We start from the raw sequence: 65805 nt of genomic DNA on the forward strand, positions 1-65805 counted from the left end.
CCGATTCACCATAAACAAGCCACTGGTCCTTAGTATTTCTTAAATACTTCAGGATGGTTTTAACAACCTTCTAGTGATTCTCCCCTGGATCAGATTGGTATCTACTCACTACCCCCAGTGAGTATGCCACATCTGATCGTGTACATGTCATGACGTACATGATAGATCTCACTATCGAAGCATATGAAATCCTACCCATACGCTCTCTCTCTTGAGGTGTTGTCGGACAATCCCTCTTCGAGAAAGAAATTCCATGGTCTATCGGTAGATAGCCTTTCTTGGAATTCTCCATGCTGAACCTCTTCAGCATAGTATCTATATACGTAGACTGAGATAAATCAAGCAATCTTTTAGATCTATCCCTATAGATCCTCATCCCTAAGATGTAGGAAGCTTCTCCCAAATTCTTCATGGAAAACTGTGACGACAGCCAAATCTTTATTTCCTATAATGCAGGGACATCATTCTCGATTAAGAGAATATCATCCACATACAATACAAGAAATACCACAACTGGACCATTAGCCCACTTATAAATGCAAAGCTCTTCTCCGTTCTTAACGAAGCCATACGTCTTGATCGTCCTATCAAAACGTATGTTCCAACTCCGAGATGCCTGCTTAAGTCCATAAATGGACCTCTGTAGTCTGCACACCTTAGACTCATCAGTGGATGTGAATCTTTCAGGTTGTATCATATACACCTCTTCATCCAGCTCTCCATTTAGGAAAGCTGTCTTCACATCCATCTGCCAGATTTCATAGTCCAGATGGGCAACTATCGCAAGCATAATCCGAATGGATTTGAGCATTGCCACAGGAGAAAATGTCTCGTCATAGTCTATACCATAACGTTGACGATATCCCTTGATAACCTGACAGACTTTATAGGTTTTCATCTTTCCGTCTGCGCCCCTCTTCCTCTTGAAGACCCACTTACACTCTATGGATTTTACTTCTTCGGGTGGGTCAACCAATGTCCACACATCGTTGACCTTCATGGACTCCATTTCGGATTTCATGGCCTCTAGCCATTTCTCAGAGTCGAGTCTCTGCATTGCATCCATGTAGGTGATCGGATCCTCATCGTTTTCATCAAGTTTGATAGGATCGTCGTCCCGGACCAAAAATCATAGTATCTGTCCGGTTGACGTGGTACTCTACCAGATCGCCTTAAGGGTGCTTGAATAATGGGCTCCGGATCTGATCTAATCAAATCTGATTCAGGTTCAGCAACTTGTGTTGGTTTTTTCACCTATCGAACTTCATCAAGTTCGATCTTAGAGGCAACAGTTCCTTCACCAAGGAACTCTTTTTTCAAAAAGATTGTCTTAAGGATGACAAACATCTTTTGCTCATCAGCCAGGTAGAAATAATACCCTTTGGTCTCTTTTGGGTATCCTATAAAATTACACTTGTCAGACCTAGGTCCTAGCTTGTCTGTAATTAAATATTTAACATAAGCCGGACACCCCCAAACCCTAAGGTGCGAGAGTACTGGCTTACGTCCTATCCATATCTCATATGGCATTTTGGTTACAGACTTACTCGAAACTCTATTTAGAAGATAACAAGCCGATTCGAGCACATATCCCTAGAGGGAGATCGGTAGACTAGCAAACCCCATCATGGATCGAACTATATCCAACAAGGTCCGATTCCTCCTTTCAGATACACCATTATGCTGTGGTGTTCCAGGAGGAGTCCATTGAGAGAGAATCTCATTCTCCCCAAGATATGTTAGAAACTCATTGGAAAGGTATTCACCTCCTCGATCAGATCGAAGAGTTTTAATACACTTCTCAGTTTATTTTTCTACCTCATTTTGGAATAGTTTGAACATTTCAAATGGCTCCGGCTTATGCTTCATTAAATAGACATACCCATACCTCGATAGGTCGTCTATGAAGGTTATGAAGTAGAAATATCCACCTCTTGCACTTGTGCTCATGGGTCCACATACATCAGAATGTACCAGACCCAAGAGTTCACTGGCTCGCTCACCTTTTTCAGTAAAAGGTGACTTGATCATTTTACCAAGAAGACAGGACTCACAGGTTGAAAGTGATTCACAATCACCTACTTCAAGAATTCCTTCTTGAGCCAACCTGTTTATCCTGTTCTTATTGATATGACCTAGCCTACAGTGCCAAAGGTAGACTTCTGACACATTATCTATTCTAGGACGTTTACCGAAGGTTTGAACCACATTAACAGGTTGTGATAGAAAATAAATTCCATTATAAAGTTGTCCAATAAACATTGTAACACCATTCAAAATGATATTGCAAACGTTTCCTTTTATTAAAAATTGATAACCGTTCATGGCCAAAAGGCCTATAGAAATAATATTTAATAAAAAGCTTGGACAATAGTGACATTCACTCAGAATTATATTTCGAGAATTGATTACAAGGTTCATGATTCTTAATGCTAGAACTGGAATTTTGCTTCCATCTCCAACGTTCAGGAACCTCTCACCTTCATCAAATCTCCTACTGACCTGCAGACCCTGCATCGAATTGCAAATATGATAAGGGCTTCCGGTATTCAATAACCAGGCAGTAGTATCACAAATGAAAAAGTTGCAAGGTGTTATCATATAAGTACCTTGCTTTTTCTTTGGCCTGTTCGGGTCCAGTGAGGCAATGTATAGAGGACAGTTCCTCTTCCAGTGCCCCTGCTTCTTGCAAAAGAAGCACTCCGTCTGGCTCTAGTCGGGCTTGCACTTCTTGGTCTGACCTTGTGCAGACGTCCCAGCATGCAGCTGCACCTTCTTATTCTTCTTGTTCTTCTTCCCTTTCTTAAAAAGTCGACGACCAGAAGAACGACCCTCCCACAACATTCATCGACTCCTTATGGAGCTGGTGATCCTTCTTAAAGTTCTGCAGCAACCCCAACAGGCCATGGTAGTTCGCTGTAGGCTTTGTCATTCAAAAATGAGTAAGGAAGAGAAGGAAGGACTTGGGCAGAGAATTAAGGATTGCATCCTTACCGAGTTGCTCATGCAGGAGAAAACCCAGTTTACTTAGGCGCTCAATCATTTCGATCATGTACAGTACATGATCAGTGACTGAAGCTCTATCCCTCATCCGAGCATTGAAAATGGCACAACTAGTTTTGTGCCTTTCAATATCGTCAGGCGTGCCAAAAGAGTCGTTCAACATTTGAAGCATCTCCTATGGCTGGGCGTTCTCGAACCTGCGATTGAACTCATCATTAATTTCCGCCAGCATTATGCACCGGATGTTGGTGCGGTCATTGAGTCACTTCTGATAAGTGTCTCGGACCGTCCCTCTAGCATTCAGGACTGGCTCCTCAGGTGCCGGATCCGTTACTACATAAAGGATCCGCTCATGCTCAAGGACGATTTTTAATTTTTGATACCAGCTATCGAAATTAGATCCCATGAGCTTGTCATTATCTAATAATGATCGGAGCGACAGGGTAGTGGCCATAGCTGCATAAAGAAAAACCAGACCTATATTAGTACATAAATTATTAATACTAAAGACTTAGACTTTAGTCTAAAGTTTCTCCCAATATTTTTACGAATTGGTAGCCTCAACCTCCAATTCGAGGAATTACTTTAATTTCTTAGTGGATACTAGAATCCACACAGACTACACACGAGCCCAACTTTGGTTGATCAACCCATGTGCATCTATGGGTAGGTTCATAACCAGTTGTTTCTCTAAACAACTTCTAGTAATTAATTTTGCCCCAGAACCTAATCAGTAGGCTTTGGCCTCCACTGAAAAATATAGTTAGGTCCAACCATTAACATTATTTGATTTGGTGAATCGGACCAATAAATGATCAAGCTCGACTTTGGTCGGCCAACCTGACCACCATCAGAAAGACTCAAACCAAATTATCATACTATGAATGATAATTCCATTAGTCAATAAGCATCAGGCCTTTGGGCCTCCAATGATTATTAAACTAATGGACTCATTATCACTCACTTAATGGGAGGCTATGACTTAGTTATCAATATAACTTAATCATTTTTAGGACCTAATATTTTTTTTTTTTGAGAATTTTATTAAAGAATAGATGAGAATAAAATATCTAGCCAATTTCAATCCTCCCACTGACTTCACCAAGTCAGATTAAAAAAGATTTACTTAAAGCTGGCATCAGGAGTACCTAAATCAGTCAAACTGATTTACCTAATGACATGGGTGAGCCCTAATCACCAAGTGATTTAATCAAAACCTAATTCACCAGGTTGGCCAGGTAAGTGAGATAAGTGGTGGGGATAAGCCATTAACTCATCAGAGATCGAATCACTGCGAGTAGCTCCCGCTTAAAAACTACTGGTCAAACTGTCAAACTTACCTTAGACACTAACCGATTCATTAGTTTTAATTTGATCAACTTAGTAAATAGGGTTCCACCGCGTAGCCATGAATTAAGTCCATCTTGGTCTAGTTAAAGACATGGACCCATTTAACTACAACTATTGGAGTTGAGTCTAGAGTATCCTTGATCTAATCTAATTCAACTTTTAATTAGATTTGACCAATTACTCTAATTTAGTCCATTTCTTTAAGCTAACCTTAGGTCTAACCCAATTATGGATCTAATCCATCTAACCCATTAACCCACAAGTTTATGCAATTATCTTAGGTCTTAATTTATAATTCTAGACCTACTAGACAACACTTAATTTTTTTAATTAAGTATTTGGGCTGATGGGTCAGGATTTGGCATTTCGAAAATAATTTTTAAATTTGAAAGGTTTTATTTTCTGTTCACTAAATATGTTGACTTATTACACAAATATATCAGCACATTTCATAAATAGCAATCCTATTGCTAATTACATAACAGAAAATAACTCAATCAAAATAAATCATGAATATTCCTTTCGCTGCTTCATCTGCATAGGATATAATCGTATCGGCATCCCTACTACCATAGGAGATCCCATCGAATGGGAAGAGAGGGCCTTTAAACCCTACTTTTCTCCTATGACCGGACGGTCATGGCAACCAACCCAATTCGATTACTTGCTACTTGGATCAATTATATCTAAATATACCAATTTCAAAATTTAAATTTTAAATTTCAAATTTTAAATTTTGAATTTCAAATTTCAAACAAATTTTAAATTTTTGAATTTCAAATTTTGAATTTCAAATTTCAAATTTTAAATTTTGAATTTCAAATTTGAAATTTCAATCAAATTTTAAATTTTAAATTTTAAATTTCAAATTTTTGAATTTTGAATTTTGAATTTCAAATTTCAAATTTCAAATTTCAAATTTTGAATTTCAAATTTTTGAATTTTGAATTTCGAACAACTTTCAAAATTCAAATTTTAAATTTTAAATTTTAAATTTTAAATTTAAACTTTTAGATTTAAACTTAATCTATGCATGCAAATATATATATCATATCTAAGAACCCACTCTGATACCACTTGTGGAGAAAATTCAGTGCAGGGGTAAAATGATAATTTTAATTTTTTTTAAAATCACTATTTTACAGTAAAAATTATTAATTAATCTATTTAATTAATAAAAATTTATCCTATACTAGGATCTAAATATGATATATAGCATGCATGCATTTAAATTTGAAATTCGAATTTGAACAGTAAACACTTTACTGTAATGTGTTCAGAACACAATACCTTTATGCGGGTAGTAAATCGTCATAATTTGATCATCATCGGAAGAGTCTGATCATCGCAATGCAGCCACACAGCGTGTCTGGCCTCTGTGGATTGTCCACACGAAGCTTCCGGTCTGATTGACTCCTCACAAGTGCTAGCTCATTGTAGAGCCCTTTCGACGGTCGATGCTGATCGAACTCCTTCGATCGATGTCTATCGATTCTTTGGATACTTTAGATCATCAGCAGACATGTTTGAGAGGATGTTGAAGATCTCTCTGAAATTTGGTGGGCTCACAACACTCGTAGCTCACCTTCTCACTTTCCGAACTCCAGGCTGAAACCCTGAAGAACTCACTGAAATCCTACGCACACTTTTTCTTTCTTTTCTTTCTTTTTCTCTCGGAAGGATATAGACCTTCACCTTGCACACAAGGATTCCTCACCCCCAGATTTTCTCTTCAAAATTTTTCTTGCACACGCCCCACTCTTCTCCTCCTTTTAAAATAATGTCAAACATCTTATCCACGTGAGAGGATAAAGATGAGTAATTGCACATTTGAATTCAAATCAAATTTTAAATTCAAATGGAAACCAATTTATCCCTATCCACTAAGGCGGTGAGAAGAGGAGGGCATGGCTTAATTTGTGCGTGAGTGATTTCATGAGAAACATTTTCTCGTGTAATAAATGGGGTGCTAAAAAAGGATAAGGTCAAGGTGCTTAGATTGGTTGCTTATTCAAATTCAAACTTTGTTTTGAATTTGAATGGCCAACCAATCATCCTTATCCACTCATTTGGCGCATTAAAGTAGGGCGTGAGGAGGGCTTTGCATGAGAAAAAATTTATGAGAACTTCCTTCTCATGAATTCAAATGGGCGCAGTGGAAGTGAGGTGGCGCAGGGAGAATGGGTCAAGGTGGTTTCATTATTTAAACCAACCTAATTGAACCAAATAAGTTAGGCCCAATTAGACTAATTTAAATCCAACTTAATTAGGCTTAATTAAGCTCAATAAAATTTTAATCAAATCAGGAATTGATTAAGCCCAACCCCTGATCAAATCAGAGACCAAACCATCTCGACGATTAGGTCAACTCTTAACCTAATCGGGTCAAACCCAACTGAATTCAATTCAATTGGACTTGATCCAAAAATAATTACTCAATTAAATTAAGTTAATTAGTGATCAAATCACTAATTAAATCTCTCATAAATATTGAGTCCAAATCCGATGGGTAATCGGGCATCAGAATTCATCGATATGTAACCCTGATCGAAGAGTCCCAAACCAGTGGGACTCTTGACCCCGGTATCCAAAATGTGTGGAACTCATGATCAGAGAATCTTGATTCTCGATCATAGAGTCCCAGACACGTAGGACTCATAGTCCACAAGCATTAGGACTCTTCATCAGCCATCAGATCAGATAGGAACCTCTAATGTGTGTGACCCCGCAGGTTCGAACCTAAGTCGGTAGCACAGGAACCAATTCCTGTACTAATCGAAGTGACCATCTAGCAATGATACCCGACGATCGGATAGGTCGAATAGTCGCAATCGCAACACTCAGAACCTACGTGAATATGGTTACTGTATAATTCATTCTTTTGACCTCTGTGTTTAGGACGACTCAGGGTTAAACTGTCAACCCTGATTAGATCATCGGAATCGTGCTCAACTCAAACAGTCCTGTGACTCCTCACAAAGACTATCCTGGCCAAGGTTTTGCTAAATTGAAACATGACTGTACACAGCTCCTAAACTGGAGTGGTCAATACCATCTTGACACACGCACCGACAAGTCAAGTACTTGACTACACCCAGCAGCCTTCCGTTACTGAATTAGAAATTAAGGTAGTCCAGTGTCTAAGTGCAGTGAGTTGCTTGCAAGTCACCGTGGCGGTCTCAGGTCGGAGGGACATTTATACCCATATTCCATCGGAGCAAATCTTGACAGTAGAAATAGCTCCGGAGTCGGTCACGTTTAGTGCAGATGTACCCTTACATCTCACTTGTATGCCATACCAGTGTCTCCACACTCATTGGTTAAGAGGACAACCAACCTATATGGCACACAACGACCTATGCTTGATAAACGTTGTCGTCCTTGGTAACAACGTATCATTTGGTTGCGAACAGATTTAAGGACTAAACGACAAATCCTCCTTTGTCGAGTCTAAATAGTCCTAAGGACTTCACCACAACATAAGAGTTCATTAGAAGATGAAACATTTTGTGATGAAAAATATCAAAATAATTTTTATTAATTCATAATTAATGTACATATACAAAAATGAGCACAACCATCAACAGATTGACAATTGACTTTGGGACACTATTCCCAACACTATGTTCCCCTCCTGGTATTTCTTTCTTGCACGTTTGTAGATCTTAAAAAGGTATGATATGGCCTTTTTCTTCTCCGTGGACTTTCTCTCACGAGCTTCCATTTTTATCTGCCTACACAATAAGGACACATGTTTCGAGGCAGCATCTTCTTTCTCGCACTCCACTTCACCTATGAAATTGACCTAAAAAGAAAAAAATATCAATATAAAGTTAATAAGCATTCATGTTATAATAAAAGAGCATATCCTTAACTATAAATTAATGAAAATTACCTCCACTGCTTTGTTGGACTTAGGTGATTTCAGCATACAGAATTTTTTTCATCTGATGAGAATGCAGTAGAATGTATAGATTAAAATTTTAATATGTTGCATGCCTTAGATCACATCTAAGATCGCCTAAAAAGGATCTAACATGCATGATAAAATTAGATTTATAGATTTAAAAACAAAAATAAAGAGGATCAAAAACTTACATTGGGATCGCTATCCACTTGTAAGTGGGATCTGGATCGAATCCTGGTTCTGTTTGAAGCCACGCACGTGCCTGATCTCTATAGGTATCCATATAAGACTGAGATGAGTTTGAAGCCTTTTTGATCATCGAGATGTTAGCTTCTTTCAGATTTGCTCTGTAGGATTGGATCTCATCGTAGAAGAAGACAGCACGAAAACCTTCGTGCAGGACCTTGAAGAAGATGGTAGAAGAGAACCATTTCTCTTCTTCTTCTCTCCTTTCTTTTTCTTTCTTTTTTCTTTCTAATTTTTATCTGATTTTGTCTCCCTTTTTCATGGAAAATCTGATGGAATAATTGTTGGAGCATCCAAGAGGTGGGACGCCCCTCTTACAGGCATAAGGGTGGACGACCCCAATGAGAAACAAATTAAATAAATTCCTCCTCAATTTCCATGCCAAAATAAAGAGAAACAAATTAAATAAATATTTAATCTAATTCTCAATCAGTTAAGATTTAATTAATTTTCAAAATGAGTAAGAGAGAGAATCTCAGAAGGATGGAGTGCCAACTATTGGCGCTCCTCCTTTTCCTATGCATGCTAGGAGAAGGGCACCGCCTTCTCCCCTTTCTTATATTGAAAAGGAGAGAGAATCTTAGTCAAATTGAGATCCTCTTAATTTAATCTAAATAGGTGAGGTCCAGGGTCAATTTGGATTTGGTTCGAATCCAATTCGAATCCGATTCGAATTCGATTCGAATCTAATTCGAAAAGACTGTCAATCCTAATCCAATTAAGATAGCAATCTAAGTCCAACTTAGATTATTAAATCTAATTAGCCTCAAATTAAGTCAAATTAAATTAAATTAAATTAAATTTAAATTAATTATAATTTGATCCATAATTTAATTAAACCAAACAATATTGCAACATTTACAATTAAGACCCTTATGTTAATAATTAGTAACTATATTTGTAACTTTTACAAATTAATCTAAATCATCAATCCAATTGATAATTTGATCTTGATCCAATCAAATGACTTGGTCAACCTCTTTTGTGTGTGATTCTATAGGTTCAATTCTGTCTGGTAGTGAGACTTACAATGATCTCTATCAAAGTAACACCAAAAATTCTTTTCGATGGGTCAGAACAATTCCAACTCACACCCATTAAGGATCATCGATCCAGAATGATCCTAGTGAGTTCTCATAATTTATCAGTGATATCTAGCAATATATAGTGGCAACCCAGCAGAACTGAAAGCAAAATCTCTAGGTGTAGTTACCGTATGATTTAGTTTTTCTATTGAGAGTCCTGATAGGATGCAGGGCATAAAAATTTATCAAACCCTAAGCATCCGTCATATGTAAGACTTAATCAGTTTGAGCCCAATTATGAATCTCATGAAAATTTCTTTTCATTATCACACTGTTGTGGCCACAAACTTAAGGACTCAGCCTCTTAAGTCGTATAGGACTACTCCTTAACTATCAAAGCCGATAGATCCCCTATGAGTACACACCCTACTCCTACAACGAACCATTGCAACCAATAAATACTGCAAGGTCCTGAATGGTTAAAAACCATATTTATATATTGTCAAACTACAACAATCTCATTGTGAGCAATTTTTATATAATTTCTATAATAAAAATATTTTGTTCATAATCTACATGTCATCAAACTGCATTAGCTAATTGCCAACAACATTTTTTCTTGCTTACAAGCTTGATGAAAATTGCATGGATCAAACTAAGATGCAATATTGGAGAAACAGTCAAATATTCTCTCACCCACCCTTAAGCTTTCATAGGGTCAAATAAAGGGCTCTAAAAGAGCTATAAAATATGCTCGTGGATCAAGATGTGGGAAAGTATGGAAATAATGTTCTTAAAATAATTCAGTGACCATAGTGATTATGACCGAAGAAAGGAGAGGAGGAGTTGTCAGAAATTGCTGTCAAAAACTCTTCTATTAAAAAAATATTTTATGCTCTACTGAGAACTCAAACATCTCAAATTGCCTCAAGCAAAATAGATAAGAAAAGGATGTCTTTCAAATCCTAAATGGTTTTGAAGTTAGGATATATTTGGATTATGTCAAATTATATGCTGGTGATCGTATTATTGAAAGAAATTTATGGGCGCTTATATAAATAACATGTGGGAATCCATTTGTGAATAGATAGAGAAAGATGAAGAGGTTGAGATACTAGTTAGGTCCAAGATTGAAATCATGGATTAGTTCATAGTCGTGAATGGGCATAAAAAACACCATTCTCATTTTAGGATTATGAATAAACAATCTAAAATTTTAATTGTCTAAGTTTTGGACTAAATTAATTATCCTAATCCTACAAACTATATAAGTATAGGAATAGTCATTTGAAAACTTTTATTGTTCTTAAAATGTCTCATCTCCTAATGCACTTATAAATTTGAAGTTTTAGCTATTCTTAACATATCTCCTTCAAACAACTATCATATTACATCCCAAATTACTTCCCAAAATATTATTATATTTGCAAGATATAATTGTGTATCATATATATTATAATTGGACACATTTTTTTCCAAAAATATACAACTAAAACAAAAGCAATGAAGAACTCCATCACTGCCCCTTGCTTTTCCTATCCCAAACATTTGTCTTTGCATTTCCTTTTTCAAATATTTCATTTTGTATCTTCATTATTTATTTTCCCAAGACCTGAACTCTATTCATGTCAGATGTTATAACATACTATCTTATACTATTGCAACTTAGATCCATTTAAGAGCACCATATCTTCCTCGCACCAATCTGAATAGCACTTTTTGGGCAAAAAGAGCAACTGATTTTAGTGATTCCTCGTTATACTATATTAAAAAAAAAAAAAAAAAAAATCCTCCACTGTCCACACTGCACACCTACAAAGGAATAATTTTCTTGCTTGGTTGCATTGGACTATAAACGTAACTTTAACCTATCCCAACCTATCTCCACCCTTAACCTATCTTAGCCCATCTAGCCTAGTCCAGTCCAATGTAATCTAATTTAACCTAATCTCACCCACTCTAATACTATCCCAAGTCAAGCTAATCTAACCTGATGTTGATGTTGGTCACAATGTGGCTGACGTTGTTGCAGATCACTGGGATGAGGGGCTGCAACGTGAATGTTGACACAAAATAGCGGAAGCAGGAGAATTAAAAGATGTGGAAGGCCATAAATATGCAGTTGCAAAAAAGAAGCACACAAGGTTTGATGAAAATATTTGGAGATTAAATGTTCAAGCATTATTAGGTCTTGTGGGATTGAGTTACTTGAGAACAATAAAATTTTTGAGTCATTATTTTCATATTTATAAAATTTTCAAGGCATATAAAGAAGTACCACAGCCAAACTCTTGTATTTAATATGATTATATTTTATAAAATTTACTTCATGCAGTCCATTTAGCATCGCCCCCTTTATTTTCATAAAATATGACAATTTTATTTGTCTACTTGTAAGGCTACTCTTCTATCATTTCATTCAAAATTTGCGGTTTATATATATTTTTGTCGCATGCATTCCCGATAAGAAAACAACACATGCCACATCATCCCACCGAGGCAACCTATCTATGAACCTCATCAAATCATATCAAGTCCTTGTTTTGGACATATGTCTTCTTTCCCTTATCAGAATATTTTGAATTTCTGAATTGACCAATGATGTTACCATGTTTGCCAATATATGCCATGCTCCTCGCACATTCAATATGAAAACAAATATTAAGACTTAATTATATAATAAAGTTTGATGCTGTCTTTCCACATATATTCTTCATTCAGGACAATTAAAAATCATGATAGGAACAAGGAACCATACATGGTTTTTGTTAGTGGAGACATGCACTTTTAGATTGCTTCCAAACATTTTGGTCCGTGAGTCACGTAATCAATATATCATTATTGTATGGACAATATTTTAGGGGGTCTCGCACGGCTAATGGCTGTGCTTGTGATAAGTACACCCATCACGATCGGCCATCCCGTGCTCGTTAATAAAAGTAAGTCAATTTTGGTTCCTAAACTTTGAGGCCACAAACTTTTGAAACAAAGTGGAACTCAGCGCTCGCGAGTCTCCTATCGTGCCACGGCTGGCAGCTATTTATAGTATTATCCTTTCGCCTCTCTCTCTCTCTCTCTCCCCCCAAAGGCGGCATACGGCGGCCGGTAAAACAGGGAGACCGTAAGCGAAGACGCTGCCTCCCTTCGGGACCAATTCGTCCCGCGATCACCTCGCTCTGTCCGGCCATTCTTTTCCCCTCCTCTCTCTCTCTCTCTCCCGCTCCCTCTCGTTCTCTCTCTCTCTCTCTGGTTATAAATAGATTGAATCGATGTTTTTTTTGGCTCGTTTTCTTTGATGTGTTCTTGTTCTCTCGTTGGATGGGGTTCGAGACTTTTCTCCTTTTGCTGATGGTAATCTAAGCGGAGTGGAAGGAGAAGCATCGGAACTCAGCTCGAGGCTCTGAAGTCGTCTCTGGTAATGCTTTGTCTTCTTTTTCTCTTATGGATTATGAATTCGTCTCTGAATAGACGGAATTTTGTTAGCATCATTATCAGTTGAGATCTGGTTGATTTGGAACTAGTCTGCTGGGGTTTGACATTTGTTGATGTATGGATTGAAAGAGAATAGTCGGTGGTAGATTGGATTGGGATTATCCGAAGAGAAGTTTGCAGCCTCTTTGGATCTGGAGATGCTTTTAGAGAGGAGAGCTTATCTGGAGAAATACCTGGACACCACCTATGAACTATGAAGGATTAAAAGGACCATGCTCTGAAGATGACAAGATTGATTTGAATTATGTTTCTATGGATAGCTTTTGCATACTATTCTTTTGTCTATTTCTTGGATGAGAATGGACCCTGAATGATGCCTGCCGTCATCAACTATATTCATGACTCGGCAGTACTGTAAAGTTCCATTTGAAGTTCTATGTTTGTTTTGCTATGCATAATTATTTTGTAAACCTATCCATTAACTCATCTCACAATCAGGTTTCTTCTTCTCCTCCTCTTCCCCCCCCCCCCCCACCCCTCTTCCTCTGGATCTGGATCTCCTTTCTTCTGTCTCTGACTGCATTTCTCTCTAGCCTTCCTGTCCATACCTTTTTCCAATTCCATGTCATGACAATAAACTCTTCCTTCTCCTTAATCTCGGTTGTGACTTAGACCAGTCCAGGTGAATATTTCTATAAATTTACTATGCAGCTGTAAATTGCTTAGCTCAATATTTTGAATATATCATGGTAGCCTTGTTTTGATGTCCTTACATATGTTGTGAGGTTGTGATTTTGTATTTGTGACCTTCTCACCTCTTTGTTAATCAAGTTTCAGTGAAATCTTTACCTCTCAAATTGGTTGTAGTAGTTGTTGACATCATTGGACATGATGGTATATATTTTTTTGAAGGAAAATCTGTCAGATCATCCAAAGTTAATTTCACAAAAATGTGAACAAACAAATGTTATAATACTTTAAGTGGTTTTCACCTGCATTCCTGGTAAGGCATATATGCAATAAATCAGGGCTCTTGGTCATCTAACCAGTTGAAGATTATACTGCAAAATACTTTATATGTTTTTGCAGAGCATAATTGATTTTGAATTTTAATTCACCAAATACTACACAAGAAACTGAGTCTCATCACCAGTTTTGTCAACTAAACATCTTTACATTCTTGAGTGCTTGGTGACTTATCATATCTTAATGAGAGAAAATGTGAGCATATACTCTGTTATCCCTATAAACATTTATCTTGACCAGTTAAGTTTTCTGTTTATCTAGGTTAATTAGGCATTATTTTTATTTTTTTCTTTTTTATAAATGAAGAAATAATCAGTTACACTGACACATTCTAGAGTTTCAGTTCACAACAGGTAAATCCAAAATTTTTGTCTGGCAAAAATTTACTTGCAATTGACATTGCAGCAAACACACTCTACTAGAGCCTATCCTAGAGTAGAACCCACCCATTCTTTCCTGATTGATCAACCCTATGCTAATGGAGACTAGGGTGGGTGAAGGAACATCTTCAATTTTAACTAAGATAAACTGCAGCATAATGTGCTGCCTCGTTTGCTTTCTAACAATGGAGAATTTCCAAGTCAACTGCACACCAACATCTAAACTAGTAAATCCTGACGTGTTTTGCCAATTCCTCGAACTCCTGCATTTACCAGAGATCTGGTCCATTCTTTTGAGCCTCAGTCAGATCTATGCTGTTACAGAGTCTCCACAACAAGATGAAATACTCCTATATGTCCTATTATGTAATTGGATATGAATTGGGTTTTAGGTTGAACATAACAACAGGAGCTAATACTGCAGACCTATTGTCAACTGGTTTATGATTCTCCCTTATTTGTTTTGGATAAGTCAGCTTCAGCTTACTACCTCCTTACTGTCTCATGGGATGATTCAAAGTCAAACATACAAATCCATTTATTTTCAGCATTACTTAATTACATCTTTCTAGGATCAACCTTTTGGAAGATGTGGCAGACTTGGTTTTTCCTTTTGCTTCTTTTTAAAAGCAAAACATGTGTTTACTCTCTGGTAAACTCATATGGTAGAACACGTTTGATCTTTGACCTTTTGTTTCAAAATAGCTTAAGTTTATCTCACGCATATTGGAATAGTACTGCCGATTCAGCCCTTGCAGTTGATCACTATTCTGTTAAACATACCGTCATCAACTTTAGTTTCAGTTGCTGTTCACCTTACCAACAATAGTACATGGAGAAGCAAAACTTGAGTCATTAACCATTACAGCGTTTAAGTGTGATGGATGGATTTGTGATGCTTTTGTGTTACCTTGTGCTGCAACTTAGACTGTATCGAATATTTTCATTGCAGTTACAAGATGATAATGAGAAATAAGTATGAGTGACAATTTCTTTCTAGATAAAATTATTCTAGTGGATCATAGAAAGCTTAAGTCTCCCTGCCTACTTGATGGCAGATTGATAATCTAGTTGTAGTTTAATTTCTATGTAGTTTTGTGACTTTTGTCATCATGGTGAGGAAATAATCTTTTCTTGCCAATGAAATCTCATGTGGCTGCTATTTTCTGGGAAATCAGGTCTAGCAAATTCATATTCCAGTTATAATTAGGCAAGAAGCTAGCAAACTCTCACTCCAACCCTGGTTAAGTTATATCTGATTTCCATAAACCCATCTAGGTATCCCAACTCAAAGCCGAGAGTGTATCCAAGAATGATTTAATGTATCCTGGCTAGCTAAGTGAAGAATATGTTTATAATCTATCATAGTGGGAGGATCCTTTTATCTAAAGATTCTTAGCAGTGTGCTTCTCCTTGTTGTCTAAACTCTAAAGTGCTTTCTATTTTTGTTAGGTACCTTTGCTAATCGAATTATCATTGAAGCTCTCATTTGAGTAGTGTTCTAGCAAAGAAGTTAAATAACAAGTTGTTTCCTTAACATACTCTTTCACATACTCACATGATTGTGCTATTCCCTTGTTTTAATTATTATTGCACGAATAATGATTGATTAAATCATGACAAGAAATCTTGGGTAAGCAAAATCAGTTTTGACCTCTTTAGATAAATTTTCTCCTTGACTAGCTTGATTCTTTTCTATTTTCCTGTTTGTTTGTCTTCTTATATAAGTTAACAGTGGCACTTGGTTCTAAAATGACTTATTTCAGCTATATTTAGCAATATCATGGTGCTGACATGCAAATGATGTTCGATTATTTTAAGGGAGCTGTATGTTATTTCACTAATTTCATGCCTTTCCATCATTACATCTCTTGCACAACAAGCATGGATGAAGTCGCTGAAATATTAATACATATGGAGTTATGGACTATGTATTCATTCATCATCAAATAAGTCTGTCAACATCAAATGGCAAGTTAAGAAGGCTCCATTGAAGAAGGACTGAACTTATTTGTACTAGTTGTTTCATCTGATCATTGAACATGCCGTTACTTCTAGTCTTCTATGCATACTTATGCTGATTCAATCATTTTATTACTATTTATGAGTTTGCATTGATGTCTTGTGACTTATATATCATTTCTTCTATTGTAGTGTCCTCTATTCAACGTCAAGATGGTTAACTTTGGAAAGAAATTAGTTGCAGATCAAGTTCAAGAATGGAAAGGGTAAGCTTATTTTTCAGTCTGTCAAGCTCTGTCAATTTGCATTTTTTGTCTTCATTCGGTATTGGATAAGGGAATAAATCTTTTCCAGACTCAGATTTTGGAAGACCACAAAACATTATTTAGTTAGGCTCACCTTTACCTCTGTCTCCTTACTACACGATCTTGTGCTAACTTTATTTCTTTTCATAACATTCTCATGTCTTGTTTGTAGATGAAGATTTTGAAAGTTTCCTAGTCTCTTTTTTTTGGGGTCACATGCTTGCTGCTCTTAGTTTTGTCATCAAGGGGATTATGGGTCATTGGAGAGTATATTGACTTGAAGCTATACAACTTGCTTTCTCCCTTTATTGATAGTCCTATTTTCTACTTCATGATTAGTCTGTATTTCTCATGCCAATCTTCTGGTGAATGATCCACCTCGACTTTAGAATGGGGAATATTGGCACATTTGTATGCACTTGTGTACTACTTTTGCATAGTACTAGTCTCAACTTATCTTTGTGGGTAATTAGGCATTTGGTTTTGATGGTTGGAGAAGGGACGGATATCATTCTCGAACCCATGACATGGGCTTCACAAGTCAAAATGCATGCCGTTAAGAAAGGTTAAGACCAATGAAATCATGCATTTGGTCATGGGTTTAAAACTAATACTACCCTCCATCACTTGCAGGATGCCGCTATGCTTGTAAACCTTTATTATATATATGTGTGTGTGTAGTTCATTCATCAACTAATATATGAAACTTGGATATAAATGCACCTCTATTATCATCTTGATAAACACTCCAACCGGGGTTTGCCAAATTGTATTGAATTGAACTGGCCAAGAACCAAGATGATTTGGCCATTAAAACCCCCCTGAGCCCCCCCCCCTTCTACCATAATTGGAGCTTTGAAGCCCGATCAATATTGATGCCGGAGGCTCCATCGATGCTGCCACCAACCTCGATGCCTTTGATCGACATTGCCACCAACTCCAATGTCCTCAATTGATGCCTATGCCCGTATGCCACTCTTTCTCCTTCTTTCTCACTTTCTTCTTCTCTATCCATCTCAATTCTTCTCCTTCTAGAGTCGGGGTTGGGTTTTCTCCCTCTCCCCCATCCTCTTCTCCCGATCCGTCATGTTGGTTCATGTTGGCTCACTATGGGATGTATTGATATTGTACTGAACTAGTAGCTGGCCGGTGTGCCTCCGGTATCAGTATGACTCTAATTTCTTATGTTGGCTTCATTCCTCAGTGTGATCATTGTCTTAACTTGAACAACTTGAAAAAATTCACCCATTCTTTAGAATTTGTGTATCTGGATCAATGACAAGCTTTTGGTGTAGTGTGATATGACGTATGCTTCTTGTCATATTGAGCATACATCATAGTTCACCACTAAGCCCATATTCTTTGATGCTAATTTTAATTGAATCTACATCTATTGTTTAGGAAAAATTGCCATGGTTTGTATGTTATTGCAGATGATATAGTGCAGATTAATCAGAAAAGAACAAGATTAAATGCTAATTGAATTTAAGGAAGAAAGCTTAAAAGATAAAGCATATGAAGTAGCAGAATAAGAACATAACATATGGAATTCAAGTTTACTTAAATTACAAATAAAGATGAGGCCCTAATCAAAATTGCTGTATGGGATGCTATGCAGTGATTGCTTCTGTCCCCTTTAATATATTATAGATAGAAAAAATGGAGAGGTAGATGGAAATACAATTAACAGAATTAGGGGTAACTGGATGAAGTGGACACTTGCTTTTAGGTAATTATGTGATTTGCACATACCTTGGCAACTTTCAGGAAATATTTCAAGAAGAACAATAAGGCCAGCAAAGTCATAAGGATCAAAATATTTGGCAATTATTGGGTCTGAGAAAATAAGTTGAATGTCAAAGATGAGAATATTAAGATGGAAGTGTAGTAAAATTAGGAATTATAGATAGAGGGCTAACTCTATTAGCGAAGTTGTAGGACTTGCACAAAACAAGGTTAAATGATAAAGCACTGATTGAGATGCCATGAACACAAATATAATGAAGATCTAGGGGGTTCTAGCAGAGAATGTTGCATCTTTGTTAAAACTTAAAAGATGGAAGAAGAAAGGAACTAAGGTAACATAATTGGAGATTGTAGAAAGGATATGGCAAAGCTTGAAATGCAAGTAAAGTTAATCCTAAATGGAAATGTTTTTAAATCCTCTCCCAATATTTTGGACAGGGCTTGGTGGTTATGTCTCCTTTTCCTTATGATCAAGGAACAAAACAAGTTAATTGAAAGCATTAAATGAAAACAAGAGAAAGTTAAGCACTAGAACTTAGAATTAAAGTATCAACTAAAAAAGGATTAGGAGAGACTGTATCAGAAATAAAGCACCTTATCCCATCAGTACTCCGTATTGAAGTATTCTGGAGAGGATAGTGCTAGTGCAGGTGACATCCTAGAGGTCCTTATGTTGTATCCCTTCCATATAAATAATGATTTTATTTATTTAATCCTCAAAGAGAAATGCAATCCTTCACATAAAACCTAGTCAACCTTTTCTTGTTGTTAAGACTTTCCATGTTCAGGAAAATGCTTAACGGTCTCTGTTCAGTTTCATGGGTCAACTGGATTTCTAGGTTCCATAACAAGCCCTTTGCTTCTTAAGTATCTTATTTCTAGAAATTCACCACTAATTCTTAGAATTCAATGATGGTAGGAAGTAAAATGGATGTATATATAGCTTTACATATTCATTGTAGCTCAACTTTGAGCCATTTTAGGCTAATGTTGCAGAAACCTTTTTTTATTTTTTATTTTTTTTCCCCCCTTCTTAAGACCTGATGAACTATGTTCTTGTTTCTTTTAGATACTATATTAATTACAAGTTGATGAAGAAGAGAGTGAGGCAATATGTTCAACAAACACAGCAAGGCGAAAAAACCCGTCGGCAGATTCTCAAAGAATTCTCACGAATGCTTGATGACCAGGTTTGTGAAAAATTATTTGTAGGTTTGTGCTGACACAGTGTTGCAAATGTGTTACATTTCTTGTCTAGGTCCATGGGCATCTATGTGCACGTGCACCTAAGCATGTCAATTCATGCCACATTATTACATGCATTTTTGTAATATGGTTCAATAACTTTAGCTAACGTTGTTTTATATATCTTAGTGCAAAATTTATTGTAACTGCGTAGCTTATTTAGATACCAAAGTAGAAATCCTGATGTTAGAATTTGGCAACATTAAGTTCTGGGAATAATGATGTATTTGTGTTGTCATTTTTTTACCTTTTTCTGAGCAAATATCCTTTGCCACCATGTCAGTGTGACATTATCATGTTCACTTCTTAACCTAATTTACTGATTGTAAATGATTATTTCATTAGTGAGAACTTTTTTCACCTCTATCAAAGCTAACATTACCATGTGTGACCTTAATGGATTTCCAAGAAGAATGACAATCAACTTTGAACTTACAATTAGCAAAACACATATAACTAGTCTTTTGACTAAGCTTCAGGGGAAAAACCAAGGAAATAATAGATATAGATGTCACATGTATAAGTAAGTAAAGGGCAAATGGTTGTAAGAGAAATAGGCTTTAGGGTTGGAAATTAGGTTCAAAGATTGTGTCCAAAGCAAGAATTCAAATTTCAGGTGTTCAATATTTTGCATAGTACTTATCTATCATCATGTTGTTTAGACACAAGCCAGGGAATGCTATGATCCTGCTTCAATGATTCATTCAGACTGGGACTGTTCCGATTTTTGAGATTGACAATGATGGTTTTTTTCTGAGTGAACTGGAAAGAGGTTTTTCCTTACTTTGTCCATATCAACAAACAATTTGAAATGCCTCAACTTTTTCTCTCGTACTAGGGAAAGGTCCTCTCAATGCTCTAACGCCTGCACCGGACATGGACCAAATCGTCTCATGATGTTTTGAACCCAGCTCACATACTGTTTTACTTCTTTGATCAGTGGCATCTCTACTTGTATGTGATTATTGGGTCAGCTATCACCATATCTCATTGTTGAAAATGATCCCTTGCTTTGTCCAGAAATAGCATCCGTTGCTTCTTCATTCCTGGCTGCAGGGTAAATATATTAAAAAGGGACAAATTTTAGCGGACGGCGTGGCTACTGTTGGTGGGGAATCAGTATGACAGGCATAACATTTACGAATGGATTTAAAAAGGCATAAACTTTGGGCAACTGTTCCTTTTTTATTCATGTCAGCATTTCTTATAGAAGTTATTATATCGGCAATAGTGTTCCTACCCATAATGGACTATAACTTTTTGTGAGCAAAAATTTTCAGGAACATTCAGAACATTCAAATTTAGTAAAATTTCATGTACTGATTCTTCAATACCTACTATCGTAGAATATTTATGTGCTACTTTCTTCCTTCTTTGAAACACTTTGGTATTGCTCTTAGATCAGTTGTGCGAAAAGAAGACCAATTAATAAAAAATTTATATGGTTTAGAGTGGTACGAACCACATGCATTGCCAAACTGGCACGATCGATATTGTTGGCATGGGCCTATACCCTGTGATAGGTAGGGTATTGTAGCACACATGCATGCCTAGTGCTAGCATCTTGTTGGCATGCTACAGCACAGCATGGACCAGCATGGTTGGCCCTTGAATCCTTAGCTCAAAATGAATTTAGATGAATTGGACATGACGTTGGTTGACTTCGACCCAGCAACCACAACCAACAGAGCCTAAGTGCACTTATTGAAGGTCCCTGTTTTTTCTTTTTTCGATGAAGGTCCTTGATCTTTGTAAGATTAATACAGCATGTGTGGTAGATGGAAGAAACCAAGTGTCAGATAATTGGCCTTAAGCTCATTGGCCAATACAAAATCATCAGAACAATATTAGTTGAATTGGTATGGTTGCTGAAGGAGGTGCTTTGTTTCTTCAGTTGCACGCTTCATGTACCAATCAGATAGTGGAAACCTACAAGAAGCTCACAATCCAGCATATCTTAACTTGTAGCTTAGAATTAGTTGATTTCTGAGCTAGCGTCATTGCATGGTAAATGATATGTTTCTTTTTGAGTGACAGGTGATAAAATTATTTTAGAATGCACCCACTTACACTTCACTTTTGAGTGGTTAAAGAGATTGATAGTCACAAGATTAAACTTTTCTTACTAATATCATAGAGCCTCATCTGATTTCCTTTTACTTGATGACTTCGGCTGCTTACTGTATGTCACATAAGTTATCTTTTCATTACCTTCATTATGGTTAGTCATGTTAAGTTTGACATGTTCATGAGTATAAGAATAATAAAATGGAAAATGTAGCTCGTAAAAGTGTAAATTCATGGATGCAGATAGCTAAATTTTGTTAATTATATTTTTCAATGCCATCTTGAAAATAAGGTAAATGTTAATTGGCTGGAGGGTGGTGTGGTACCAATTATTGTAAAAGTGAACCTATGTGGTAAACTTAACTGCTAAAGTATGGAAAATGCTTAAAATATGAAAACACTTTTTCATAGCAATTTGATTTGTGCAAAGATTTCAACTATTGGGGCTTTCCTTGTATAAGAAATCGACACATGAATCAATATATGATTCGTATGAGTGATATAATTTATGATAAGTCAGCATGCGTGATAATTTCGTGGGCTTTATGAAGAAGATACGGTAGATGAGTAAGTGTGATAGGGGAAGGGAATTTGCATTTCATTCTACTCGCAGCAGGTTGATCCAAATATCATAACGTTTAAACTCATCCTTGATTAACCAACTGCCAAGACTAATGAGGAGGTGCCAAACTTATGCTTTCTATTAGATTCTATGTGAAAATGGTAATAAGTAATAACATTTAAAAAGGCCTTTGTTCAAATGGTGGAAAACATATGGTACCATGATCTTCTTCTCTATTTTGGGCTACTGACAATTTAGAGTGTTCATCTTACAGAGGTTGCAAGAAACTCTTATAGGCGTTATTTGATCACCTCATGCCTCTAACATTATGGTGAAAATTTTGTGTGTAGTATTTTGTTCCATATAGTTGCATGGGCTTTCAAGTTAATAGGTCATGAAGTGCTGGATATGTTGTAAAATCAAGAAGAATAGAACAAACAATGTTCATCGAATCGGTATCAGGACCTATACCAAACTTTTTTAGTGAATATGTTTTACCACTTCCCTTAACTTCCCCTCCTATCATGCTTTTTGGATGGCCTTCTTCATTCGCTCTCATTTTCCTTGCGGATCTTTTGAATTTTCACCTATTGAATCAAGATCTGTTTGTAAAAATGCAGCCTTTGCGGTATGGTGGAATGGTTTGAATTGAAATAATGAAATAGAAGAACCTATACGACATATGAAAGATGCTGCAATGGTGCTTGAGATTTCAAAATATCTATTGAATGGCTCTTTGTTTATGTTAATTAATTATATTACAAATCTTGGGTGTGTTTCAAAATTATCCTGAAATTTGTTTTTGGCTTCTTTTTTTGGGGAATATATTCCATGTGATCTTCATGAGGTTTGCTTCCTAGTACTTTATTCTCGTTTCCCTCTCTAGCAATATAAGACTCTAAATACAAATACATACACAAACCATGTAAAAATACATTCATAAGCATGTATATGCAAATGTTGATATGTCATAAATATACACTATATAAAAAGACATTAGTTGAGTGTTCTAGTTACATTATGATTGCCTGTAGTTGGAGAACATTTTTTTTCCCATGTCGTATAAAATCATAATTTTCTTCATGAGCATACTGTGAAGTGCATATCATTGCATGCCTAGGTAAGATAGGTCATATCCTTCCTTGCATCAAATTGAATTCCCCTTTTTCTGCATCTTTATTGGCATTACTCTCAGACAACAATTAGAGTATTTCTTTTCTTTTTGTTACTAAATGTTTACTATGCATTGTCTTACAAATTCAACAACTAAAACTGCTACTTCGAGTGCTCCAGTTTTGTTGAATACTAGATTATGGTATAATCTGATTTCTTTATGCTTGGCTGGAATTTCAATCCTCATGTTTCAGAATAAAAGCTACTTGTCACAGTTGTTTTCTTACGGTTTTCATCATTGTTTTTGTTTCAATCCAGATTGAAAAGATTGTCCTTTTTCTGTTGGAACAACAAGGGATTCTTGCAAGCAGGATTGAGAAATTGGGTGAGCAGCGCAAAGTCCTTCTGGAGCATCCAGAAATATCTCAGATATCTGAATTGAGAGAAGCATATAGGGCAGTTGGGCATGATCTTTTAAGGCTTCTTAGATTTGTTGATTTGAATGCTACCGGCATCCGTAAAATATTGAAGAAATTTGATAAACGCTTTGGCTATAGATTCACAGATTATTATTTAACTACTAGATCAAATCATCCTTATTCTCAGCTACAGCAGGTCTTCAAGCATGTGGTATATATCTAACTGAAACATACTATCAAAAATGTTATATAGTGAAGATAACTAGGCCCTCCTCCATTATCCATTTCCTTTTCTCAAGTATTGCTTCAAGTTGTGTTAGAATTGTAGTATCTGCTCTCCTATGTAATATAATTAGAAGGGCGGAGGGCCATCTTGGGCACAAAACACCATCTTACGAAGATGTTGTTTTGTCTAAGCAGGGCATAGGGGCTGTTGTAGGAGCATTGTCTCGCAACCTTGCAGATCTTCAACACCATCAAGGAAGCTACTTATCCATTTATGATCAGCCATCCACTGCTCCAAAGGTTTATTAACACTTTACAGCTTATACATTGTTCATGGACTCATAGAAGATAATTTTTTCTTGTGTGAACATTTTTATTGAAGAACTTTTACTTTTATCTACATCACCTGTATTTCTCTGCACCTAGTGCAGGACCCTATTGTTGACCTGATACAAGCATCAGTAGATAAGCTGACACGTTCAACAAACTTCCTTCAATTTTTGGGACAACGTGCACTTATTATCCAAGAAGATGTACCTGGTTCAGCAGAGGATGAAATTGATGACCAAAGATATCATTTTATGTCTCTTCTCTTGAACTTGGCAAACACCTTCCTTTATATGGTCAACACATACATTGTTGTTCCAACAGCAGATGACTACTCCTTGAGCCTTGGAGCTGCTGCCACAGTTTGTGGTGTTATTATTGGGTCAATGGCTGTTGCACAAGTGTTCTCTTCAGTGTATTTTAGTGCATGGTCAAATAAATCATATTTCAGGCCACTCGTATTTAGCAGTATTGTTCTTCTTTTGGGCAATGTCTTATATGCATTGGCTTTTGATCTTAACTCTCTAGCAGTTCTTCTTATTGGCCGTTTATTATGTGGGTAAGTAGCTTCGTTTTTGCTTTGAAAGTAATGGACATTCTATTATCTGATTGTTTTCATGTTAGCTTGATATATCTAGGTTTTCAATTCAGTAGCTATGAGACTATGTTCTTTATGATCTCATCTTTAATGAGTATTCTGCTAATCTTGATTTGTGCAAAGCGCAGATGATCCGTACTACAGTATTCTGTTAATTTTTAATGAGGGTTCAATATGACTGTGTTCCATATCATGAAATGTCCACACTTCAAAGCCAAGATGATCCTGCACTTTGTAACATATGTGTGAAATTATCTGAAGTTATACATGAACAACAGCCTGTGTGCATAGCATACTCTTTGTTGTAATGCAACAACTTAGACTCCCTGTATCCCTCCCATCCCCCTCCTCCTTGTCCTTTCTTTGTGAATCATTACAGTTGTTTCCTTTTGAATCATTCTAGCAGATAGCAGAGTTCTTCTGTTGGAGGCTAATGTAGTTTTATCAAATGGTGTGGAACCAAGATCTAAAGTGTTGTTGCATGCCTTATCAAATTGTCTGACATATACCTTTGTTGGGCATAGTGTAATTGTATTTTGTCAGTTATCTTCTCATATGTAGACAACTAGCAACTCGCATTGTATTAGAATTTAACACCATTAGTGTACAAAAAGTAAATGCCTGTTTTAAGTCTTATTAGTGATCAGTTATACTTCCTATCGCTCAGTATACTTAAATTTTATAGAACAAATAGGGATGTTATGCCTTCTTCTTTAGGGCCTTTATGTGGTTCTCATTGCCAAAATATCTTGAAGTCAACTTACTAGTAATGAACCTAAAATATTGTGACATGTAATTGAGATCAGAATATAGCTAGACATGGATCAGCTTTGGGACAATCCAAAATTCCAGAAGCAGGAGATCAACTTATGTTCCACATATGCTCCAAATGTATAAGATTCAGTTGTTATGGGAGACACAAGGCATTTGCTGATTTTGTATTGTTTGACGATATAATTATTGATGTGTATTGACTTCTCGTTTTCAATTCACTTTACATGTGTTGCAGTGTTGGTAAAATTAAGTGATCTTATTTTTATTTGTTATTTGAAGTGCTGAATTGAATTGGAAGCGGTTATGCCAGTTGTGGGTGTACGGAATTGAAATGAAAGTGGTTATGTCATTTGTGAGTAAACTGGCCAGCTAGGTGTACTACTATCTAAATAATGTTTATTAGAACTAAGGTTTACTGTCTTGGTATCAAACCCCCCACCGGAATCATCCTATTATAGTGTCAGTATGCAGCACGGTACAAGACAACAAGGCATATTGAGTGTCGGTATTGCACGAGACTGTATATTGGTTCGGTTCTAGTATGGTATGGTACTTTCAGTATGCTAAGGTACTATACTAGTATGGCTAATCTTAATTAGGACCCTGAATATGCTTGAGATTACTTAGGATGTTCTTATATTTAAACGAGCCAAATGTATCTTATTGTGAAATAATGAAATCCTTAGAGGAGGAAATAAAACAGTCTGAACTACACATATTGCTTTGAATTTGATGGTCTTACATGTCTGTTTTCTTTGATACATGATTCCTGATACATGATAAAATAGTGCTAGATATGTATGATATTGTACAGCTTGCTAGCACTTGGTTATGTCACTTTGAACATTATCATTGCTTTAAAGTTCTGTTATATCATGTTTGAGAAATTGTTACACAACTTATCTAGAACAAGAAAAATAAAAGTGAAATTGAATGAGGATGAAGACTTGATATAATTTGCTGTAGAGAAGGATATAATTCATTAAGAAAGGCTGAACCAGTACCAGAGACGGTCTTGATCACTGGTCGGAATGGTACGATTTGGTACTGTATCGACACACGGTACGGCATGGCATGCCAACCAAACTGGCATGCTAATTTTTTTTTTGTTTTTTGTTTTTTTTGATTTCCTAGATATCTAATCAATTTTTCATTATTTTTGAATGATTTTAGGCCCAAATTGATGTTTCTTAATGTTATTTGATGTTTGTATCACTTCGATACACCCGCAATTAAGTGTGTGATGCGAATGTCTTCGGAAGAGTGACGATGCTGCCGCGAGCTCTCCAATGGCCGGTGAGCCAGCACAGAGGGAGTGGAGGGCGGTCGAGGGCCACGGAGGAGGGTGGATTTGAAATAGGGGTTCGCCCTGTTTCGATTTTTTTTTTTTGATTTTTAACGGATGAAGTGGGCAATGCAATTTTTTTTTAAAAAAAATTTTAGATGAAGTCAGCAAATGATTTGTCGACTTCAACTGAAATTTTTAAAAATATAGAAATTCGGTGAAGTTGGCAACTGGATTGCTGACTTCACGTGTTAAAATTCCAAAAAATTCTGAAATAGGGGCGAAGTTGGCAACTGAGTTGCTGACTTCACGTGTTAAAATCTCAAAAAAATTTCGAAACAGGGGTTCGCCCCTGTTTCGCAAACAAAGGGGGCAGAGGCCCTCCTCCGACTCGGCTGCCCTCAGGCCCTTCGGTGTGGGCTTGCTGGTCGTCGGAGATGTCACGGTGGAGGTGTTGTCCATCTGGAGGCCTTCGACGGTCTCTGAAGGTCCGGTAAGGACCTCCCACTCTCTTTTCTTCCCTCCCACCATGCATACCGACCTCGATAAGACCTTGGATGGCTTCCGACGACCATCGGAGACCCTCTCTTCCTCTCTCTCTCCTTCTCTCCCCCCTTTCTTCCTCTCTTTCTTCTCCCTCCCTTTGAGAACCATTTTGTATGCTAGAACTGGACCAATCTTCCGTTGGTATGGCTCGGCATGGTTGGAATTGTCCGGTTCGGGATGGTTCGACGAACGGTGGTTACGTCAGAAAAAAACAATCTAATAAGGATTAGATTTTATTGAATCCTAAAATACTCAAATCAATTAAAAAATATATAAAAATAAATAATTAATACATATCGAGATTTAAAATTTCGTTGAATGCTGATGTCGTTCATAAATATCTGGATCATTTATATAATTCAATTAAATATCAGCCCATCTCTCTAACCATGCAGCACTATAGTCCTCTGTGTTGATCCCATAAGGTATGCGTCTTAGATTTTAATTTGTCCCAGATCTTTCGCTGAAGCTTTGGCTCTGAGAGATGTCCTCGAACTGATTTTGAAAATGTATTTTTGATTTAAAAAATTATATACTTAATGAGAATTAATGATTTCAGTGTCATTGTGTAGATCATTCATAGATCTACAACATATAATGAAATCATATCAAAATCAAAAATTTTGGCATGATTTTCCTTTGTCTTTTCAATTTTCATGGATTTTAAAGTTTCAAAAAAGGGAGAGAGGAAGAGCAGAAATGGAAGTGGGGGATAAGTTTACATACCTCTATTTGATGAATTTTCCTCATTTTGCTTGTTGTTTTTATTGTGAAAACGGGATAGACTTCTCTTCCTCTTAGAAGCGTCGTTTTAAAACATCCCACTATCAAACACTGTAGCTATAGTAATAAATGAAAAGAAAAAAAAAAAAAACAAAACACGGCCAAGCTGGTTGGCTTGGCCCCGAACCATCCTATTTGAACCGATTCGGGCCCTGTTCCAAAAATCAGGGCCAAACCGACCCGATTCCGCACTGGTTCAGTTTGGTACAGGCTGAATTGGGCAGTTCGGTTTGGTTTCGGCAAATTCATATTTCGTTTGATTCTTCAAACAATAACTTGATTCATGTTAGGATGATGATTTAATACCATAACAATATACTAAACCATAAATTTAAGAGTCAAACAGCTAATTCAGTGGAGTGAGATTTGACCTTTTTTTCTTTTGTTAAGCACAGCTGATAATTATTTATGGATTATGACTTCATTTTAGGCTTGGCTATGCTACCATGTTGTTCATCAAGACCTGTCTTTTGTCCATACGTGAATTCATACTCATGTCTTGATTCTTATGGATTTCACCTCACTTTTTCTTTTTTAATTTCTGAGTTGCTTCTTTTTATTAGGATGCTAATCATCTCCCTGTACACCTTCCCCCTATATTCTTTTGAATGTCCTGAGTTGCTAATAAACAATCTTTATTCTCTTATTATAGTTATCTTGTCGTTACTGGATGAAGGCTATAATAATATTTCATGTACAAAAAAGCTATATTTTGTAGCTGGCAGTTCTAATGTTTAAGCATGGTAATGTGAAGATTTTTTGGGAAAAAACTTGGTTTTAATCTCTCATGATTAGTTGCTTTTTTGGGTCACCACTCACCAATGCAATAAAAGGTTTTGTAGATCTTTCCAGTTAATTACAGAACTGACACTATATTGGGTAATGACTGACTGCTGAATGTACTGTGGCAAAGAGTACATGTCTGCTTTTTATGTGAAGTTTCTTTATTCAATTTATTTTCCACTAATAATGTTCATATGTGATCATTGATCATAGTTGGCTATTCTTTTTATTTCATTATTTTGGAATTTGATTTTCCCTGTATGTATTTCTGAGATGGATTTTACCTCAAATGCAGGATGGGCTCTGCAAGGGCTGTTAATCGTCGTTACATCAGTGATTGTGTTCCTCTTAAAATCCGGATGCAAGCTTCTGCAGGTTTTGTAAGTGCGAGTGCTCTAGGAATGGCTTGTGGTCCTGCTCTTGCTGGCTTGCTCCAAACTAATTTCAAATTTTATGCTATAACAATTAATCAAGACACTCTACCTGGCTGGGTAATGGCATTTGCTTGGCTTATATATTCAATCTGGTTGTGGATTTCATTCAGAGAGCCAGTTCATGACAGCAAAGCGAACAATTTCCCGCAGAATACTGATGCTGGTACACTATATTTGATCATCCTTACTTAAAACATATACATGGATATTTATGAGTATGCATGCATACACACGCATACAAATACATGCACATATATGTGAATATGTAAATGCACAGATGCATTACCCATTTTTCATTCTTTTGCAGCGTATGGAACTTTTTTGGCCTTAGATGTGCATCACTATTGGTACCTTCATCAGCTTTTTGGCCGGTGTTGATATTTACGTGTTTGAAGTTCATACCCTATCTCTCTATATTATGCATGTAACCTGTCGGAATCAGGAACATGACATAATGTACTCAAACCTTTTACCCCCAAATCGAAGAGGGAAATAAGTAACCTCATTAGAGGGTAGATGTGCAGTGGATTTTATCAGCATCCTTTTAGATGGCAAATCATATTTTTAGACCATCTGCATCATACATCTGCATCATATGGAAATTCTATTTGGATTTTACTCACTCACCGCTTGAGAAAGAAACAGTCACCTTTATTGGTCGATGATGCCAATTTTCAAGTAGTTGGATTGAACTAGCTATTCCATTAAGCAATTCAAAAACTGCATGAAAAGTTATTATGAGATGCCTACTGAGTGGCTTCTTTTTTACTTCTTAACAGCAGGACATGCAGAAAATGATGGACTAGAAAGTGGCCTTGTGCGCCCTTTGCTCTTAAGTGCAGAAAACAAACAAAATGAAGATGGAGACCAGGATTATGATGATAGTGAAGAGGCCTCTGAAGATTCTCACAAGCCTGCAACTTCAATTGCTTCAGCTTATAGATTACTTACACCATCAGTAAAGGTTTGGAGCTTTATTCAAAGCATGATTAGATAAATGGAGTTAGTCGAGAATCGAGATTAAGTTAACCAGCTTATGTCTTTCGAGAGTGTTGACTACATATAATGCAAATTCTTCTTTTCTTGTTTGGCATTTTGCATTCTAATTATATATTTATCCTCCAAAATCATTACTTACATGTATAGCCCTCAAGTCATCCTAGTTTTGCAATGTTGCCCCTTCTATTAGATTTCTGACTGATGGTGTTGATAACCATTTGAAGAGTGAAATGACACTATTGCAGTTTTGCACCATACATCTGTAAAATTCAATATTCAATTTGTACTATGAAGAGCTATTTTTTCGCATATATTTTTTCGGGGTAATAAAGTTATACACAGTTAGCCAAAAATCTAACTGGAGGGGCATTGATGTGATAACAGGATGATTTTAGGGACATATATGCAGATACTAATTTTTGGAGGACAAATATGCAATATGCCATATTTTCAAAGATACATCTGCAAAAAAAAAAAAATTCTTTTTTTTTTCTTCCAATCAAAATTTGCAGGATCTTCTATTGTAAAGGTCATATTGGTGATGGTATATGCAAATTTTTAGGACTCATAAATAAGTAAAATATTTGTTTTGAATAGAAAGAATGGTTTATGCACTATGAATCTTTACATTTAATTTATTTAGATTGAGAGAAGAATTTCAAATTTGTGTCAGTTTTTCTTACATATCATCATGTGCAAGATGTGATGATGACCCTTGTTGCATTTCATTGTTGCAAAGCAAAATTTATCTTGGTAATTTTTAAGCCTAATGTTTGTTTCTCTAGTTGTTTATCATAATTATGAAATTATGCAACATACAGCAATCCTCCATGAAGATCGTGGGATCACAAAATTTTGACAGTCAGATCCTCAATAGATTGGTTTGATAATAAGATAGCAAAGCTGTCATTTCCCAAGGATAAGACAGTCAGCTGTAGAATGCATGAAATTGAGCATTCAGAGGAGGAACCTTCATACGGGATATCCATACAGAAGGACTTGAGGGTTTGTCCTTTGATGACAAGCATTAAATAATACTTCTTTAGACCCTGAAGAAAGAAGTGGTGCAATAAAAAAAAAAAAGAAGAAAAGATAGAAGCAACTTATGACGTGGTACAAGAGCAGCAGAAGGCTCCATAAGGGAATTATATGTTACTAAAATTGTAGATTAGATGCTAGTGAAGTGGGCTGAGAGGGGAAGTTCCCAACATCTGGTATCAGAGCTTTGGAGTTCAATTTGGTGGAGGAAAGATCAAAGTTTCGCCTGGATCTTGGAAGGTGCTGAACAGATTTTGTTTTGAACAACTTTCTTGTTTGTTGGTGTTTGTTTCTTGAGATTTGTGTAGGATGGCATCTAGTAGTATTAAGGCGGACTTTGGGAAGCTCAATGGTAAGGAGAACTTCAGCCTTTGGCAGTAAAGGATGAAGGATCTGTTGGTTCAGAACAGGATCTATAAGGTCTTGGTTCAGAAAAGATCGAAAAAGATAGTGTAGAAGATTGGGAGTTAGAGGAGATAGTTTTTAACATCATTAGGATGTGCTTAGCTGATCAGGTTCTACCTGAGGTTTGTATCGAAACCACGATGAAGGGGCTCTAGGAGAGGTTAGAGAACACCTATATGGGCAAAAATATGACAAACAAGCTATGGTTAAAGAAGCGTTATACAGCTTGAGGATGCCCGAGGGAGGAGACTTGATTGCTCATATCCAGAAGTTCAATCAAGTTTGCTCGGATGTTATGAACCTTGATGTGAGGATAGATGAGGAGGATAGGGCTCTCTTACTGTTGTGTTCGCTCCCATTTTCATATAATGGTCTCATACTCTCATTACAATCCTGATGTATGGGAAAGAGACCTTAAACTTCGAGGTGGTTGGAGTTCTTAGGTCAAATGAGCAGTGAGAAAAGCTATGTAAAGGGAGTTCGAATTTAGAGGTTCTTGTTGTAAATGAAAGGCAAGGGAGGTCTAAGGAGAGGGCTCGAGACAAGTCAAAAGGCAGGTCAAAGTCTTGAAGCAATCAAAAGGTCTGGAAGTGCTACAAGTGTCATTAGTCTGGTCATCTAAAGAGAAATTGCCCGCTTTTGAAGAATGAGAAGGGGAAGGGCTCTTCTAAGGGTGTTCAACCAGCGGAAGTGGTGCACACTTATTTGAGGATAGTGGGGATGATTTACTGGTTGTATCAGATGGGATCATGGAGTACGATAGCTATTGGACACTGGATTCAGCATGTTCCCACCACTACACTGCACATCGGGAGTGGTTTGCTTCTTATGAGAAATCCGATGAAGTGTGAGCCTTGGAGATGATTATCCATGTAGAGTTGCTGGTGTTGGTACCATTAGGATGAGGATGTATAATGGAGTCATACGGACACTCATCAATATAAAGCATGTGCCGGAGCTGAAGAAGAACCCTATTTCTCCGGGTTATTTGGAGAAGCAGGGGTATGCTTTTGATAGCCAACCAGGCAGCGGGTACTTGAAGATAATCAAGGAGGCTTTAGTGGTGATGAGAGGGACAAGACTGAGCAATAATCTGTATAGGATAGAGGGCTCAGTAGTGATAGATAGTGTAAAGGTGCTTGCGGCAGCATAGGAGGAACAGCTTGCTTACTAGCTATGGCACTATCGTATAGGGCATATGAGTGACAGGGGGCTCACTGAATTAAGTAAGAGCGGTCTGATTTCAGCACTTAAAAAGGAGGAGAACAACTTATGTGAGCCATGCATCTACGATAAACAACATAAGGTAAGGTTTGTCAGCAGTACCAAGCGGAGTGAAGGCATTTTGGAGCTAGTTTACTCGGATGTTTGGGGATCGGCATCTGTTTCAGCTCGAGGTGGAGCTAGGTACTTTGTTACCTTTATAGATGACTTCTCTAGGAGAGTGTGGGTATATTTGATTAGAGAAAAATCAGAGGTGTCTGCCCGATTTAAAGCCTAGAGAGCTGAAGTCGAGAAAGAGATAGGGCAGTCAGTGAAGTGCTTGAGGTCTGACAATGGAGAGGAGTATATCAAGTTTGACTTCAGAAGCTACTTTGGGGAGAATGGGATCAAATGTCAGATCACAGTGAGGATGACTCTCCAACAAAATGGTGTGGCCGAGAGAATGAACAGAACATTGACGGAGAAGGGCAGGAGCTTGAGGCTGTAAGCATACTGCCCAAGAATTTTTGGGATGATGCTCTAACTTTCTCGTGTTTTCTTATTAACAGGTCTCTCCATAGAAAACTCAATGGAGGACTTCCACAGGAGGTCTGGAGTGGGAAGAAGGTGGAGCTTGGCTATCTGAAGGTTTTCTGCTGTCCAGCATATGCATTAGTGGAAGGAGCCGAAAGGAGCAAGTTGGATCCGAAGTCACAGAAGCTGATCTTCATCCGGTATCCACAGGGCATCAAAGGTTACCTACTGGTGGATCCTCATTCTCAGAGGTCCATGATCAGTAGGAATGTTATATTTAATGAGAAGAGCATCTTGAAGAAGTCGGGAGATGCGGATGAAGCTGAAAAAGCTAGACAGTACAGTAGTGGACAGCATTCGATATCAGGTGATGTGCCTTCAACTTTCACTTCCAATCATGTTCATTTTGAGGTGGAGATGAGCAGGCATGTTCCCACACCTATGGAGGACTAACGAGGAGGGTCATTTGTCCGGGAGGAGGTGCAGAGGCAGCCACACACAGCAGACTTGCAGGACAGCGTAAGGAAAGTGGCATTGTACAAGCCGAAGCGTACCATCCGCAAGCTGGTGCGGTATGGCATTGATGAGATCATTTTCTATGCTTTCATCACTGCCAATGGAGATCTAGAGACATTTGAGGAGGTCATGGAGAGTCCGGATCAGAAGTCCTGGATGCAAGCCATGATGAAGGAGATGGAGTCTCAGGAAGAATCGGACATGGCAACTTGTGGATCTACCTAAAGGTGCTCGACCGATTGGCTCCAAATGGATTTTAACTAGAAAGGAGGTAACTTCAGAGCAAGATGGACTGAGGTACAAGGCTAGACTCGTAGTCAAAGGATATTCACAGAGAGGAGTGGATTACTCAGAGGTTTTCTCTCCGATCGTCAGGCATACATCTATCAGGGTGTTGTTGAGTATTGTTGCAGCTCAGGACCTGAAATTGGAGTAGATGGACATCAAGACGGTGTTCCTCTATGGACATTTGGAGGAGAGCATTTACATGGAGCAGCCATAGGGGTTCAGAGAGCCTGGGTTAGAGGAGGAGGTCTGTTTGCTGAAGAAATCATTGTACGGATTGAAGTAGTCATCAAGACAGTAGTACAAGTGATTTGACACTTTTATGAGGAGCATCAGGCTTTTCAGGTGCGAATATGATCCATGTGTGTATGTTAAGTCTTTGAAGGATGGGTCTAGGATGTACTTAATCTTGTATGTAAATGACATGCTGATAGCATGCAAGAGTAAGAGGGTTGTGCAGGAATTGAAGGCAGTCTTATCTCAGGAGTTCGAGATGAAGGACTTAGAGTTTGCAAAGAAGATCCTAGGCATGGAGATCCTCAGAGATAGAGCCAAGGGGCTCCTGCATTTGTCTCAAAAAGGCTACATATGAAAGGTCTTGAAGAGGTTTGGGATGAAGTCAAACCGGCAGTGCTGCCACTTATCGAGCACATCAGCCTTTCGAAGACTGTCGCTACAGACTGAGGTGGAGGCTCAGGAGATGGAGAGTGTGCCATATACCTCTGGTGTGGGGAGCATAATGTACGCCATGGTATGTTGTAGGTCATATTTAGTCCATGCAGTGAATCAGGTTAGCAGGTTCATGGCGCAGCCTGGCAGGGAGCACTGGCGAGTACTGAAGAGGATCTTCAGATACTTGGCGGGTTCAGTTAGAGTCGGCATCTGCTACGGACAGCTGATGAAGGTACTTTCGTGGGATAGCTTTCACAGATGTGTCACTGATGGGATCGATGGACAAGACGAAGTTTGCTGAGGCCTTGGGGTACCAAGGTGGAGATTGTAGGACCTAACGTGGTGCTCCCAAGGCTCAGGAGACTAAGAGAAAGGCCAAGGTTCAAAGTCCATGAGGCGTTCATAGGGGTTCTAATGCTAGTTTGGGCCTTAGGGTGAAAGACTGTCAGTCTTCACAGGTTCGAAGTCCAGGGGATTTGGGCCTTGAAGGGCTAACTTGTATTGGGCTAGGTTTGAGTCCAAGGGAGATGAGATTGGGTTAAGTCATGGGTGTACATGGACTTGGGTGAGCGCAATCTCATATTGAGTTAGCCATGAAAGTTTTTTTGGATTGGGTCACATTGTTCCTATATATAAAGATACATTGTAATTTGGTTTGACTAAGCAAATCAATGCAAGCTCTTTTCTCCTTGAACTTTCTCTCTTCTCATCTCTCTCTCTCTGGTTGCCGACCTCTCTGGTGTTGAAAAACCCTAGCCGCCATCTAGGGTTGAAGGAGGAAGCCCAAGCCTAGCTGCCCCATCATACTTCTCCTAGTTCAAGTAGGAGAAGGTCCTTGCCACCCACAACCTGATTCCCTGGTTGTTCTAGAACTTTGGGATGCCCAAACCACCAGAATAATTGCTGCTCCTAATCTCCTTGCTTCTCTAGAAGTTGAGATAGGCATCCCTAAGCAATGCTAAAAGGATTAGGAAGAAGATCAAAGGGATCTATGAGAAGGCTGCTGCCCAGAATTTTCTGCAGCAACTCCTTTGTGTTTCAATGCCTCCACAGCATCCAAGAGGGATCTCCATGCCCCTTTCCTCTGCTGGTTAGAGGCTTCATCAAGGGAGTTTCCAGATCTGAAAAGGAGAGTTTCAGATCTGGAAGAGAAAGGGTTTGAAAGAGAAGAAATCCTGTCAACGATCTTCTACAAGTTGATGAAATCTTGAAGGCTGATTTTAATTTAGAGATTTGCTGGCCATCAAAGATCTCTACGACCCCTTGTTGCTGGTTCCAAGATCACCATCTGAGAGGGGAAGTTCCCAACAAAAGGAGGAGCCTTCATAACGGATATCCATACAGAAGGACTTGAGGGTTTGTCCTTTGATGACGAGCATTAAATAATACTTCTTTAGACTGTGAAGAAAGAAGTGGTGCCATAAAAAAAAGAAGAAGAAAAGATAGAAGCAACTTATGAAATGGTACAAGAGCAGCAGAAGGCTCCATAAGGGAATTATTTGTTACTAAAATTGTAGATTAGATGCTAGTGAAGTGGGGTGAGGGTGATGGCTTCAAATAGTTAATCACTGGCTTAAAAAATGTGGCATGTGAAGAATACACAGATGCTGTGTAGAGAAACCGTAACTAGAACAATTATTTGTGTCTAAAAATGCATCCTAGGAGGACATGCTTGGGGTTCTTCAGAGATAATGATGTGTGAAAGGTATCCATTTAGATAGATAGAACCATCAAAACCCTAAAACTAGTGGTGGGAAATTTAATATGGTAACTTAGAGTTGAAATTTGCTTCAATCTTAGACCATCATGACATGGAGATTGAGGAGAGAAAATGAACAAGCAATCCCAAGGGTGTAATGAGATGTAATTAATGTAGTTTTGTTTGCTGATCATGGAAGAAGTGCACCTTTATGTGGACTGTATCATAAGTACCAAAAGATAGTTAATCATAAGCCAAGTCCAAGTGAAAATCCTGTTTTTGCTTTTGTTTTTGTTCATTATAATATGAATGCAAACCATAACTAGGAAATTTTGGTGGATGCACAAATATTATTTAAATGATGCAATTGATAGGAGAATCATTATTGGATCTCATATGGTCCGAAAAATATCTACAACAAAGAGAGGTAGAACGTTGTCAATTTGAAAAAGTTTCAATTAAAAATAGTGGGGCACTTCATTTTCTTAATATATGAAGGAAGATCCAACTTTTCTATCAAACTGCACAACATAGTGATTGGTAGAAACCAGGATTTTCCAAATCATGCTGAACTGTACCGGCAAAAAGCCGGTCCGGTTCCGACGGAGAAAACGGCATGATGGCCGTCTTGTAGGGAGGGAGAAAGAGAGGGGGAGGAGAGGGAGAGGAAGAAAGGGCCTCTGGTGGCCAACAAAAGCTGTCGGAGGCCATCTGAGCTCTTGTCGAGCTCGATAAGGGCAGAGGGAAGGACGGAAGGAGAGAGAGAGGGAGAGATCTTTGTTATCAGGTGTCTGGACACCATTAGAGGTCTTCGGACGGATGGTGATGCCGTCGTGACATCTTCGATGGCCGATGAGGGCGGTCGAGGTCCAGTGCAGAACAGGGGTTCTCCCCCCTCCCTATCTCTCTCTCTTCCTCTCTTTTTTCTCCCTCTCCCCTTCTTTGCCCTGTCGGTTTGGCCTTGCACGCACTAGTACGGAACCATATTGAAGCGTATCGCCAGTCGGCCGGCACGGCATCCGGTTCCGGTTTAGCGGTCCTTGGTAGAAACCCCTTAAAGAGTTAAAGAAATAGCTTATATGAGGTGGAATCAATAATCATATATATATAGAATAAAAGCATATAAAGTAGAATATAATATTGATATTCTAAAGCAAGATTTTACATCCCGGTGGACGGGGGCATACTAGGTGTCCCAAAATCCATTTATACAGAAAGAGAAGAAGAAAGAGGAAAGAAGACAAGGAAGGAAAGATGGGAGAAATGAAATAGTGAAAGGAAAGAAGAAAAATAAAAAAAGAAAGGAAGAGAGAAGAAAAGGAAAGAAAAAGGAAAGGAAAGAAAGAAAGGTAGAAGAAAAAAAGAAAAGAAGAAAAAAAAAAAGGAAACAAAGAAAGGAAAGAAGAAGGGGACAGAGAGGGAGGATATCTACTAGATGCACGATCGGGATTGCCGTCGGGACAGGATAGGGCAACGGGGTATCTCGTTCCATGGAGAAACCTGGACACCTCTATTCCATTGTATTTAAAATCTTGTTCTAAAGCATGTGGATATTCAAAATGTTAGCTTATTGACTTGCCTCAGTATTCTAGCTAGGGTTCTATATGAATTTAGGAAAATATAGAGATGACATCGTAAAAGCATGGAAGGTTTATTAGGTCACAAAAATTGTAATTATAGATAAACTGAGAAAACTACTGTTGTTGATTGCTACCATCAGTGAAGGTGAAGCAAAACCCACATTAAGAGACAAAGTTGAATGAAACAATTAATGGTTTGTTGAGAAGAATAACTAATAGCCCTACAAATCAAGGGTTGGTATGCGATATTTCGAGGATTGTGTTGACAACATGTATTGATGGGTAATGCATAGAGACATCCCAGTTATTCTTGGTACGATATTTTTTTTCGCCTCCAAATTTTTATCTTAGTGCTATGTATTTGCAGATAGAAGGTGGTCGTATTGAGTTAACTATGGTAGTCATGGTTTTGCATGCATGTTGAAGTTAGAAGTGCACACTTATCACATAAATCAACTAACTCATAATCTAAAATACATGGAATACATATAAACTTAAGACCGGCTTTAACCAATTAGAATACTAAGTATCATAGACTCATTATACAGTTTCTTACCTAAATTACAATTGGTGGATCAATGTATATTAAAGAAGCTAAAAGTAGTATTAGTCATTTGACTAGCAAACAAGGAAGAAACAATGTAATTTAAAATAATCAAAGGTAATGAATGAGACTTACTTTGCTTTCTTTTTGAGTTCACTACAAATTTTGAAGATGATATAATTTTGAAAATCTTCCTATTGTTTAACTAGATAGAATCAATTTACAAATAAAGTTTGCCATTTCAGTACCAGACCCCATACTGATACCATTCTATTATAGTGTCAGAACACCGTTTGGTTTAATACGAGATAGCGTACCGAGTGTCGGTACGATATGAGACACCATACTGGTACAATGCTGGTAGCTCGGTATGATATGGTACATCCTGTATCGGATGGTATGAGATGGTACGACAGACCATGTTTACAAGAATTAGTGGGATCTCAATTGTTAGATATCACTTTGTTATGTACAGTACCAAGATTAACAAAATCTGAAAAAATATTATCTAACAACTAATATTTTGCTTCTTGACTAACAAAAATGTACAAACTATCATTACTTATATTTTTCTTTTAACTAACCATGTGATGTGTTGCTTGTATTCTACTTTAATCGATGATTGGATGTTTCTATCTTGTTTCTATATCGTTTCCATGTTTGAATAAATCTTTTTGTTCTGACATTATAGTTGGAGTTAAGGTAGGTTGAACCAGTATACTGGTTAGCCACTGGTTTGGTATGGTACTAGTTCGATACCGTCTTGACACTTCGTACGACTAGGCATGCTAGTTTTGAACTAGCACACAATTTTTTATTTTTTATTGTTTTTCAAAGCTTTTTGATATTTAATGATGCTATATGAAGATTTAAAGTGATTTAAACATTAATTTGATATTTTTTGAGGTTTTCGATGTTTCATGTGTTGTTTTTTTTTTAATGCTTTTTGTTTATAAAATGACTATAATTTCAATGATAAATGTAATTAAAGTATATAAATTATTATATTCATAATGGCAATCAATAAAATACAAAATATAAAGTTAATTTGAATGCATATCGGCATCTAAAATCTGTTAGAGTGGTGATGTTTTTTTTTTGTAGGTGTTGAGGTCGTCTGTGTATGTAGGGGGCTCAACCGAATTCTATATCCACATGCCCCCCCCATCCTATAAGCTCGTCGGGCCACCATAAGGTATGTAGCTGAGATAGTCCTTTTATATGCTATGAGTACGGTGTCGCTCTAAGAGTCATTTGCCCAATACTGTGGTTGTGGAGTGGTCCATCTGAATATGCCCTTAGTAAATTCCAATAGATAAGGTGCTTCAGGCTCTATAGGATGGTGGCCATCGGAGGACATTTCTGAAGCACAATGTCCATTAGGGAAGTAGCAGGTCTGTGGGTAATAAGATCCTATATGGGATTTTGAACTTGACATGTTGAGGGATCCTATTCCATATGCTATTTCATTTGCCATAGTCTCGTATCCACCACGACCTCGAGGATCTTATCTTCTATATGCAATCATATCCTTGCAGTCTTTTGGTTGTGCATTGCGGTCCCTATCCTACATGGCATGAGTGAACTAGGACTCTAGTGAATTGAAGACCACCCTTGGGTTGTGAGCCATACATGATGGTCTGACGTCCTCCCTAGCTACTAGGATCACTGCTACTCACATGTGATTGTGGGGGTTTTTTGATGTTTGAATCCAACTCTTCCACTCTCTCCAATAGGACCTTGCCTTTGCCTTTATTTTCCAGCTGCTTTCTTTCCTATCTTGCCCTGCTTTGCTTGGCTTTGCTGCGAGGAACGATCATGCCCTCCTGATAGGCTCGACCAGATAGCATGGTGGCCTCATTGGAACATCTCTCGGACATGGAATCATGTGACAATAGGCTCCTTGTTGATCCCTCCGCCTGATCTGCTAGATGTGATCATGGGATGTTATGGTCTACCCATTACTTTGCATCCACCGTAGCCTCGTTGGCTACCATGCTAGTTGGTCGTGGAGGCGATCTTGGCTTGTTGAGCTTTGGCTACCACCACTAGCCTTCAAGCTAACTAATCATCCGATTCTTACCATCCTGGACAAAATCATTGTGGAGCAGATTATTTTACTTCAGTTTCACTTCATCCTCTATGCACTTAAGCCTCAATCTTAGATTGTAGTGCATATAGAGATTGTTGAGACATTTCTATGTGAGATGGTTCCTCTATTTGTGATAGATAAGGGCAAATGTGGACTAGTTGCTGTTATAATCGCAACCATTGGAGGACATTGTCTATAAGATGATCTGGATGGCAAGCCGCCTAAGTTTTTGGGCTGGCCCCTGAAATGAACCACCACTCAACTACAAAAGCATTGAATGAAATTACATTTAAGATGGTGGTAGTTATAAAATGTCTAACCTGTCAAGTAACAGCTATTGTTCATATGTAATATACCTGAATTCGTACTAATACTGCCCTTGTCAACCATAGCTTCTCATTCACTTAAGTTGTGGAAGCCCTCCCTAAGTAGTTGTCTATGCAAAAAAGATATGGCACATGATGTTATAATATGTTGAATAAACAATCAATGATTGAAGATATACCCACCTAAATTAATTAACCTCCTCAAGACACTGAACAAGACAGATAGAAGTTCCTCATCCATTACAGTACTAGGGATGATGCACTAGAACTTCTGGTTTAAGTGGTAAGCTGCCAATACAATTTTCAATTGTCTAATACAACATGACCAGCTGGAAGATTAGACAACGAACAAGTATTTCAATGTATATTCTTAACTTCTAGATGTAGCACCCTACCCATTTGGTAGTCTCACCTCTACTCAATTCTGTTTTTGTATTTATGGGCATTTGTTGGATCTGCTTGCCTGATCTATTCTTTAGCAACCATTAAATTGTGATAAAAGAAGCCCATTTGGAGGTACCTTTCATGGTTCATGGCTTGAAGCATGCTGTATAAAGGCTTCATAGCCTTTATAATCCTCTTGGGTGGTTGCCAAAATTGTTGGCTCGTTGCCGAACCCTTTAGGTGGCTCTCTTGGTGCTCATCCTTCTATGTTTGCTCTTTTGCCACTTAGCACTAAGAAACATCTGATTTTCTCTCAAAAAGATTATCAAGTGCAATATAATTAATGGCAAACTATGTAATACTTGGTCTCAATATTTCTCCTATAGTGAACTTCCTTATTAACGCCATGACCCATGTCTGATTGTAAATAAACCTAGTGATGGACTGGGCTATCTCAATGACTTGCTTGACTCTGCGAATCTTCCTGATGAGGTTGATGTAGTGTGTAGCACACTGTCCAGAAAATGTGTGGCTACCTCTCCATCAACTCATCGACAGTCTTATACTGTAGCCCATTATTAGTTACCACCTATACGACATTCTGCTCTCCCACTTAATCTATCACATTCTCCATCAGTTTGAGAATGTACTGTGCGTTGTGCACGTTATCTGAAGCATCAATTGACTTATGGAAGAAGATCTTTATGTCACAAGAAGTCAGGAAGTTGATGATGCTTCACTTGCTAGGATCCATCCAACCATCACACCACTTTTAGTCCATAGATGCCCCACTTGCTATGATATTGTGCTATCTGGTTTTGGAGTTACACCTTGTTGCCATGAAGTTTATCATAGATGTCCTTTAATCCTAGAGGATCCACACCCTGTTATGCTCTTTATATTGAGATGATGGCAGACTGGCGGTATGTGTTACCTACCACGTTTGCTGGAATATGGCTGAAGTGGAATCAAAACACAATAGCTCTATATATATATCTTTTCTGTTATGCTTGACCCGCATGGTATCAATCTTCTCCTACTTCACATCCTTATTGGGGAAGGCACGTGGATCAAGATTGTGGATAGTGGCCCTTGGTGATGTCTCTTTGGAGGAAAACTTTTTGCCGGCCGTGCTATCGAAAGTTCCTAGCATAGATGTTATACTCTTCCCCCCTCTGTTGATAGCCTCCCTGATTGAGGTCCTTCTGAACTCTGGCTCTGCCCCGCTGACCCTAGAACCAAAGCCTGACTCATACTGTGAGGGCCCAAACCAAGCCCTATACTTAGCCACCTCCTGAAGCTGCCACTTATCATCTAGGCTTATCTAGATGGCAACCACAATCTATACCTCTTCATCATTTGGAATGGAGCCCTCCTTTGACATCCTAGAGTTATGGTTCTGCTACTCTATGTTCCACCTCCGTCCTTTTCTGGGTAGCTTCCTCTTTCTTTACTTTGAAATTAGCAAAATGCTTCTAGTTGTTGGAGGGCCGACACATCAATACTTCATGGTAATCATCAGTAGGATGTTGCTTCAGCTTGGTTACCCCGCTCCCTTTGAACTTGGTGTCACACCACTTGTACCTCCAATGATGTTGATATAAGAGTATGACAATGATCCTAGTCAATCTTATGGTCCGACTCTTTTTCTTGATGGATCCATTTATTTAAGTGGATTGAACACATGTCAAACATTTTTAAATCAACTAAGATAATTAACTACGTGTAGTACTAAATTCTTATAATTTTTTTGCTTAATTAAATAATTTTAGTTATTTTTTGCAGTAATTCAATATTTAACTAAAAAATATGTAGATATTTTATTTTAATTCAGAAAAATGCAGAACCATAATAGGAATATTGCATTTATTATTATCTTATTGTTATTTAATTATGTTTTGGAAAATAGTGAAATTTCTATGTGTTGCGAAATATATGTTTTCTACTTCAGAAAATACTTCTGAATTATCTAAAGTAGTACTACTTTTTTATATTTTTTTCATTATTTTTATTTTTATTAATTTTTATTTTTGAGAAAATAGTTATTAAATATAAATAATTCAAAAAGTTATTTTGAGCTTAGATCCTTGCAATACCCCACCTTGGATGCTGCATATATTTTTTTATCCCATGGGCATTCATTGAAGGCTTTTTCTTGTGGATTTTATTCAAATTTAGACCTCCGTCATTATTCACATGATCATGCCCAAGCTTGAATAAATGACATGAAATTTTTCATTGAGAGTGGGATTCATATGCTATGCATGGTTTTGATTATACGTTGATTTTTTAACTTTTATTTATTTTTTTAATTTGTTAATCCAAAAATATATTTTTATTTAAAAATTGTAAATTCAATTAAAAACCATGATCTTGGTGTCATCATGTAGATCTTTCTTAGATCTACAACCTATCGTTAAATGACACCAAAATACAAAAATTTAACATGGCCTTTCCCTATTTTTCAATTCACGACCAATTTTTGGCCTCATAATAGAAAATACATAAAAGAAGTGAGGAGCTGCATTACCTAATTCAACAAGATTCCAAGCTGAAATCCACTGAAATGGCTTATATTTGGACTATTTCAACTTTTTTTTAAAAAAGAAGGGTATGAGATGTTGGGGGGTGTTGAGAACCTCCCATAGGGGTTTCTCAGCACCCCTTAATTATTGAGGGGTTATGTGACTAATTAGGAGGGGGGTCTCATGACTAAGAGATAGGGAGGGGGCTTTCTCATGCAGGATTTGCCAAACCGGTCTGAACGAGAGGGTTCGAAGAATGTCGAACCGTACTGGCAGCTAACTGGTGCAATTTGGAATGATGGCAAAAACAGAGTGAGGGAAAAGGAAAGGGAGGAAGAGAGAAAGAGGAGAAGAAAGGAGAGAGAAAGATTGGAGGTGGTCCGGCAAGGTTGTCGGAGGGCCGTCGAGGCCTCCGGGGCTTTATGGTCCTCCGCAAGATGCGTGAAGAGAGATAGATAGAGAAATAAGGGGAGAGAAGAGGAAGGAGGGGAAGGTGGCGGGGAGGTTGGATTCACTATTTATTGTCTTTTATAAAAAAAATGATGCAACGAGGGCATTTTTGGGCCATTCGGTGGCCACGGTGGCCACATGATGGCCCTCCGATGGCCTCCCCGCCACCTTCCCTCCTTCCTCTTTTCTTCCTCCCCCCTCTCTATACCTGTCTGTTCTCATTTTCTTTGACGGAAGATCATGGAGCTCAGGAGGCCTTGGCGGCTCTTCGGTGGCCACCACCAACATCTCCACTAGTCTCCCTTTTCCTCCCTCCTCCCTCTCTCTTTATCTTTTTTTTTTTTTCTCTCCAATTCATCCTTCATTTTTCTGTCGGTTTTGATCTAGTATGGTCTGGTACGGGGACGTACCAACATGTACTGCTGGCTGGTCGTCATGGGGTCTGGATCCGATTCGATGATCCTTGTTCTCACTTGTAGGCATGTGAGGAGGGTGCACACGAGACACCTGCAGGATGTGTGGGCCTCGAGTGGGGGTGAAAGGGCTTGGCGTGCACCAGGTGCATGCAAGACACGCATAGGGTGTGAGCATGGGTGGATGAGCTTAGTTTTAACTGGTAGTCTGGTACTGCTTCGAACCGCCTGGTTTGGAGTAGTTCGCTTCGTTTTCCTACCTCAAGGGCTGAATTGGCTGATTCAGCTCGAGGACAATATGGTACATCTCGTATCACTTGGTTTGGATGGAATAGCGTACATTGGTTGGAACTGAGAATTCAAAACATCACTTATTTAAGGGTTTTTATATCTCTACATGCTTATGTTGAGCTCATTATTAGAGTATGCGAATCTTATAGGGTTTGTCATATTCTTTTCTGGCTCATTCTCTATGATGTTGAATTCTGCACTCAAGTTTTGAATCTCTCTATGCCCCTCTCTTTCTTGGAGCTTGAATTGTCTTCAACCTTTTTCTCTATATAATTTGTCATTTACTTGGAGTGTTGTTTTTCTGTTTTTTTTTTTAATTTTTTAACTATTCAAGTGAACTTGTATTTGTTACTACTAGATCATTCAAGTAGCAGAGTCCATGTCTTTGAATTGATTATTGATTTCAGAATGGTGTGTATCAAATCGAGGATTTTAAATGGATTTAATCCTATTTCAAAGCCTTTGCAATCAATATACCAACAATTACCTTCTTCCTGTCTTTTGTCTCTCACCTTAAGATGGTAGAAAATGAGAAAGAAACCAGGTAAAAAAGGCATCCTAAGTGGTACGCAGGCATCGTGCTTGGTTTGGGAGTGATTCGGGGTTAGTTCGGAGTGAACCTACCTTGATCTGCATTCAAACAGCTAGATTTGGCTTGGTTCAAGTGGTTCCCGAGTGGTTTGGGTAGTTATTGCCATGCCCACCCTCCTTGTAATGAGAAGGGCCTGAATTGAATTGAGAAGTCTTTATCAATCTGAGAGATTCCTAAATCATTAGTCCTGCAGAAGAAAGTATGTAAAGTTAAATAATAGGTATATGGAGTCTTTTGTACATGAAAGTGGCCGCATACTGGATGATGTAGAAATGGCAATACTGTTTCCTGTTTGGCAGTCACTTTTGTGTGTCATCTCTCAATCTTTTAAATCAAGTTAGAGGCTCATGCATGTCATGGTTTGATGTGATACATAACGCATTACATACTATACCGACATTGGGTGCTTGCCATACAACCATGGCTAGTCGATATACCATGCAGAATGGTCATTTTTTGCCGAGAGTGATTCTTCTAATTAGTTTCTATTGTTTAATCATTATTCTACGTATGCACTAATTGTTATTTCAGTTAGTGATGATTTTCCTATTCATTAATTTCAAAACTGTGGATTTGACTCAGAATTGTGCAAAAAGCTACCAAAAGAATTGGACGGGAGAGTGCATTACCTAGCTAGCAATGAGGAATCACCTTCTCATTAGAAGTGGCAATTCTTTTCCCAATGTGTGATGAGAACCTAACCTGAAGTTTTTTAGGTCAAGGATACTACAGTTGTCGTAAACAAGTTGACATGACTTACTGGAATAATAAATTTGCCAGGTTTAGATTTGGGATGTTGAGGTGGCTGGCCTAAAATGACTCAATCACGTTGGGTCAGCAAGACTGTTAATAATCTGTTGACCCATACATAATCCCCAAATTTTTTCCCACATTTACCTCAAATCCCAAAATGCTTGCACCTTCTGTCATTCTATCCTAAAGGAGCCTATCAAATTGCCATGCCCACTTCCACTTTGCTACTTCCCTTCCACTTTCTTTCTTGACTCAATGTCAAGTGTTCTGATGGCTGCTATCACCATAGGCTGGCTTTTGGACTGTCACCCCCTCTTCACCTCAACAGCTGCTGTCCATTGATTTGTCATTGTTGTTGGAAGTGCAGAGGCATCAATTTTGCTTCCTTCTCTCACCCATGGAGATGTTGCTCATGTTTCCACTACTGCGCCGTACCATGTCTGTAATTCAAGATAAAGATTTATTGAGGCTTATGTTTTGGTGGGAAATGATGTTCATCCTTAAGGATAAGAACTATGTGGCATACCCCTCCCACTAGCTGGTGGTTTAGCACTATGTGTTTCATCCTATCTTCATGAAGGTGGCAAGGAATCAGATAAGCAACCATCTTTCTCTTTCTTTGAGGATTCAAGATTTGATGACTTGGGTTGGTTTGCTTCATTCATGCCGGTTAGTCCGGTTGATTAAGACCTGCTTATTAAATGGGTTATGCATGTTGGGTCATGTTACTTGTTTGATTAGTAGGTCAATCAAGGTTTGAGTTTCTGATTTGTTTGTTCATTCGTCATGTTCAAGCTGGTTGTTATGGTCTGGTACCCATGTTAACATGACAAGGTCCGGTCCGTTGCCATCCTTGCTTGTCATTAGTGTCATGGAATTTGTCACTAAACCAATGCAAATTCATGCTGGTCCAAGCTCCCCGTAACTGCAAACCTACCCTCCCCACTTCAAATGAGTAGAAACCCAAAAAAAGGCATGGAAGCATTTTTAATCTTGGTGCTAAGCTGTATTGGGCCGATCTGTAGCCAATTCGAGGCAGTTCAAACTGGTTGTTGATACTGTTTATCGGCTGATGCATTACATGCTGACCGATACATGCAGTATATTGAGTCAAAGATCAAGACCCATTACGCTTTTGTCTGGTTCTTTGTTCGCTTCTACCTTTATCTCGATCGATATCGCACAGAAGGCCCGATACAGACCTATTTGAGGGGATTTCCCCTATTTTTGAAAGTCTCTATCCATTCCTACTGTTTTGATCTATCAGAAGATGGATAGTTGGGTATTCTGCACACACCATTGATAGCTGTGGGAAGATTGGGAGCTAGGAAGCTAAACTTTTGATTGCAATTTGGTACAAATACACAAGGCAAAAAGAAGTATTGGCTATATATTATTTTAAGCAGTTCATTACAGAGTGACATATGCGAATGCTGTTTTATAGAAAAATATTAATGCTTCTTAGGCACTGTATTTGTACTATTTGGATATGTTGTTTGTGCTGCTATAATGTGGACTACCGGTGTGATATTTGTTTGATTAGATGACGAGATGATTTTCACATAGACGAATCACATTCACACTAGGCTTATAATGCTTGTATGCAATGTTTGAGTGTATGATGGTGCACTAAATTTATTTGTTTAGTTGATAAATCAATATTCCTCAGCAGTCAGGAGCCTATATTGTGCATAATTAATCAGTTTGGTTATATGCAAATATACATAGATTTGGATGGTGGATATTCTAAGATAATCCCTTTTTTTGTGGTAAAAGATAATGAATAGTTACATGGTTCAAATTGTGGTCTCATATCTGAATTATAATAGCTAGTTTCCCTCATTTGTTGGATTAGAGATGAAATCATAATGGTCAAAGATGATGTTTGTATGCATAATACTAATAGGTAAGGCCATTAATCATAGTGAAGGTGACTTGCATATGCAGCATCCTGTTAGTAATGGTCCAGTTGATAGGTTTATCAATTGGTTTGTTGGTTGTGTATTATTTACCACTTCACTAGCTTATATTGTCACTTGAAGGAGACAGGCTTCTAGACTGTGTATTTAGTGATGGTTCATCATCTAGATGATAAATTAATTATATTTCTCCAACAGTTGCTTTTTGTGGGCATACATTGTTAAATTCCATGTAATGTATATTATAGTAACACAGTTATAGATCACTGGAAAAATTAAATTGGCTCTAGTTTGATCAATTAAGCTTCTAGTTTTTGATATTTAAGTACACGAGAGACAAATTTGACTTATACCAGAGGCTTGTTTCTACCATATTAATATCATACCTTGTTTATAAATGAACAGAAAATTCCTGAAACCATTTTCAGCGGCATCCAAAACTATTAAATTAAGGTGATATTAGTGTTGAGTTGGCCACGTTCTTCTCTATTTTCAAGGAATAGGAAGGATACTGTGAGGATAAGCTGACCTAAAAGCCTTGAATACACAAAGAAATGCACTGAGAGCTAAGAGTAGTCACTGGTAAATTTTGAACCTTTGCTGCAATATTTGCAAGGGTCAGTCACTAGTTCCACACATATGGAGCACCTGCAAAAAGTTGGGTATTGAATTGTAGTCTAAATAGTCAATTTTGTCCACAAACAGAGTGACAGTCACAAAGGGGGTGAATTTTCATTGAAATTTGAGATTGCATTAGTTTGGTCTACTTCACGTGTTGACTACCTTAAACTTCAAAAGCTTCATTTTTTTTTTTTTTTTGTGTACAAATCCACTGCTTCGTTTAAATCTCAGTAATTGCACATGTTTGATTGCACTAGGTGGACCACAAGGTAAAGTCTGCTATTCATAAGGAGAAGTAACTGAATAAGACGTGTACATATGCCCATAATTAGGGTTACCTAGATTCTTGTGTCCATCCAAAAAAACAAGTTCGCATGATTTGCTGAGTTATTTTATGTAGGCATGTCAAATTCATAAGAATTCATGAAGTCAGAAATTATATGTTCTTAATCTAGTAGATATGTAAAGAATGAAGAGAACAGACTGAAATACATGCTGAAATAGTACACATGCAGAGAAAATGATCAAAGAAGTCCAAACTATATAAATTATACATTGACACTTTTTCTTTGATAATTTTGATGTTAATTGAAAAGATGTATCTTGAATTGATGAATCTCTGAATCTTGATTCTCTGAAATTACTGTTTTCCACTCTTACAGCTGTTAGTATTGGACTCATTTCCACGCCCATATAATGGCAGCAAATTCCCATGGAAAATGCATGCATATATTAGACATCAGCATGTTAACTGCTAGATAAATCTCAGGATCATTGTTAGAAACAGCTATTGTCATGCATATTTGGTACAGTTGCTTATCTCTATTTTTCTGGACTCAATCCTAATTCCAGAGAAACATCTTAATCATATGTTGCATTTCTTGTTATAATTGAAGTTCGATAATCATTAAAGTTTACCAAGTTTGTCTCATTGATTTTATTCACTTTTATAGGTCCAATTGTTGATATACTTCATGCTCAAATATGCAATGGAGATTTTACTTTCCGAATCAAGTGTCATTACCACTTACTACTTCAGGTGGTCAACAAGTTCAGTGGCAATATTTCTGGCAGTCCTCGGCCTAACAGTACTTCCTGTTAATGCTATTGTTGGAACCTACATTAGCAACATGTTTGAAGACAGGTAATAACAAACTTATAAACCTCAGATTTTTATTTTAGGACTACTGTATGATCAGGGAGTCGTTGTCTGCCTTTTCTGGTTTAGATCTAGAAAGTCCTTCCTGAGTAAACTATTTTCTAATGATTTCTATGTTATTTCCTTATCAGATACATTCTTCTTTTCCCAATTCCATTTTTTGTAGTATGATATGCTTCATAGAACTGCAGTGTTGCACGTGTACTGACATATAAGCCATGGCCTGACTTAAATTTTTCATAATTTACAATATGAAGTAAATCGGGCTAATCTTGAAATTACTGCACCACCTGTGCACTACCCTTGTGTGTGCATTCAAAACGATCCTCTAAAGGAATACTGCTGGAAGTTTGTCACTTTCAACCAGATGCTTAACATGTATTTGGGACATTCAACATTTATGTTAATTATTTATATGATTAGGATTATTAAACTATATGATTATTGGTCCCATATCTTCGAATAAAGGCATCAGCCAAGTAATGATCTTAGATGCACCTGTATTATATGAGGCTAATTAGCTAGTCTATGCTCTAGAGGAGCCTCAGTGATGGAGTGATGGAAATATTTTTTTTGGCCTCTATTCACCAATAGACAAAGGGAAGCATGGAAGCGAATGTCTTTTGCTTGAAGTAGATAAACAAGTTCCAGGGTGCTTTACAACAGAATAAATCAAGCTCCTTTTATTCTGATTATTCATCTTATTGAGTTGTCCAGAAATATTCTATTCTTTTATGTAAAAATGTGTAGTTTCTCATGCAAATTTGCCAGACAATTTGATGTTAAAGAACCTTGCTTTGTCAAGCCAAAATGAATATGAATGGATGAATCTTTTAGTAAACAATTCCTTCACTATAGCATCATTAGAAGTAGTTATTTACATGTAGTTGGAGTACATTTCATTATTTAATTTAAAGAAAAATAATTTCATGGGCATATTATCTTCTTTACATGATAGAACTTTTTAACAGACAAAAGTTGTTAGAAATTTGTCTGAAATTACTAGTTTTGTTTTATTTATTTATTTATTTTGGTTTATAAGTTAGAAAGTTTGATGTTAGCTACTAAATTCAGAAAGGAAAAAAGAAGAAAAACTGGGCCTGGACTAGATGCTTCTCTCATGTATGCTAAGGTTGGTTTAGAACATAAAAGAGAAACTCAGAGAGAGAGAGAGAGAGAGAGAGAGAGAGAGAGAGAGTATCATGAATGTGGAGCTCTATTGCAGTCTTTCTTTAATGCATGTCAAAGAGACAATAAAGAATTATTCAATAACAAATAGAAAAGAAAATCTGGTTTGGGAGGTAAGTTCTAGTTCTCCTCTATGGTCAGACCCACTCAGGCAATTTAGTAAACCCGTTGGAAAATTGAAGAGGGGAATTTCAATTATCTTTCTGTTTCCTTCTCTTTGGTTAGCATGTATATAGACACAGACACACACACACACACACACACAGAGAGAGAGAGAGAGAGGGAGAGGATGTAGATGCAAGGGATTATGAAATTTTATGTATTATGATGCTTAAAAATCATGCATTTACTAGATGACCTTTAAAGATTAGGATAAACTTTTGTGATAGCCACTAAACATATGTTCTATCAACAAATATTCAAATCAAGTAATTGGAAAATTTTTGAACATTTCTCATTTTAAAGAATCTTTCTTGAAAACTATGAACCAGGCTAGTATTTATCATAGCATTAAAGGACAGGTAGGGGGCCAAGTTCCTCTCCCCACCACTGCATAGATGTAGAATCAGTGATCACATCAATTGGTTGTGTTTGCCAGATGGGTCAACCTCTTATACAGGTAAATAATGATTGAAAGTGAAATCACCAGCACTTGTCTATGTCTGTGCTTTCTAATTTGGGTTTAATTTTGTTATGAGTCAGCTTTTACATGTTAATTTTTTTGCCATTTTCTTGTAAGAAAGAAAACATCAGATTTTGCTTATACAGTTTGTCTTATTAATTTGAGTATGCTCTCTCTCTCTCTCTCTCTCACACACACACACTCTCTCACTTCCTCATTCGTTTTAAGAAAGAGAATCTTTCGTTGCCTTCAATTATATACTTTAAACATTAGAGGACAGTACTCAACTCATTTTTGCAAAGATACAATTTATATCCTTTTTTTATTAATAATTAGAATACTTGTTTTAAAATTCTATGTGTGTGCATGCATGTACCGTCTATGTTTGCATCTGCATGTATGGTATATTTGACAAAAACATTCATATGTAATTATGTATGTTTTCCAGCTTACAGCTAATATAATTGACATAATTGTGCCAGTATGTCTTCTAAGGTCTACGCTACAGCTTCTTTAAATTTATGGTATCAGTTGAGTTCAATGTCCTATACTTCTATCTGATATAGAAGGTGGATGTCCAAACTACGAAACCTTGGCACCAAAAAGGCAGATCTTTTTTATCTGAATGGAATGATAAAAGATCTTTTATCCAAATTTAATGCCATAGTAGAAATTAAATACAAAGCTTTCAGGTACCAACTATGGCACTAACTAAACAGAAAGTGGCCAGATCATTTATCTGAATAATATTGTAAAACTAGAATTAGTAATATTTATCATGACTCCAATCCGACATTGCAAACTAGGGGTCACAGCAACCACCGTATACTCATGGAGAACTCTCCCCATAAGCATACAAGGCATTTCAATATGATATTAAATGTATCATAATGAAGATAATTTAAATAACTAAAATCTAAAATTTAATTAATTAACAAATCCAATTGATAAATAAAATTTTAAAAATCTTGCAACACTTAAATCTCAATTAATAATCCTGTAAAACAATAATAATAAATCTAAACTTAAACCCTCAATTAGTAGGATCCAAAATATAGGCAAGCATGGGAGTCCAAATCTGATACATATCAAAATTCCTTTTTTTCGATAACATATATTCCATATCCAACCAAAATATGCATATATCATATAAGATCAATAAACAATTATAGCAATAGTCCAAGAAATATTACTCTGAAATTATACATCAATTTTTCATTCAAAATATAATTTCATGAAATTCAGAAATCACATATACATTGATTAACAATTTATTTGATACCAAAAATAGTATTATATAAATGAAAAATCTAGAAAAGTTAGATCATTACTTACCTTGCATGAATAATGGGCAAACAAATTCAACTAATCTTAGGCTTCTTCAGAATCTAGTATCTAAAATTCTATTTATTATCATAATTTAATTATTAATATTTTAAAAAATCTTAAGCTCCAACATCATCACATCAAGTGGAAGTGCCCAATATTCCGATCGATTCGAGCACACTGATATCATCTAATCATGCTTGAACTAGAATACGGATGGTTCAACAAAAATCATGGGTGATTGAATCTGGTAGTACCCAACCTGGTTAGAGTGGGTGCCGACACGGTGCTTGGCGGCCATAGGTTAGGATCCATTCATCGTGGTCCATAGAGTTCTTTACTGGATCAAACAATCCTAGAGAGACAGTGGAAAGAGAAACTTCATAGAGAGAGAAACTAGAGAGAATGGAGAGAGAAAGTTGAGGAAGAGAGAGAGAACTCTTTTTTTTTCCTTTCTTTCTTTTCTTTTCTTTTTCTTTTGCTTCACTTTCTTGGTGTTTTGGTGAATTAGGGGATTGCCCCTTATTCTCGAAACTGGGTAACCTCTCGTCGGTGGTGACTGTGGCCGGTGATGCAGGCATGGCGACGCAATTGGAGGTTCCCTAATCGGTGGTTGGCAGCAACAACTAGTGTCGGAAAATCGAAGTAAAACATTGGAAAAATAGTGGAATTTGAGAGCCAAAATAGAGGATATTTGGTGAGATGACATCTGGCAATAGTCAGCTGGAATGCAACCTTCATGGGCTAAGAAAGATGAGGAGGATTCATTGAAGGATTAAAGAATTTTTATCTTACTTCTGGTGATAGTTGGGCTGTGATCCCGTCGGACATGATGAAGGACATCTGAAAGAAGAAGAAGAGTGAGAGGGCTTCTCCTATGATAATTTTGATGGCCGACGGTGGTGAGATTTGAAGAGTTAGGAGGTCTTTAAATAAGATGGGAGGAGGTGCCAAGAATCCTTCATGGCATTGGATTCCTCTGGCAAGAGCAGGAGGACGGGAGTCTTCTTCAATCCTTTTTCTTTTTTCTTTTTTCTTTTTTTTTTGGTGGGGGCGGGGGGTGGGGGGCTGTTCTCCAATGCTTGGGCTGGTCATGTGGACCAGGCCCACTTCTTTTCGGTTGGGTTATTGCAATATTAGAAATTAAATGCAGAGCTCTTAGATTAGGATTTCATTTTTGTGGTTTGTTGTACATTAATGCACCGTCGGTTGACAAGCTCAAGGACTGTCCATTGTTCACTAGCATAGAGCATAGTAGTATACTATATGTCACCAACTAATAACTAACTGGTAGCATAAAATATACGTACACTTTTATTCTCTTTCACGAGTCAATTAGTCCATCAAATTGCAAATGCAACTTTCAATCTTTGTGTTACAGACTTGAATATATGTCTAGCTAATGTCTGCAACTGTAATAAGCCAATCAAAGTTGGTTTCTAATTATAGTTTTTGTTGATTTAATGGTTGATAATTTGCAGGCAAATCTTGCTAGCATCAGAAATTATGGTGTTAGTAGGTATAGTTCTAAGTTTCCACATCTCAAGGTTGTATACAGTGCCACAATATGTTTGCTCAGCACTTATTACATTTGTGTCTGCAGAAGTTCTTGAAGGTAATTTATGGCTGCTTCCCTGGAATAATTACTATGCTTTGTTTCTCATTATAGATCTCAACAAAATTCTCTTTCTACATTTTCGGTCAAAATTTCTATCTTTTTTGTCGGAGTTAAGACCTTCTATGTGCTCATTTTTTATTTTTATTTTTAACAAATAATCTTTTTATGTAATGCCACTACTAAGGGAATGTTGGCTTTCTGTAACGCACTACAAGGTCAATTAATGAAAATGATAACATTAGGAAATGTGGTATAGGATTATGTGAACAACACAATGTTATTAGTTAATTTCTTAGATGAAGTCTATGGTAAGGAAGCAAGAACAAGGTAATTTACAATTGTATTTTTTTTTATTGGAGTTAAGACCTTCCATATGCTCATTTTTTTTAGTTTTATTTTAATAAATAATCTTTGTATGTAATGCACTACTAAGGGAATGTTGGCTTTCTATAATGCACTACAAGGTCAATTAATGAAAATGATAACATTGGGAAATGTGGTAAAGGATTATGTGAACAACACAATGTTATTAGTTAATTTTTTAGATGAAGTCTATGGTAAGGAAGCAAGAACAAGGGAATATACAATTGTAGAATGGATTCACTGTTTACCAAACAGTTCACTGTTTACCAAATCAAACTTGAACTGATTGTCCATTATAACCATCTTGCATTTCTGTTAAAGACCAGTTACCCAAAATAGAATTTTCTTTTCTAGGGTGGCTTTAATGTCTGCAGTAAGGTCTTTGAATTAGGTAGCAATTTATCTTTGGACTAGTGTTTTTTGCGCCAAAATTTCAAATTTATTGGTTTAGGCTTTTCTGATCTTAAAAGAATAGGAAGAAAAAAGAAAAGCTAAATGTGCTTAACATATTTTACTTCCATAACAAAATGCTACTTCACTACAATTTGTGTTGGCTTTGTTCAAACGTGGTAAGAATGCGGATTAATCACAAATTTTGTTTATCAATTATTTGCAAAAATGAATTAAAAGTGCGTAATTCTCTTTTTAAAAGTTTAAAAGTTTTGTTTTCATTTTTTTCTTTCCCATGTCCATATGATGATATGTGCCTTTTTATTTTGAAAAAACAATATTATATTATTTTTAACCACCCCATGGATTTTGATGAGTTCTAGTAATGGTGGCATGATTTTGTTTAAGTGACACCATAGCAATAAGTTGTATTAGGTCAAACTTGCCCAAACTTGAAGTTTATTGAATGTACGAATCATCCAACACTCTTATGCATGGTAATTGTACAAAAAAGCTGATGTAGGAAAATTCGGAAGTGAGAAATAGGTATTACCAAAAAAACATGTTGAAATACAAAAATGATTGTTTAGAAAAGATGTTAGTTTAGGAAACAAGAAAACTTATCATAAAGCAAACAAAATATATTGCAGAAAACACATGAACATGCGAACAAACCATAGGAAACTCCACTGATTACCTCGTCATAAATTTATTCTTACTAGTTTCTCAAGTTGGGTTCAATTTGTTGAGAAGATAAAATTCTGTTGATAGATGTTTTTAGAGTTGCTCCTCCATTGCTAGTACTAACTCTCTTTCGACAAGAAAACACATAAAAAGTTTTGATGTATTGCAAAAATGAGTGCTTTTATCAAGATGTTCAGAGTGAATCTTTAGTTCAGATTGTTCTCCTTTCTTTTTTCTGTTTTGAAACATCTAGAGCTTAGACCTTTAATCAGTGGGTTGGCATAGTTGATGGGCAGTGCAAAGGGCAATAACGGCTCTCCCTCTGTCCCTTCCCCTCCCATTGATGCCATATCCCTTTCTTTGATGCTCATTTGTTGGGAGTTTTGATTTTTAATAACTTCCTCTCTGCCTTAGTTTGTTAGAGCAAGTTTTCTAAAGGAACCGTATTGCTTTCTAATTTGATTTCCTCAGAAAATCTCACCGGGAAATGGGTTTCCAGGTGACTATGGTTTTAATTTGTGCAGGTCCTCTTTGACTAGCAATAAATGCCAAACTATTTGTCATGCCTTGAGTCTTGGACTTGTTTTACTCTTAAAGTAATTTTTTTCATAGTCAATCCATTGTCAATTGAGAGTAACTGACTGAATAGAGTATGATTGGAAGTGTATCACAAACCATTAATTCCATGGATTCAAAAACCATTGGAACAGGATAGGACCTTCAATATTATACCATTCCGACATGAAATTGGCACTAGTATGGGTATAGGGATGCCAAAACCATCCGCATTGGTACATATTAACCGCACCCATGCATATTGACGGGACTTTACGGACCATATCATTGTATCAATGGATTTTTTTTGTATTTGATGTTGTCAATTGCGGTACATATTGTCGGTGCTGGTGCCTTATCATTTCAATGGAAAAACAGTGTGGTGTTTGATACTGATATTTGATACCATGATAAATTATAAACAAAACCTACCTAACTTGAAGATAGCGTATTATGCAAAATAATGTACCTTCAGATGCAAACAAAACAAGAACTACTATATTCTTGGTATCGCTTAACTAATTGCTAGATCCAAAGCCAACTTCAAAACACCAAATCCTCTTTGTTGAGATAGTTAATGTATTTGATTGTATGGATGAAGAAGTCTACAAAGCTCAATAAATAGCTATGTCAGGGCCAAAGAGTTTAAGTTTATTAAAGATAATAACTTTTATGATGATACATCAAATTACTGAAAGTTCATGTCAAGGTTCATTTAAACTATTTTATAATGATATTTTAAATTATAATTTCCAATACAAAATGCGAACACCACGAATTGTTCAAATCACATTAGTTTCGGAAGGAGTTTAAAAGGATGAATATAAGATCATTAAAGAAATAATAAACATTAAATGGATCCATTTTATAATGATTGCCAACAATCAATTTTTTTCTGATATGACCAAAACATGTATTTTTAAATTAATATTTCACAATTTCATGTTTTCTGACCAAGAGGTTCACTTATGTACTTGAGCACATAAATCCTCATCGCTGATGCAGGTGATGCCATGTGTATCCTTATCTGTAAACTGAATGAGACTGTATATACTTGAGATCTGTATATATGTTCTTGCTGGTGAACTCGATGAGGCCATGTATATCTTTGAGATCCACATATACCATTTAGCCAAGGGTCCAAATATATCTGATTGAGGTCAAATATAACACCTTGCTAGGGTGCCATGTATATTCTCATGGATATCTGAAAAGAGGCTAAATATACCACTTATCTAGAAGTTCATATATATGTTTTAAGCATAATATTTTTTCAAATCTTACGCGGAACATTTATTGGAAAGTTAGTATGGAAATAAACAAACGTAGCAGAGGTTCTAATAAGAACAGAATCTTAGGTCAGAATCCATATATACAAGCATAATGCTCAATTGAGAAACTCAAATTATTTCAGAAATTCCAGTAGAAATCAAAACATAATTTCAAACTAACATAGAAATCAAATTTCTAAAGAAGAGTATGTGAGAACATCTGCAACCAATCAAAGATTTCAAAGTACAGATTTTAAGTACTAAACTGCTTAGAAACTGAAGCCTATCGTGATGGGCAAGAATTTTCATAAGAAACCTGAAGTTTAGAAAAAGCTTTCCTAGACTCAAAGACATACATTTGTGAGGCAAGAAGAAATTTGTTACCAATGAATCCATAAATGTATATCCATACTTCCCTGCTCCTCCTCCTGCTGCTGCTAAGGTCCATCTACTCGTTCCTATTTCCTTCTCACTTGCCTTCATCAGCCTCTGTTTGTAGGCTAGCATGTCAGACCACTTGGTTAAGTCAGTCATCAGTATGGGTTGGTCCCTTTGGTTATTATGAACATCGGCCTATTAATCATCTAAGATAAGTTGATCCTACATCATGTCTAAGGCTTAGTAGGCAAACAAGTTGTTTACTTAGCAAACAAACTAGTTAATATTAGATCTTATTTACATGAATATTATTTAAATTAATATCCACTTAAGATATTACATTTAAACAAGGATGCCCCTCATTTGAGTTCAATAATTAAAAGTTCAATTTTCCTAGGAATAAAAGTTCAACCCTTCAACTTTAATACAAATTTGAGTTTTGGAGGTTGGATTAAAATGGTGATTTTAAAATGCTAAGATATTTCTCAAATCTTAAGGGTTCACAAAATTCATTATATCCAAATATTGTTAAAACCAACAATGGTAAGAGAAGATGTATGCTTTTAAAAGATTTTATCTAATATGATGACATTAGTCGGTGCATAGCATTTTAAGAAAATTATTCTTTTTCTATTTCTTTGACGTATGCACATATTTATTTTCTAGGTATAGGTTGGTTACATAAATGTTAACAGCCTTTGCTTTTATCAACTTCCTTTATTCTTCATCCTCTGTTATTATATGATTCACAACTGAAATAATAGATGCAACAGATGTTGCCCACCATTTGCTGAAGCAGTAAATTATCCTGGATAGTTTTATTGACTTTATTTAGCCATGTGTTGACCGGCATCTGAATGTGTTGTTGCGGCACACATTTTTTGATTGCCCAAATGTAGGTGTCAATTTGTCCCTCCTGTCTCAAGTCATGTCATCCCGCCTTGCTCGTGGAACCTACAATGGTGGGCTGCTATCAACTGAGGCTGGAACCCTAGCTCGAGTTATTGCAGATGGCACCATTACATTGGCTGGCTACTTGGGTGAAGACAAGCTCCTTAATATCACCTTACTCCCTTCGCTTTTTATTTGTATAGGGTCAATTGCTGCCACTGTCCTTACATACAACTCTCTTTTCTAATTATTGCATCAGCTGTATATTAGTTAAGCAGGTCATTAAATTAATTCATATCCATTTTTTATGGTAAGGTTTCAATCATTTTTCTCAAGTTACCATGTTTCAGGAACAGTTGTCTCTCGTGCTTAATGATCTTAATGTAAACCTGAACAACTAGCCTTGGCCTCCCAACTTGCGCGATATTTATAGAAAAATCTCAAACAGTTTCATGGAGCTTGCTCGAGGGTCATCCAACTCCACCCAACATGCATTGCATGTGGTATATTCTGGTCGAACTATCTTAACAGGGAAATCTCGCGTACACTTCTCACATGTAATTTCCATGGGTAATTTCACGCATCATAGAACGTTCAAAAAGTCACACAAGTCTTCTGTGTGATATTTTTTATATGAGACTGGGAATTGAGGCTTGTTCTAGTGGTCATATTCCTCAGCTCAGCAATCAAGAAATTCTAGATTTGGTTCATGGATGATGCATCTCGTATTGGGTAATAAAATGCAGTCAGGTCTGCCTTCCACTCCAAGAAAATGGAAACATGAGATTTCAAGTGCATGATAAGTTATAACTTGCAGGTGACTTCCTCCAATGAAAAAGGACAAGGACATCAAATTTTTTGCTTCAACAACAAACCAAGACATCATGGTATAGTTTAATTTAAGGCACCATTGTTGATGATCATGTTAATCAAGTTTTCACCTATATATTGGTCAAGCAGTGCTGTAAAGCGGATAAACATTTCAGAGATCTGGTGTTAGGTTACAGATTATGGGATGCTAAAAAAGAGTTGAAATAAAACTGTCAACATTGCTGCTTTTTGATCTTTTCGCTGTCACCTGTTTAATAATATTTTCTAAGTCTAGATCTTCAAATCATATTCACCACCGACCCTCACCTCCTTAGCGTGCAGCTGAATTCCATGGTTCTTGTTGCTACTGATCTCGGGATGGGATGTCGATGTGGACCACCTTCATGGGCTTGCAAGACAATAGATGAGGGTTAGCGAGCTCATCCAATTGGTTCTACCTAGCTCAGGTCAGTCACCACGCTGATTGGTTGTTGGGTTGAGCTGAGGTTCTTTAGTCTTGTAGTTCGATTGCTTCTGGTCTATTTGTCTAAGATTTTTTGGTCGGCTTGGGGATCCTAACTAGGATGCCTTGGAGAGATTTTGAGTGCCTGAGCCTCCATATAGATGATATGCTAGATGAATTTTATCATGCCGTATCACCTCGACTATTTATTGCAATAATACTGCACCCTCCCCTACTTTCTAGCCCGAGACGCCTCTTTAGTTTAAGCAAAGGAAGTAACTGTTTTATTAGACTCTATGCCACTTGAAAGAGGTAATAACTTATAGGTGGTAGCCTCCAAAGGATGAGTCCAGACTCTTGGTCTCCCATAAGGATGTTGACCATCGGGGTGAGGAGGGCACGACACGTGTCTATCGATCCAACCAAATGGATTGATCTAGGCTGTTCGAAACCCTTAAAAAGAGGATAATCTTTTGCAAATCTAGCATTTGTAGAGTGGCCTTGAACATCCTTTCTGTTGCTTTAAGAGATTCTTGCGAAACTGACTTTTCAAATCATCTTGGATTGTCTTCACATGATGTTTTGGTGGCTCTTTCTTCTTCTTTTCTTCCGGGGTTGATCCCTTCCATTTATCCTTTTTTTTCTCCTTGCTGTAGGATAACACTTTCATAGATCTTCCACAAGAAGGGGGTCTTTAACATCATATCAAAATGCGCCAGTTGGTTTTGTGAAGGGCCATGGAAAAGGTGGTTCAGGTTGAGGCTGAGTTAGGACCCCTTCGGAGTAAGCTAGTGGGTGAAATGGTTTCCATAGACACTAATGCCAGTTGGAATGTAGCTAGATGGAGGCCAAGCTAACGGCCATTGAGAATAGAGCGGAGGCAGCTAAACTCTGAGCTTTCAGAATTGAGAGGAAGATCCTAGGAGCTAGGCACCAAATTGCCAAGGCTAAAATGAAGGTGCTCCAAGCAGTGGAGGAGTACAAATCCTTAGCTAATTTTCAATGAAAGGTCACCAAGTCCTTGTAGGGCTTCTGGGAGTGCTAGAAGGGAGCAGCAAAGCTGCAACCCAATCTCATCCACCTCACGCCTAGCAAGAGCCATGCTCACTCGTCCTTCTTGCAAGCTTAGTTGTTACAAGGACTTCTTATCAATTTGTTCTTCTAGTCACTGACGCTCGGATGATCGAACTGAGCGTGCTTCCTCCTATTTAAGCCTAGCTGGTGTTAGAACTTTTGACCGGTCAGGTTCTTCCAGTCAATGATGTTCGAGTTATGGAATCGAGCATGTTTCCTTCGACTTAAGCCTAGTTGCTACTAGCACTTCTTGGAGGCCCAGTTAATCCTGGGGTGTCTATTTGGAGTTCAACTCTTTGAGTTTAGCTCTCCAACTATGTAGGCTCACAAAAGGAGATTCAAGCTAATCCTAGGTTGTCTCCATGGGAGCACCTGAAGTTTTGCTGTCTGAGGTTAGCTCCCTAGCTAGTTGCATATACTCATAAAATGGAGCTTCCAGCTAATCTTGGGATATCTCCATGAGCATACCTGGAGTTCCAACAAATCCTAGTGTATCTCCATAGGTCAGTCATTATAAAGTCAGACAACGAATTAGAAAATAGCTGAAACGCAACTTCATTGTAGCAAAAAGTGAAAAGCACGAGAGTTGATTCCGCAGATCTTATTGTGCCAACTCAAGAGGCTGAGAACTCGGTTATTTGGTGCTCTCCTCCTTTGGTGGCGTTGGTCCACTTGGGATCTTAGGCTGCTACTTAGGTCTCCAAGTCCCAAGCTCTCTCATGTCGCAACCCCTCCATGGAATGAGGCAATTACTTTGGCAAGTGATTTGTTATTTTTTTGCCCATCTAGGGTGCACCTATGCCGCTCTCCACGCCCTTGTTTTTTTGTTGACAGGTCTAGTCACAAACATCACGATTAGCACATGGACTGCTCAGAAGGACCCATACTACAATGTCTTCTAGTCTACATGGATCATGGGGTAGATTTGTTTTGATATCATTTGTAATAATTCAGGATCTCGTCAAAAAAGATTAGCCAAATTTGTGTTATTTTGGATTTTTTGATCCCGTATAATTATTCAAAATCTTTCTAAATTAATATATAATACATGTGAGACTAAATATATTCCAATACGACTCTCTCGTACTGCCCTATTTAAGCCGTATGGGCATGTGTTTAATCTTGCATCACTTATGTATTGGAGAAATATATGGTAATTATACAAGACTAAGAAATATAAATAATACTTTTCCACTAATTTTTTTAGATGAAATCTTAGCTTATTATAAATGATATCAAAGTCAACTCAGTTTATTGTCTATGTAGACTAAAAGACACGGCAGCATGAGCCATTTAAAGTTAATCATAGGTTATGATGAAATTTGGATCCTTCATTTTGCAAGAATGCTAAGATTTGAATGGAAGGAGTGTGTGAGGATATATGTGAACATATATTTTATTTTTATATTAATTTTATACTGAAAAGATTTTGGATACTAATATAAAATGAATGAATTTAAAAATATATTTTATCTAATTTTATTGGATGAGGTTTCAAGTTATTACACAAGATATAAAAGCTTTCGCTTGTAAGGGTGATAATTAATTGGGTTGCTAATTTTGAAGCAATGTTAAAATAAATTGTGTATTGAACAAAAAGAAGTAAAAAAGTGACTTCACAAAGAATTGATTGATTAGACTTCAAGTTTGCTTTAGAACTAATTAATGATTGCCATAGACAAATGCGCACCCGGTAAAATTACTAAAAATAGAAAATCACTGAATCTTCAAAAATTTTAGAAAAAAGATACGATTGTATTCAAAATATGCTTTTCTTAAGATGATATAAACTTTTATGGCTTGTGAAATTATGGAAACAAATTTCTGAAACGGAAACTTTTTACTTCTACCTTCTTGTTCGTCCTTGATTGATGGAATCTATGAAAAAAATTTAGGACCTATTGACTTCTGCTAATTGACAATAAAATTGGACTTGAATACCGGGACTTGGACTAGCAATTAAAAAGCTATAATCATTTTAGTATATATAATGCAAAATTGTGTATCCTGTCTTTCTTGCCTTCATCCTCCTCTAAGAAATCAATTTCTTGCGAGGGCAATAAATAAAACCGTTGACTTCAAGCCAACATTTGTTTTGCTGATTGAATCAAAAATTGAAACTGACATATAACGTTTTTATTAAATAGGCAAAAAAATATGATCAAGACAACGTGTTTACCTCAACAAAGTTAAGTTTAACTCAATATTGACACGATCAACCAATTAAACTTTATTGTCCACTAGTTTCTCAGTTTACTAACCTATTAATCTATAATTTCTTTAAATTTGACTTAATATTGTTTTATGAATACATATCTAAGCCGGTTGGTATTCTATCATGCATATGTTAGGTTATATTCATGATGGAACCTGCCTATTAAGTAGAGTAATCTTGGTCAAACTTGCCAAGTCACTAACCTTGAAACCCACCATTTAATATATCAACCCATTTATGACTTGAACAAGATAAAACGCAAGCAAAATGACTAATTTTACATTGATCTTGAGTTTGGTTGGCTTAGCCTTAACTCTTGAACCTTAGGCCATGGTTGGTATATAAAATGAATAACTTCCACAAATACTCACAATTACATGCTAGCTGAAATATAACATTTACCATTGACTTTTTTCTCTCGTGTCAACATGCATATCCATGTGCCTCATTTAGCCCTTTACAAGGCAGTGATGATCAAAGAGGAATGTGGTGTGTAATATCAAATTTGAAGAGAGACATGGTGCAAATCTAGTTGCATTTAGGCCTACCCAACCCAACTTTTAACTTCCAAAATTATGTGTATCTACTAAATTTAATGCTCATTCCTAACCATGCAGGAACAATCCAATGCAAATGGCTTGTGGTGTCATACCTAATGAAGCACTGGCAGAACACACAAAGCCTTTTTAAAGATTGGTGGTGAAGTCATCCTCTTAGTGTGTGGCCCTCAACTCATGCCAATGGTCACCTCATATCTATAGGTATCAAAGTACTATTGGACCAGCCTGTGGTTCGCCGGGACATGACAGATAATGTCACGCCCCCGACCCGAGATTCGTGGATCGAGGGTCGCGGCAACCGCCGCATACTCATGAAGAACTCTCTCCATAAGCATGCAAGGCATCTTATCACGATATCAATGCATCGCAGCGGAATAAAATCAAATAATTATTATTCAACTTTAATTCAAGTAATTAAATCAAACGTCTTACATCCAATAAAATTTTTGCTAAAAAATAAATCTAAGTTCAATGAAGTTGATAATGCTAATCTCGCTTCTAAAAGCTCTGTCCCAATATTTCTTTCCACGCTCGAAATTAATTATCTGAATCTGAAAAATAGAAAGAAAAGTAATGAGCTAGACAGCCCAGTAAGTAACAAGTATCTCTACCAGATATTCAGATATTATTAAATTTTCAAGAACAATGCTGCAAATAACATAAAAATATATTTCATGCTGATTTAATGCAAATCCAATATTTTTAAAAATTCACACATAATATAATCATAAATCCGATTCGATTTAAAACACTCGTAACTCAACAGCCTTGACTATGACCAACGTTTAACCCCCATTGGCAGGGTTCCACAGAATACCAGCGCACAACCCCCACTGGCAGGGTCCAGAAATACA

The 65805-nt window shown here is 37.1% G+C and overlaps 1 protein-coding gene across 3 annotated transcripts; it reads left to right on the plus strand.

Moving 5' to 3' along the window:
• Positions 1-12750: 12750 nt before the first annotated feature.
• Positions 12751-60164, plus strand: LOC105034273 (SPX domain-containing membrane protein OsI_21475). Of its 3 annotated transcripts, none has more exons than XM_010909353.4 (11): positions 12751-12946; positions 16524-16597; positions 19452-19572; positions 23688-23999; positions 24209-24313; positions 24445-24899; positions 29405-29706; positions 30323-30507; positions 50338-50528; positions 55161-55294; positions 59838-60164. In XM_010909353.4, the coding sequence occupies exons 2-11, from the start codon at positions 16545-16547 to the stop codon at positions 60074-60076; spliced, it is 2097 nt and encodes a 698-aa protein (XP_010907655.1). In that variant the 5' UTR covers positions 12751-12946; positions 16524-16544; the 3' UTR covers positions 60077-60164. The 3 variants fall into 3 exon arrangements, with proteins under 3 accessions (XP_010907655.1, XP_019702499.2, XP_073102830.1); XM_019846940.3 differs by having other exon boundaries at positions 12786-12946; positions 23688-23754; XM_073246729.1 differs by lacking the exon at positions 12751-12946 and adding an exon at positions 13625-13645.
• Positions 60165-65805: the final 5641 nt, after the last annotated feature.

Source organism: Elaeis guineensis, chromosome 12, assembly GCF_000442705.2.
Source record: "Elaeis guineensis isolate ETL-2024a chromosome 12, EG11, whole genome shotgun sequence".
Classification (NCBI taxonomy): Eukaryota; Viridiplantae; Streptophyta; class Magnoliopsida; order Arecales; family Arecaceae; genus Elaeis; species Elaeis guineensis.

Bases quoted from the DNA above. Each gene is read 5' to 3' on its own strand.
- LOC105034273 (XM_010909353.4), top strand. From the start codon at position 16,545: ATGGTTAACTTTGGAAAGAAATTAGTTGCAGATCAAGTTCAAGAATGG. The intron at 16,598-19,451 runs GTAAGCTTATTT...TGTTTCTTTTAG, and splicing joins CAAGTTCAAGAATGGAAAGG to ATACTATATTAATTACAAGT. The intron at 24,900-29,404 runs GTAAGTAGCTTC...CCTCAAATGCAG, and splicing joins ATTGGCCGTTTATTATGTGG to GATGGGCTCTGCAAGGGCTG.